The sequence below is a fragment of the Lynx rufus genome, unplaced genomic scaffold (genome assembly GCF_022079265.1).
Source record: "Lynx rufus isolate CCGP_SWC_20201006 ecotype Redwood Valley unplaced genomic scaffold, mLynRuf1.p SCAF_1, whole genome shotgun sequence".
In the NCBI taxonomy this organism is placed as follows: Eukaryota; Metazoa; Chordata; class Mammalia; order Carnivora; family Felidae; genus Lynx; species Lynx rufus.
The window spans coordinates 205,002,852-205,064,639 of NW_025814823.1; the positions used below are offsets into that span (position 1 = coordinate 205,002,852).

The following is a 61,788-nucleotide window of genomic DNA, read 5'->3' on the forward strand; positions in this document are numbered from 1 at the left end:
TGTCCTACAATTTAACTCAATTCTGCCACTATCTACATGAAGACGGCATTAGATTCCACATGTTAAGGGCTCGGTCCCACACGACACTCCCTTCCATCCCAATAAGATGTCCAGGTTATCACCTGCATGTCTCACCACCCGGCTGTAGGTCAGAGGTTCCAAGGACCCCCTTCTTGGGTTTGATTAACTGGCTAGAATGGCTCACAGAACTCAGAGAAACATTTTATTACCAGATTACCAATTTATGGTGAGAGGATATAACTTGGAAATAACCAGATCGAAGAGATGCATAGGGCAAGATATGGGGAAGCGGGGTGGGGGTGGGGCTCCCACGGTGGGCCATGCAAGCCATCCTAGCAAGTGAAGGAGAGGACAGGGTACGAAGAGTTCACTGGACAGTGGTTTTCTGCTCCAGTCCTAGGTCTTTTTATAGTCCGATTCCTGAGGTGAGGGGAGCTTGTTAGAATATTGTATCACTTGATAAGTAAGACAATGTGTAGACATAGTTATTGCTACTATGAATTAGCAGCCTTTCAAAACTTACCATTGATTAAGTATCGGTTCTATAGTAGCCAAAAGGTAAATAAAAAGAAAGGTTATTACCTAGATAATTTCATAAAAACCTATCAGCTGTACAATTCATCAAGAGAATTCCTTAGCTTTAAAGAATCTGGCCACAAAGTACAACCAAAAAACGTGAGGAAACAACTTTTCCAATGCTTCAGGGGTTCCAAAGTTCCTGAACAATCAACTGATTATTCACCGAGCAGCACCGAGCAGAACGGGGCTAAGCATTGCAGGGAGAGCTCAGACTGTCACATGTGCCCCCTACAACGTAGTATCTACCTGCAGAGCTAGGAAATACAAGTTTAACAACCACAATACTAAAATTACAGCAGTGGGAGAGACTTAAGTCTCAGTGAATGGCGCAAAATGTAAGCTTGAGAGTCATTTGAGAAGGGAGGTCTCACGCAGGCTGGTGGGCTTTGGAGCCGCTGGGACTTAAGTTGGGGTTTGAAATAGCAAAATCAATGAACACTTCATGAGCACTTACGAAGCCAGGCATTGTGCTAGGTGCATACGTGCATTTTCTTATTCAGTCCTCGCAACAACTGTGCAAAGCTCTTAGGTAACAGAACCCCAACTATGTCAGCATAATGAAGGGGAAGCTTACTTGTCCTCACATAAGGAGGCCAAGAGCGGGCCGTCTGGGGCTGAGGCAGGTGCCTGAGAAAACATCAACGCTCCAGCTCCTTCTAACTTCCTGCTCTACCAGCTTGGGTGTGGTTTTTTATCCTCGCTATAAAGTCCTTGGCCGATCCACTTCGGGCGTTACATTGGCATCCCAGCAGAAACATAAAACCACAAGTGCTGGGGCACCCGGGTGGCTCAGTCAGTTGAGCATCTGACTTTGGCTCAGGTCATGATCTCACGGTTCTTGAGTTTAAGCTCCACGTAAGGCTCTGTGCTGACAGCGCAGAGCCGCTTAAGATTCTCTGTCTCTCTCTCTCTGCCCCTCCCCTGCTCTCTCTCTCTTTCAGAAATAAATAAACATTAAAAAACATAAATAAAACCACAAGTGCTAATAATGGAAAGAAAAACTTCCCTAGGCCTCCCCAGCAGACTTCAGACTTCTGCTCTGTCCCATTGGTCAGACTGTGTCACATAGAGACCCCGGCTGCAAGACTGGCTGAGGAAGGGAGGTGTTTTTGTTTTTATTATTTAGCCTGAGTACAGAGCTGCTTAGAAACTTCAGAGCTGTGTACAGAGGAGAAGGAAGGGAGTGGGTGTAGGATGGGCTGTTGGCAGGGCCTCTGCAGAGAGCACTGCCCCTCTCATTTTACACTTAAGAAAACCTAAGCATTAAGAGTTAGGTAACTTGCCCAGGGTCATATAGTTAATAAGTAGAAAAGCTGGACACACGCATAAGCAATCTGATTCCGGAGCCTGAACTTTTAACCCCGTGCTAGGGTCTGAACTGGAGAGCGGAGGGAAAGGCACTCTGGGGCAAGGGGGACGGTGTTGACAAAGGTGCAGAGAGGGGCGCCATGTGTGAGTGAGGCCCTAAGGCTGGGACAGGGGAGCTACCCCAAGGTGTGGTAGGAGATAGGCTGGAACGAGTGGTTTGGGCTCATTCCATCTGCTTGGTTAGGTCTTCAGGGTCATGAGAATTGTCAGTCCTGAGATTGAAATAATGATAAAATACATAGGTGAGTGCTGGCAAGAAGCGAAAGCCTTGTCCAGAAGGCGAAAAGCCAAGTCAGCAAGTATGACCAGGGTCAGTTTATCAGGAGCTGCTAGATGTGAGCAGAGCCCAAACCCACAGTTCATGGCACATTCAACACTGAACTTGGGGGACTCTGGAGCAGCAGCAGAGGTGTGGTCCAGGTCTGTTCTGGAGAACAGATGATTCCAGCTCCCCCAGAGCTGGAGGTCAGGGTCTGGGTCTGATGGTTTGGGTCAGAGAGGTGAAGAACTGGACCCCTGGATATGACATGCCTAAAGCCTGGTTGGTTTCATAGCAATATTTGTACACTTGAGCACCTTTGGAACGTTACTGTCAGCCTCCAGAGTCGAACACTTAACTTTCTTTTCTTTTTTTTTTTTTTTAATTTTTTTTCAACGTTTATTTATTTTTGGGACAGAGAGAGACAGAGCATGAACGGGCGAGGGGCAGAGAGAGAGGGAGACACAGAATCGGAAACAGTCTCCAGGCTCTGAGCCATCAGCCCAGAGCCTGACGCGGGGCTCGAACTCCCGGACCGCGAGATCGTGACCTGGCTGAAGTCGGACGCTTAACCGACTGCGCCACCCAGGCGCCCCCGAACACTTAACTTTCGATAGGATGTGATGACACCAGATGTTTTCCATCGGGACTTACTGCTTTCAAATATTAGCTTTACCTTAGTTATCTCACAGAGTAACTGGAGTGAGGACACAAAGAGAAAGGCAGAATTCATAAGGAGGGGGCTCTTTCTGTAGAAGGACCAACCATATCAGGTTGAGCGCATATGCCTTTCTGTATAGCTCCTGAGATGGCGCTTGTACCGTAAGACTTCAGGGTCATGTCAGGAGACATTATTTATGAGACAGGAGACTCAGCGAGCCTGCACACGACCACCCAGAGTGGGAATTTTCCACACTGGCAGTGTTTAAGCAGAGCCTCAGAGAGAGGTTTCAGAACTGTTTCCTGCACGGGGTTTGAGGACTTCAAGTTTACGTCTTTTATAATGTACAGCATGCTCATCTGAAATCATCTGAATTTTAGGCTCTAAGTAGTTAATCTGAGAGCATGCTGTTTTGAGTTGGCTGCCAACCAAACAGTAGGAGAGGCTTTGCAGAACCTTCTTCCTCCTCCCACATGTTTATTCTTTCTTCAGTTGAAAAAGCCTAGCAGTTAAGGTAGTTTGGGAAATAGTTATAATGACATTTCTCTAGCAATCGAGAGAATGGAATTCAACTTTAGGTGTCACGCATTTATTTAAATGTACCAAGCCTCAGCACACATGTGCCTAGCCTTAAATGAAACCAGATGTACAGATGATTCTTGAACAATGTGGGGTTTGGGATGCCAACCCCCTGTGCAATTGAAAACCTGTGTATAACTTTTGACTCCCCTCAAAAACATAACTACTCACAGCCTACTGTTGACCAGAAGCCTTCTCAGTAACATAGTTGATTAACACATATTTTGTATGTCATATGTATTATATACTGTATTCCTACAATAAAGAAAGCTAGAGAAAAGAAAATGTTGTTAAGATTGTAAGGAAGAGGGGCGCCTGGGTGGCGCAGTCGGTTAAGCGTCCGACTTCAGCCAGGTCACGATCTCGCGGTCCGTGAGTTCGAGCCCCGCGTCAGGCTCTGGGCTGATGGCTCAGAGCCTGGAGCCTGTTTCCGATTCTGTGTCTCCCTCTCTCTCTGCCCCTCCCCCGTTCATGCTCTGTCTCTCTCTGTCCCAAAAAAAATAAATAAACGTTGAAAAAAAAAATTAAAAAAAAAAAAGATTGTAAGGAAGAGAAAATGCATTTACAGTACTGTATTTATTTTAAAAATCTGCAAATAAGTGGATCCATGAAGTTCAAACCCATTGTTGTTCAAGGGTCGACTGTACACACACACACACACACACACACACGTATTTACACGCACACATACATTTACGATGAGAAGTAAATTCACATTTATTACAGCAGTTGAACTCTCCAACTCTGGAACTGCTGAATTTGATCTCAGCTCCTCTACTTTCTAGAACCAAATCTGGTGGAAGCTACTCACCATCTCATCGCTTCAGGTGTGAGGATTAAACGAGCTGTGACCTATAAAAGACTTAGGATCATGACTGGCACATAAGAAATGATAACCATTACTGTGAACTGTTTAGAAAAACCAACTGAGAGCAAAGAAGAATGAAGTTACCCTTATACTAAAGGAGAACCACTGGTCATTCTGAGTATATCTTCCCAGTCTTTTTCATGTGCATGTCTTCTGTTTATTTTCACTCTGGTCTCAGTGAATTTCTTGTAAAGGTTAGATTTTTTTTTCTTTTGCTTCTCGTAAAGGTTAGAATGTGTGCTTTAACGGTTAGATAATCCTGCACAAATATGCATTCAGGATTAAACTATGCACCAAAAGGTCAAAACTTGCTTTAATAGTTATCTTGGGGTCATTTTTCGAAAAGGGACAAATATTTTGCCATTTTCCCATTAATTTTCTAATCAGAGAAAGTATATATTCTTCTATTGGTTGCTTTGTTTGAATGTTTATATTTTTTAGTTACATAACCACAGAATATCTTAGGACTGAAATGGATGTCTATTTACACGGCCTGTTTCAAAAGGGAAATAGTTGCTTTAGTTGTAAATTACTGATAAATTGCCAATAGTGTTTCAAATAGCTAACAGGTCCCTTTATCCATCTGATCTGCTCCTGCCTTCCTCCCCTTCCTTCCCAATGTAGAGAAGTCATTTTATTTAACATGGGTCTCTGCTCACTTATTTGTTGGTTAAGCGCCTGACTTCAGGTCATGATCTCGTGGTTCATGAGTTCAAGCCCCACATCAGGCTCTGTGCTGACAGCTGGGAGTCCAGAGCCTGCTTCAGATTCTGTGTCTCCCTCTCTCTCTGCCCCTCCCCCACTCATGCTCTGTCTCTCTCTCTCTCTCAGAAATAAACATAATTTTTTTTTAAAAAGCATACCTTTATACAAGTTAGAAAACTGAAGCACAGGGTGATAAAGTTCCAGTTTCCAGGAAGAACTGGAGTGGTGTGTATCCCTTATTTATTTCCTGTTCTCCAGAAGGAATATTCTCTACCTAATTTCTTCCCTTCTTCACGTGAGGATTTCTGCAGGCTCAGGGACCATGTGTCTCATTGGTGAACAATATCACCCAATAAGTACATGAGAAACAATGGGTGATGATGACAATGTGGCTATTTATGTTCTCTACAGTTCTAAGCTCTAAGTTGCATTATCAGACCCTCCTGGCCTCATTTCCTTAAGCCTGTGGCCTTGTTGCAGCACTGAGTTACTGTGCTAACGGTAGCCTTCTTTCTCAACTAATCATTTGCTATATCCCAGCGCTTTCTGGAGTCAAGGACAATGCTCCTAGGAGGACTTAAGGTACAGAGGAAGTAGTTTTGTGCCTCTCAAACTAAACCATATAGATGATTATTTACCTGCCTAAAAAGATAGCTGCTTCCACAGGCTGCTGTTTATTTCTTTTTAGAAGGACGATTTTCATGACTGCTTGCACCAACTACTGGAAGGGTTAATAAGAAGAAAATAGCAGAGGAGAGCCTAGAGCTAAATTTGGGTGCTGGCTCTACATATTTTGTTGCTAAGATGTCTCCATGCTACCAGCATTACACTAGTCCAGTCAGCCCTACGTTCAAGAACTCTCATCTGCTGGGCTAGTGGGAAAATTATAAAGGTTAAGCATCAATTATGAGAAAATATAAGAATAAGACCCAGAGTTGCATTTAATTTCAGATTTTGGGAAAACTAGATTGCACACTTAGGAAGAAATTCCATAAAATTTACTCCAGACACCAATCTAGACAATCGTATAAGGGCTGATCAATATTATTTTTTTAAGATTTTTTTATTTTTAAGTAATCTCTACACGCAACATGGGGCTCGAACTCACAACCCTAAGATCAAGAGTCACATGTTCCACTGAATGAGCCAGCTGGGTGCCCTGATCAATATTATTATAATGAAAAATAATTGCCAGATTTGCAAGAATATTCTTGGCAAGAATATTCTTTTTATAAAAACAGTTTTCTAAAAGTTAATAGACTCACAGAAGAAGTCCTTGATCAAAGCCACACATTTAGTTGGAGTGCTGGTTAACTACGATATCAGTGTGCTTTTTCTTCCCTGAGGACTGGGGGCATACCTACCTATAGTACAGGGCAGATGGTGTGAATCAGAACACCACTTTCCCACATGATCTCTGTCTAGTGTGGCTGCAGTTGACTCAAGAATCTCCTTAGTGCTTCTCTAAGCTCAACAGCTGTGTGTGTTAGAGCCCCAGTGCAGCTATAGTTAGGTGGACGCCTCTCTAAAAACACAAAAACACTTCTTCAAGGCCTAAAAAAAACCTAATGAGAAACACTACTGATATTTTTAAAGATAAGCTAAAGTAAGTGAATAGAACATTGATTTTTCAGAGTATGTGATTCTTAATAGGTCACAATAATGTTAAAATTCCATGTTAAATACTTTAAAAAATTAGCTAATATATTATTCCCTATTTTTCAAACAATGAATGTTTTAAAAATCATGAATACTAACTTCATTGTTCCTCCCAACCCCCCCAACAACTATGCTTTAAAAAAAACTAAAAATTCTTCTACCAATTAGCAAATGCGTTAATAATACTTAAATACATAGCTGGTTTTTCATTGGTCAAAACACAAACGTCATACTCTATGAATGTGGTGTTTCCTTAATTCAGGGGATTATGTCACTTGGGGGCCATCTGATGCCCCTACATGCTTCTTGCATGTTTGTGCCAACACCGTGTCCCGTGAGGAGCTGTGGGCATCAGCTCTGGCTTTGACAAGTTTGTTTGTTTTAATTTATAGCATCCTATTTCAAGCAAAATGTGTCTCTTGTTTGTTACCTTTGGATGTGCTCAGTCCCACGTGAAATTTGTCACCATATAGTTACCTCCATACCTGCATTTATGTTTGATACAGCAAACAGTTCTCAGATCTGTAAACTTGTGAGCTTGAAGAAAAGCTCCCATCAAAGCAGATCTCAGTCTCATGAATCGCAAAGGATCAAATTAGTCCTTATCTAATCAAAGCTGCTGTTTCCATGCCTTCCTCTGACTACTGTTCTTATTTATCTACTTTGAAAACATCTTGAGTTTTCCTAGGCATCCCTTCCATATCAGTGGCTTATCTTTCAACATGGATGCTCAAACAATATTAGATTTGGAACAATGCGTAGGGTTAAGTCTAAAGCACCTTCTAGTACATGCAAGGGAAAGAACCTTTTAGTAAATGCAAGGGAAAGGAAGAATCATACAGGTCTATTGGTGCTATTTCCCAAGATATTTCCCTTTGCATGTAAAACCCCCACCTAACACTCAAGCTAAGGGGGTTAATACTTTACATAGGCTCTTCATGTAGCAATACTTTCACTTTCTCATATATTGAGACATCAGTGTTTTACAAATGCTAATGGATCAATGCTGTATTATCACCTGCTGTAGCTAATAAACTCATTTATAGAGTCACAGCTCATAGCTCTTCTCTCTTTTAAGTGTATATTGGACTCAGATTCGTAGGGTCCTATTCTCCATGGAAATTACCTACTACCTATAAAAGGGTGAGCATGCTTATTAAAACTTGGACCTAAATAAATGCATCAACATTCTGGGGCCAAATAATAAGGATGGGGAAGAATGAGATAGTATGCAGAGAGATCATTAGGATAAAGTTGAACTTGACAGAATGCAGTCGATGAACTTAATGTTCAATTGTGTGCTGGTGGCTGGAGCAAATGGTCAGATTTTAATCATTCATACAAATTGGAACAAAAAAACTTTCTAGACGGTGCTGTGGCCAGGTCTGCTGGGTGCTCTGAAGTAGAAGGTAAAATAAAAAGGGCCTGTTGAACTTGCTTGAAGTGTACTAATCCAGCATGCTGGCCTATCTGTAGGCTGGGTTTAATGCTGCTTTTTTCATTTCCAACTTTCCAACAGAACCTTGCGCATGCAGCCATTAGGACATTGTCACACTTTACGGTTTTGTTTTGTTTTTGTTTTTTTCTGTTTGCTTGTATATCTACCCTATTAGATTTTGAGATCCTTGAGTATAAGAGAACTTAGTAGCATTGTAAGGGAACTTAGCACTGTGCCTGGCGTAAGCACCTAATTAAATGTTTAATTTCATTTGATTTAATGTAATTTAACATCACCGAAAGGTTTGTTTGAAAATTCTGTTTTCTTTTTCTTTTTAAAGTTTGTCTATTTTGAGAGAGAGTTTGAGAGAGAGGATCCCAAGCAGGCTCTGCACGGTCAGTGCAGAGCCCACGCAGGGCTTGATGAGATCACGACCTGAGTTGACACGAAGAGTTGGACACTTAACTGACAGCCACCCATGCGTCCCCAAAATTCTGTTCTCTTAACAATGCTGACTAGTCCCAGTTTGCTTGGCACAGAAGAGGCTGAGGCTGTTAAGGATGGATTGGTTCCCTGCAAACATCCCCGCTCCCCACCCCCAGTCTTCTCCTTTTGCCATCTGGGGTTTTAGACACACGCTGACCTGCACTCACAATCCTGGGTACTTTGCTGTGTAGCTAGAGGCACATCTGGAGGGAATCCTTTTGGGGCAGGAGGCAGCTGCTAAGCCACTTGTAAAGGAGGGAGGGGATGGTAAAATTTCCTGCTGCAGACGACCCAAGATGACTACTCAAATAATCTGTCAGGGAAATGAGGTACAGGGGGGACAATCGGCTTTAAACAAAGATTTTTGACAAAAGTCTTTCAAAAAAACGAGTCTGTATATTTGCATTTTTATTCCCTGGAAAAACTAGGCATTTCTCAAAGGGATCTGGGACCCAAAAATAGTACTACTGCTTAGTTTGAGTAAACAGTTTGGCTTTCAAAATCAAGCTTCTGATTTGATAAATTTCTTTGTGGGAAGGCTGACATCTGAGCCTCTTTGTATTCACCCCTGTGTGGTACAATAGTACTCAGTACACAACAATCAATAGGGGTTTGTTTGGGAAAAATACATTAATAGTATAAGCAAGGCTTACTTGAAAAGCAGGCTACCCAGGGATGACGTTTGACATTGCTCCTTACCTTATACCCCATGGTGTGCTCACGTGTAGCAGTTACTGGGAAGCGTTTACCCCCTTCTGAAAGAGTAAGAACTTTCCATTTAATTTGTGAAAAATGTGAAATTTCTATATCCTTTTCCATGCTCAACTTCTACCACTAAAATTTTTTATCTGTATGGTACTTATATTTGTAAATATTTCCCATTCAATTCTTAAATGCTTCTGTGGGATCCACAGGTCTTACAGGGAGTACAACATCTGTTACAATAAACTGAGGCTTGGTTTCCCTCTGCTAGGAGGCTTAGTTTCTTGTTCCTTTCCTTAAATGAAAAAGAAGAGAGCAGAGATCCTGTGAGATCCCACGCAGATCCAAGTTTTAAACATAGTAAAATAATCCAAGCAACTCTGTAACAGCAGGAGAGGGAAAGATTTGAAACAGCAGGTGACTTTTGTAACAAAGCTCACACAGTCTGGGTTAGGCTAACCTGGCCACAACAGAGCAGAAGGAAAAAACAGATTTTTTTTTTTTTTTTTTTAAAGCAGCAGCTTAACTTGCTGGCTCAGCAAATGTTTTTCCCTATTATAGTTTGAAAAAGAACATGACTTGGAGGCCCTTTTACCCTTAGTCCTTCCTCCCGCCCCCGACTGTACCATTAAATCCTAGATACTGGGGTGACTAAAAAGGATAGGGAATAAATCAATAATCACAAAAAAGTTTCCCCCCTTTTTATGCCTGGCAGCACTTGCTGCTTTCTTTAAGTTGATTGTAACACCCAGTTCAGGGGTTTGCTCTGCTTGCAAGGTCACAGCCAGAGGGGGGCAGTGAACTTTGGACTACAGCGGTGGAGAGAGGTAAACAACAGGACTATAAATATCAGGGCTTCGCGCTGTGGAGCTGCGGAGCTGAGCAAAGAGAAAGGAAGCAGGGTGATCCGAAGGGGTTGTGTAAGTAGGAACTTTGTGTTCTCCAGTATTTCTTTTAGAGTCTGGTAAATAATTTGATTTTGAGTCTGATAAAATGTTTCTGTCCTTAGAATAGATTTTTTAAAAAGAGAGATGGGTAAAGTGATAAAAATAATACAAAAGAAAGAACAAAAGGGTCTGGACTTGGGTGTGGTGGGTGGAGGTCCGCAGCCCTTTGCTGATTTCTGCCCTGTCTTGTGCCCCCGGAGGATAGAGATGGGAGCAGAGGAGGCTGGAAAAATCAGTTACTCTGCCAAGAGTTGTGATGTTATAGAGGCAGTTTTGCTTGTTTAAGCTTAAATGTCTCCCACTGCAATGCAGAGTGAGAACTCTAAGGAGAAATCAGCCCGTGGGTTTGAAGAGCAGAGACTGAAACACGGCCATTCTACAGTGCTGTAGAAACGTCCAGGGATACTGTGAGGAGTTTCAGGAAACAAAAAAAAAATCCCTGGCGGCAGGGAGAGCAGGTTGGGTCCACTGGGCAGAAGTGGTTGCCCTTAAAAGAGTTCAAACCCATTCAAATCAGGTGGCCTGTGATTAAGTGCAAAGTTTTGCAGTTTACAAGGTGAGTGGGTACTTTTAGGTGAATGAGGAAGGACCTTCAGATGCCAGTTTGAAGTTAAGGGAGAAAGTTTCTGCATATTCTGCCTTTTAATGGGGGACTTTTAAACAAATGTTAGTCTGTATGTGGCCAGAAATCAAGTTCTGTGATTGAAAAGTGGTGAGATTAGTGAAATTTACAAATACTTTCAACAGCTTCTAATAATAGATCCTATTTAGTTATAGATAGATATAACTATAGTCAAATGTTTATTATGCAAAAAAATGATCTTAAGACAAAGTTGAACGGCCTATTGAATATAACAGAAGAGGAAAATTTGCGAGTGTGAACACTGTAACCCACTACCCTTTATGTCTTTTTTCATCAAAAGAATTAAATGAAGGGAATAAGGGGAAAAGCCTTTTCATTTATATTCGCTACTTAGCCACTAGAAAGGGTATGCAAAAGTGAAAGGGTATGGCAAAGTGAGGAAACCAAGCGCCGAATTTATGCTGAAGCTTCTATAGTTACTGAAATTCTATTCTAGAAAGTAGGGGAAACCTCTCCATCCTAGTAAAAAACCAAACAGATTGAATTATTTTGATGTTCTCCTTGCCATCCCAGGGCATAAACAAAACCCTGGCCACTATAGTTATTAAAGGTGATCTACCTCATAGCTAAGAGGTCATGTTTTGGATTTAGCAGAACTGGTTTGAATCTAGTTTCTTTGGTGACTTAATATCTGTGTGGACTTGGGCAAGATGCCTAAACTCTCTTGGCCATGTTTCTTCAGCTGCAAAAGGCAGGTAATGGTCATATAGTTGTAAGGATTAACTGACATGATAAAAAAAAAAAACTGCTTAGCACCACCTGCATAGACTTCTGTAAATGCTCAATGAGCAGTAGCCATAATAAGGATAATTGTGTCACCAGTATAAATACTATCCTAAAGAAATTCCCTAGATTTAGTCCAGATATATCCTCTCTTTTTTTAAATATTAGAATTTTAAAAAACATGAGAATAGTTGGGATGGACTTAATCATTTGATTTATCTGTCTCTCTTTAAGTTAGGCTCTTGGATTTTGTGATATTAAATGATATGAAAGATAATCAAGTTTTAAAAATTCTATACTTATCAGTGCACCAGATCCCAAATCAATCTGATTCTAACCTTTCTACTCCCATCTTAATTCTGGGCTCACTCTAACTTATCATTAGCTGCCTACTAGCAGCTATCATTAGCTCCCTCCTCCCATCCCTCCCCCCCCCCCCAAGTACCTTTACTTTCTTATCCCAGATCAGTGCCTGAAAATGTGTCAACTTCCTAGTTCTGGAATGTTGCCCTGATCTCTCTCCACAGATTCTTACATCAGAATAAGCCTGTTCCTGGGTTTTTCTTTTTCTGCTCTTCTCTGCTGAATGTGTTCCTTGTTTTCACTACCTGTCTATAGTTCACCTGTTTCATGTGTACCTCTCTGCTGAGAGTTAGCCCTAGTCTGGGGAATATTTCTAGTCAGATATTTAACTTTTCTACTCAGAGGTACTTACCCAAGAACGTGCCATCTAGTCACAGAAATTTCTTGAAAGTAATGGTAGCCAATAAATAGACTGAGTGTGAATTGCAGTGGGTCTTAAATGGTTGAAGGGATCGTGATTTGTGACATTTCTCCTTGGTCAGTCAGGCTTTTTCCTTTGGTTCCTATCTATCTTGGATGTGGTAGTAACATTTTGGCAGGCAGTTTTATACCTGAAAAGATTCAAATCCTTTAATATTCACGTACAGCTAGACTTTAAAGAATAAGAAGAACAAAAGGGAGCCGGACCCAAGAGACTTATAAATACAGAAGGCTTGAACATGAAGAACTAAGGGCCCCATATGGGCCACCTTCATGTTGGTAAACTGCCCTTACGGCCTCCTCTTTCTTCCGGGGTTCTCTTTCCATGCTGGCTCTTTTCATTTCTGTGCAGAATCCTCTACTTACCCTTTCCTTTCTTAGATTGGTGGAGGACAGAAAGCAGCAATCAGAACTTGGTGCATTTTAAATAAAAACAAAATCACGTCTGCAGAATGTTATTGGGTTCTAGAGGGCACAGTCTCAAAATTTTTCTAAACATGTATATTCTCCTAGAGAAATACTGGGCTGCCTGTTCAGGCAGATTTCCATAGCATGCTTGCTAAAGTATCTTGTCAGGTCAGATAGTTAAGAGGTGCTTTGACAACTCCCTTGCCTCTGGCTGATTTTTTACTCCTTTTGGGAAGATTTGGTGCAGGAAGGCCCAACATGATGAATGAGCCCGGCAACACTGGGATAGAATCCATGGGCTAGATAGTGATAGAAAGGGGGACTGTACTGGCTGTATTTCTAGAAATTCCTGGCTATGACTGTGAAGTCACCTGTGAAGATGACAGCAAGGTTTCCTCTTTTACAGGACAACCCCAGCAATGTGGAAAAGCCTGGGGCTTGCCCTGGCTCTCTGTCTTCTCCCATGGGGAAGAACAGAGAGCCAGGGACAAAGCTCTTTTTGTAAGCAGCCTCCAGCCTGGAGCATAAGGGATCAAAATCCAATGCTGAACTCAAGTGGTTCCGTGACCGTGGTTGCTCTTCTTCAAGCCAGCTGATACCTGTGCATCCTGCAGGCATCCAGGTGAGCTGGTTTCAGTGGTCTAGGATTTCTCAAGGGGAAAGCTATTAAATACATAATACATACATACATAAAATAAAATAGAAATGGAAAAGATGTATTTATTAAATCACATTCTATAAAGAAGAGATACGAGTAAGTAAAAAAAAAAAAGTAGTAAGAGAGTTTCATGTAAAAAAAGAGTGAGGAGAGAGAAGTCACTAATAAATTCAATGAGATTTTTCCTTTTTTTTTGTATTTTTCCCAAATATTTTAGATTGGAAGACCTGAGAGTAAAACTGGAGCAAGCAGGATATTTGAACATCTCATATGTTGTTGTTAATCATCAAGGACTCTCTTCTCGATTAAAATATATGCATCTTAAAAATAAGGTTTCAGAACATATTCCTGTTTATCAACAAGAAGAAAACGAAACAGATGTCTGGACTCTCTTAAATGGGAAGAAAGATGACTTCTTCGTATATGACAGGTGTGTATACACACACACATGCACACACACACCCCAAATTAAAAGATGCCTTCTTAGCATTTAATTTAATAGTGATTTAAAATAAGACATCTTCTTTTGTTTTATTACCAAGTACTCAGAGTGAGCTATTAAAATGGTTTTAATGTTTTATCTCACAAACTGACTTTCTTTTGTGCAAAAGAATTCACCATTCTAGTAGGGAAATACAGAAAATTGACTATAATCCCCCCCCCAATAAATTAGCACTCTGCCTCAATAAAAGGATCAATTTGTGTATCAAGTACAATTCAAACCTGAGAATTTGCAGAATAACTACACTTTGCAGACCACTTTTTTATCTTTAATCTGATTAATAATTTAAAGGGTACACACCTGAATTTCTGAACTATAAAGTGTTAATCATTTAGATCTAATCTGCATGAATCTGCTTTTGATTCCATGAATGAATAAAACATTTGTATCTTAAGGGAACGTCCATGCTTACATTATTTGATATTACCAACATTTTTAGTTGGTGCTGTTTTCTTTTGACTCTTCAGAAATGGTGAGGCATACTCTGCTTAGACCTAAGCCCTACTTCATCTTACTCTAAATATTTTTAATATTACATACTCTTTTAGGACTGCAAACTTCTAATTTAGACAGTTGCAAAGTGTAGCTCTTTGATAGTCACATAATATTATATATCCTGGGAAAAATGTGGGAAAGAAGGACATTTCAACTCCACTATTTCTGAGAATGCTGAGTATTATAATTCCATTTCTTTCATTATGCTGAAATTTTTGTTGCATCAGACATATTTTTAAATAAATGGGCTATTGGCCAAGACTTGAGGATACTGTAATTTTTTGTTGTGTGGAATTTGTGCTGCCATAGCAGTTATGAAAACCTCATGTGATTTGCAGAGCCTGATTACCTTACCTGGTAAGGTAGTGGTTTGTGCATTCATAGAATTTATAAGTCTATACCAAATTGTATTTGACCAAGTCACAATGACTTATGTACTTTGATATCATTTATAATGGCATATCTAGAAGATTTCAAAACGCTGGTATGAGACTCCCGGTAGTCTTGCTCTGACCTAACCTGGTATGTGGTGCCAGGGAGCTCACGTGAGACCCCATTCAAGGAAGTTTATTGGAGGTGTGAATGGGTCTTAGTTATAAGACCATTAAACCAATAGCACCTATCCCAAACTGCTTGAGTATGATCATGATACAGAAAATATTGTAATATGTAATGATAAATGTAATGTTTTCCCTTTTTTTTTTAGATGTGGCCGTCTTGTATACCATCTTGGTTTGCCTTACTCCTTCCTAACTTTCCCATATGTAGAAGAAGCCATTAAGATCGCTTACTGTGAAAAGAAATGTGGAAACTGCTCTCTCATGGTATTTTATTTTTCTCAATTATTTCTCCTGGGAGAAAAGAGAAAGTCTTTTAAGAGTTATCTAAATAAGTTAATATTTCATGACCCATTAGCTAAGCAATGTTTCTGTTGGTATACTAAAAATAAACAACAGTGATTTTTATAATTACTTCCTATTATGTAACATACACTGTAAGACATTTTTTCCAGATCTGTATTGCTGCTTTTATCTAGAAGGAGTTTATAAAACAAAAACCAACATAGATGGCATATTTCAAATACCACCGAATGATGTTGGGTGTGTTCAAAATGCCTAAAGAATTCAGTCAACATGAAATATTATTGTAGTACCCTGAATGTGTTCACACGAGAGCATTGTGATGGCAAAGCTTATTCATGGCATTACCTGAAATGGAATTGAGGCCCAGATAGTTACTTACTATATCAAAGATCTAAGACTGCTAGCTTTTCTAAGACTATGTCAGCTTTCCCATGAAGCCCTTACACTGCCCACTCTGCAGTCAGAATTACTGCATTTATTTCACAGTGGAATAAGTTTTCTACTTGTTATTGATATTTTTCTCCCAACAACCATGAGAATATTTACTCCTTTTTATGAGAAGCTCTACATTTAAGTATTGTTTATAAAAAGATACTCAAGGAATTGATTTTAATTTATATTAACTAGACTCCCCCCTCCCCATATTGAAAAGGAAAACAATTCCAAACAGTGTTTCGTTAATAGGGAAAATTGGCAAAATTTGAACTCAGGTTTAAAAATAGTTCTGAATTTTATCTGAGAGCTATACATCCTTCAGATTTTTCCAGTTGTAAAGAAGCCATCTCGATTTGTAATGAATTATTTAATTAATTAATTTAGTTGTTGTGGAGCACAACAGGTAAATTACTCTAGTTATATAATTTTTCACATTTTAATCTTCATTATAATCCTATGAAGCTTAGTCTACTCTTTCTAAAGATGGGGAGACTGAAGTAATGCAAATAAAGTATTAACTCAATGTCTGGCTTCTATTAAGTATGTAATAAATGCTAGTTATATTGATTCCTCATATTCTGGGACTATTTTGCATTTCTGCAAATGCCTAATAGTTATAAATATACCCCGTTATATTGAAACAAGGGCAGAAACAGTCCCATAACATGCTTAAAATTTATGAACCTCTTGTAAATAGGATATACCATATATATCTGATGTGCCAAATCAAATTGGAGTTTTCCTTTTTCTTTTTTTTAAAAAAAAATTTTTTTTTAACGTTTATTTATTTTTGAGACAGAGAGAAACAGAGCATGAACGGGGGAGGGTCAGAGAGAGAGGGAGACACAGAATCCGAAACAGGCTCCAGGCTCTGAGCTGTCAGCACAGAGCCTGTTGCGGGACTCGAACTCACAGAGCGCGAGATCGTGACCTGAGCCGAAGTCGGACGCTTAACCGACTGAGCCACCCAGGTGCCCCGGAGTTTTCCTTTTTCATAGTATCCTAGATGCCATCAATTGTAGGACACATTATTTTATGTACTATTTTAAAAATGCTGTCAGCTAAGGTAGGACACTGTTATTACAACACCATCAATAATAGGATGCATTCTGATTTTAAAGATATTAAAATGTGAAAAAAATACCTTGTAGGATCAATAAAACCTAGTAATCCGTTTCAGAAACTAATTAGACCGCTACTGTCAACTTTTGAACATTTAGAACATTACATAGTATATTTTAAACATTTATCAAGTTGTTTATAAGCTTTTAATCAAATAACATTAAATACTCAAAAGGAAACAAGCGACAAAACTAAAAGGCATCCTGTGGAATGGGAGAAAATAGTTGCAAATGACATATCCGATAAAGGGTTAGTATTCAAAATATATAAAGGACGTCTAAAACTCATCACCAAAAAAAAAAAAAGAATAATTCAATTAAAAAATTGGCAGAACACATGAATAGACACTTTTCCAAAGAAGACATACAGATAGTCAACGGACACATGAAAAGATGCTCAACATCACTCATCATCAGGGACACACAAACCAAAACTACAATGAGATGTCACCTCACACCTGTCAGAAGGGCTAAAATCAACAACACAAGAAATAACAGGTCTTGGTGAAGATGTGAACAAAGGGGAACTGTCTTATACTGTTGGTGGGAAGGCAAACTGGTGCGGCCACTCTGGAAAACAGTATGGAAGTTCCTCGGAAAGTTAAAGATAGAACTACCCTATGACCCAGCAATTGTGCTACTAGGTAGTACTAGTATTAGTACTAATTCAAGAGGATACGTGCACCCTGCTGTTTATAGCAGCATTGTCCGCAATAGCCAAATTATGGGAATGGCCCAAGTGTCCGCTGATTGGTGAATGGATGAAGATGTGGTGCATATACAATGGAATATTACTCAGCCATAAAAAAGAATGAGATCTTGCCATTTGCTAAGGATGTGGATAGAGCTAAAGAGTATTATGTTAAGTGAAATAAGTCCGAGAAAGACAAATGCCATATGATTGCACTCATATGTGGAATTTCAGAAAAAAACAAATGAACTCACAGGGATAAAAAAGAGAGGCAAACCAAAAAACAGATTCTTAATTACAGACAACAAACTGAGGGTTGCGGGAGGGGAGGCGGGCAAGGGGACTAGGGTAAATAGGTGATGGGGATTGAGGAGTGCACTTGTCATGAGCATCAGATGATGTGCAGAAGTGTTGAATCACTATAGTGTACACCTGAAACTAATATTACACTGTATGTTAATTAATAGGAATTTGAAGAAAAGCTTAAAAAATAGCATGAAATTCTCAAAAGTAATTCAGAAATAACCAAATCTGTACCACTTAATAGTTGTATGCAAAAATCCATGGAATTTTTAACCTTTCAAAACACGGAACCATACCACTTAGAAAATCAGTTTGAGATGAAAAAGACTCACTAAATTTATTTATAAATCACTTTAGGGTAAAAGTTTCATACGATATTGTGATATCTATAAGCTTTGAGCTTCTATTCGTAGGCACACAAGACAATAAAGACTTGGCAGCAAATTAACTAGATTGAGGCAGAATGGGATTGTATGCCCAATGGAAGATGGGCAGTAATTTGCGACTTGCAGCTGCCAGCTCAACAGTAGGGACACAGTAACAAGACTGGTGAATGGTGAAGTTCAAAACATTTCCTGGCATAAGCGGAGGCGTGAAAAACTGATTTTCAGCGGACTTTATTGGCATTTTTGAATTAGCAGAAATTAGTTTGCTTCAGAATAGAACATTAAGTATGAATATAATATTAGAAGTATCCATGTAGTTCAGCTGCTTTTAGGATTTGATATTTGTTTGACTTTACTGCAATCGATGTAAGTTCTTTTAACCAGTTTTAGTTTTGCTTCTGCAGATGTAAATATAGTGGTTTGGCTTTCTTTTTAAGCCTTCTGTATCTCTTAAATTCTTCTGCAGGGTTCTTAAAAATCGGGGAAACGCTCTTGATAAGAAAAGGAAATTTTGAATTCTGCTATTGATTTAACCAGTACAGAATCTTAGGCAAACTGCTGAATTGTATTTATTTATTTATTTATTAAAAAAATTTTTTTTTAACATTTTTATTTATTTTTGAGACAGGGAGAGACAGAGCATGAACAGGGGAGGGTCAGAGAGAGGGAGACACAGAATCTGAAACAGGCTTCAGGCTCTGAGCCGTCAGCACAGAGCCCGACGCGGGGCTCGAACTCACGGACTGTGAGATCATGACCTGAGCCGAAGTCGGCCGCTTAACCGACTGAGCCACCCACGCGCCCCTGAACTGCTGAATTTTAATTGTCTTGTGCTTTGTTTTATCTATTTGCAAAACATTAATGTTAATTCCTTTGGAAGATGCTTGAGGATTCTCTGATTAAATGCAAACTTTGCACAAGAAGAACTTTATAATTATGTATGATTGGAACCAAATTTTAATAAAAAGTCTGGGTGTTGAAACACATCAAAATTTTATCTCGTTAACATGATGCTAGAAAAACAAAGCCAGTTTAATCCTAATTACTTTGAATTTTATATATGTTAGCTTTACAAATAATTTTTTGTGCACAGCTCCTAAGTCTACAAATTTGTTGAAAAATGATTCATAAATTTGTTCTAGACACCGGAAGATGAGGACTTCTGTAAAATTGTATCTTCAGCTACCGTGGGAAATACAACTGAGGCTCCACAGCCACATCACCACCACGACCATCACCACCATCATCACCATCATAATCATGAGCATGGGCATCAGCATCACGGGAATGGTGAACTTGCAGAGAACCAGCAACCAGAAACACCAGATGCCCCTGGGCAACCCCCTTCTCAAGTCCCTCATAACCACCACAAGCACAAGGACCACCAAAGACAGGGCCATCCAGAGGACTGAGATATGCCAGCAGGCAGTGAAAGTTTACAACTTTCTGTCCCACCAAAGAAGCTCTGACGAAAGGGATGTATAAATCAATTACACTGCAAATTGCCCAAAGATTCAGAGTTGGCTCCTAGCAGCTGATGCTGACACTGACGACATCTCATATTTGAAAAAACAGGGTCTGCAATCACCTGACAATGTAAAGAAAACCTCCCCTCTTTATGTAGCTGACAGGGACTCTGGGCAGAGGAGAACGTCATTGAATCTTGACAGTGACGTTTGCCTCCAGCTGCCTGACACGCAATTCAGCAGCCCAAGCCCACAGAGGCCAGCACCAATTGAAGCTGAGAAAATAAGGCCAAAATGTGAAAATGACCTTCATACTAAATATTTTAAATAGGATTTTACTCCCCAAGTCAATCTAGACAATTTCGTTTCCAGCATTTTTATATGCTACCTAATTAACAATGATCTAAAACTAAGAATTGGATTTGTACAAAACACGGGGAAATCTATTATATTGGCTCCCAAATTTTAAAATTTAAGTCAAAGAAATTTTTACCTAAACCAAATTTTTATTATTTTATTATAAAGGTGATTGCAGCACTTGGTTAATATGTTTTTCTTTTTCTTTTTCCAGCATTCTACTTGTATTAATGAGAACAGAGACATAAACTATGACCTAGGGGTTTCTGTTGGATAGTTAGCAATTTAGAATGGAGAAAGAACAACAAAGACATGTTTTCCATTTTTTTTCTTTACTTATTTCTCAAAAAAATACTTGCCTTTTTAATCTTACATTTTTAACTGATTAAATCTTATAAAGAACTGCCTTTATAATTCTTTCAGGTTCCAGAAATACTGACACATGAATATTTTGCTGTGACTACATTTTAAATATCCATTTATACTTTGTATGTCTAAGAGTCATAGTCTTGATTTTTACTATCACATATGAATGAAACTCTTATGTCTTATTTTCTTTATCTAGCATTATATCATACTGTTTAAAATTTGAGATAGTCTGTCTTGAAAGATGTAATGGAGAAGGTAAATGAATGTTGTCTGTCTCTTGATTGCTTAGGAAGTATTTCCATAGTCAATGATGGTTCAATAGGTAAACTACGTGCTATAAACCTGAACTCCTCTATGGTTAATACTATTAAGCAAGAATGTGGTACACACAGTTGGCCAAATGTGGATTTGTTTAAATAAACTCAATTTAAAATGTTTAAAGCGATCTTTTTTTCATTGTTATTATTTAGGTAATATGTTATATTAATGACAGAAGTGGCATTTTCAACTGCTTTTAAAGAAATGAAGTAGCAACTAATGAATTTACTGTCATACTCAAAACCGTCTACGCTTAGGGCAAGAACCTTTGTCAAAAGGTTTAAGTTGAGAATCTTTGTCAACAGAGAGACGTTGCTCTAAATTGCGAATGGTATTACGAAGAACTGCAATCTCCTTGTTTTTTTCTTCTTGAAGATGTTGAAGCTTCTAAATAAAGCAGCAAAAAATTTGTTATTGCAATTCAGAAATAGTAAGATTAAATACAAGAAGCAATAAAACAACAAAAACTACATTTAAGATTAAATACAAGAAGCAATAAAACAACAAAAACTACATTTCTGGTTTAAGTAGATTAAAAAAGCTTGTTTTGAAAGGTTTATGGTTTTATTTTTATGAGGCTTATGGCGGGTACAACTGGAATAAGGATATTAAAACACGTTTCAGCACCATTTGTTTTAGTTTATTCTCTTTTTTGTATATAGCTTGAAGTTATGAATCATAAAGTAGGAGTTGAACAATAAAAAAAAATATTACCTAAGTGCCTAAATAACTTATAATAGTAGGTGCTGACACTACTATATAGTAGTAGGTCAGCCTTAGTTCAGAACAGATCATGGAATTCCTTACATGACCAAAGATCAGAGGACTTCTCTAACGTTTTAATTTACTGCTAAGCTTTACTATGTCTTTAAATTTTTTAAAGTTTTATTTATTTTTGAGAGAGAGAGGGGGCGGGGAGAGAGAGGCTCAAACTCGTGAACCACGAGATCATGACCTGAGCTGAAGTTGGACACTTAACTAACTGAGCCACCCGGCTCAGTTCAAAACCTAGTATCTTTCTGGTTGTGTGATATATTTTAAGAAAAACTGTTAAGTATATTGTTAGTAAATACTAGATAGCTTTTATAGAAACACACTGAGAACATTTATTTTCTTACACAATGGCTATGGAAAAAAATCTCACATACCCTTCTGTAGATACTCTGTGGCAAAACAGTAGAATCTGCATAGGATTTTGATTTAGTTTGAACTCTTGCTAGTTTGGCATCAAACTGAATCAAGTTTAAAAAGAAAGTCATTGAGAACATTCTAGTTAAACAACTGCTATAAATATAAGTATAATCCATTATATCTTTTAACATGTAATCTCTAATTTAAGTATATTCTCTGTACAATACAATATAGAGAAGTGTTTCTTTAAGAAACAGTTTTTAAGAAAGAGCAAGGAACACCCAAACAAGATTAACCTTGCTCCATGTTAAAATTTCCTGGGGAGCTTTTTAAAAGTACCAAATACCTGGGCACTACCTTAGAGATTCTGGGATGGAGTCAGCATTATCTTTTTAAGACATTAAAAAGATAGATGATAGATGATTCTATCATGCAAGGCAAAGAATCTAGATAACTAGGGTTGAGAATCTAGTTAAAGATGGATAAAAATATTTTCACGTTACTGTGAGTATCCTTTTGTAAAGAAATGTAGTATAGTCAACAGTCATGGGATAAAAACTCATATACTCTACTGTAAAAACTTTGAGACTAAGTGGTAGAATCTGGATATAATTTTGTTGATTCAGTCTGAACTCTTACTATTTTGACATTAAACTGAATCAGGTTTAAAAAATTCTCATAAGTCATTCTTACAGGTCATATATACATATATTTTTTTGCAAAATCTTTCATTATAATTCTTCCCTTCGGGTTGAGTTCAGTGTAGCCTCTCTGTGGTCTAAAAACAAACTCTGTGAGATTGTGTTCTGGTTTGAGGAGGAAAATGGACAGCTACAATGAAGACGAGGAACAAAAAGAGTTGTGTGCATCAGTGTAAACCACAGATTTGGGCTCCACCAGAGACAGGGCACAGATGGCAAACAAAATGCACATTTGCAATCAATGGATTAGAAGTTGATGGTAGAACCTGAAACATGGCTTATTGTTTCTCAGTTGGCTATCCAGACCTCTCCGTGGGTTGTGGGCACACTTGACCAGAGACAGTAGCAGCAGCAAAATGCCTGTCAAGTCAACATCAGTTCCCTTTTGCTCAAAGATTATACAGATTTCAACACTGAACCTCACCAAACACCCCAGAGATACCAAACTTCCATGAACGTGAATAGTAAGTTATCTTTAATAACTAAACTGGGGAATTCTGACAACATAAAGTAAGGTGGGAGTCAGACTGGGGAAAAGCAATGGAAGAATGATGGAAATGGAGATGGGTAGAATCTAGAAAAAGATTTTAAAGAACAAATATATTGTCAAAACATCAATGTCTCTGAGATTCTGACATCTGGTTAAACAACCTACTGAAAAGGCTTTAGAGCCTAGAACTAGAACTGCAGCCTTTGAGATGCCCTATGTAAGGTCCCTTTAACATTTATTTATTTTTTAAATTTATTTTTATTATTATTATTTTTAAAATACAATTTATTGTCAAATTGGTTTCCATACAACACCTTTAACATTTTTTTAAACATCTAGTTTGTCTGCCCTTCTGATGTGTATTGTCCACACATTTATTAGGGAGCAACCTGCCTCTTTTTAATAAAAGTTGAAGGAATTTCTATTGGTTTACCAGGGTTCCACAATTTCTGCTGAGGAGAGAAAAATGTTAACGATTAGATACACTCTCCCCACTGCTGGAATGGTAGTCCTATGAAGCTTGCATAGACTCAGCTACAAAGTGTGGGTAATCCTTGAATTATCGATCTCCAGTCTCAGAGTAAACAGTACCCTCTCTGGAAACCAGGACCTTTTGAACGACTGAAGAATCCCACCTTCCAGCCAAATGCTGCAAGGTAGCGTAGCTAGTGTGGTCTGGTGTTTGAGAACTGCACGTGACGGAGAATGAGTGTGTCGGGGTTGTTTCTATACCTGAAATTTATCTCACTGTGATGAAAAATAACCAAAATTCAATCTAGACTTAAGGGATGCATCTTCAAATTTAGCAGACCCTTAAACACTTACCTCGAGTTGTAATTTGATTATTTCACTTTGTTTTTCCTTTTCTTGAGTTTTTAACTTTGCATTTAACTCTGAAATTTCCACCTCCTTTTTCTCTATCAGTTCTTTATGCTTTTCTTCATTTGACTCAACTGAAGAAAATGAAAATAAATAAATAACTAATCAGTTAATTCATCTTAACATTTCAAACATTTTATAAGCTTGTATTTCATTAGCATTTTAAACAATCCATAAGCAAGTACATTTTGGTAATAAGTACACATATTTTAGAAACTGTTTATATGCAGGGTAGATTTTATATATTTTGAATAAGCCCCTACAAAATGCTTGAAACACAAAGATCACCCATTAACTGCTTCTGAACAAATAAGCTGATTTGTATTCTTAAAAATGAATTACATATAGGGGTGTCTGGGTGGCTCAGTCAGTTAAGTGTCCGACTTTGACTTGGGTCATGATCTCGCAGTTTGTGAGTTCGAGCTCTGCATCAGGCTCTGTGCTGACAGCTCAGAGCTTGGAGCCTGCTTCGCATTCTGTGTCTCCCTCTCTCTGCTTCTCCCCTGCTCGTGCTCTCTCTCTCTCAAAAATAAACAAACATTTAAAAAATTTTAAAAAACATGAATTCTATATAATTATATAATATATAAATAATATAATATGTAATATAGTAATAATAAAATTAATAATTATTAATATAACATATTAATAATACATAATACATATATTTTATAATATATATATATATATATATATATATATATATATATATATATGAGAGACAATAAATAGGAGACTTAGTGGTTAAACAGGGACACAAGGCCTGGGTTCCTAGGTACAGGGGGTCCCAAATTACTGGATGATTCTAGAGCTACATCAAACCCCCGCTATACTCTGTTCCACGTGATTGGGCCTCTGTCATGTTCATACCATGTCTCTATGCTTCATCAAATTTCCTCTGCTCTTATCTTTCCTATTCCTACTAGTGATACCATACTATCCAGTATGGGAGTCTCAAGGACATTTCTGACTTTAGGGGGAAAAGAAGGAGTCAACTCATCCACAAGCCCCACAAATAAGGGGTCTCCATCCATGATTAATCCACTACTTACTTAGTTTCAAGCCTCATTTTTGCCTCAGTTGGACTCTATGTCCAGGCTCTTAATCACAAGTCTCTACACCTTATACACTGTTGCCAGGTTAGTCTTCCTAAAGCATACCTCTAAGTATGGCCATCACTTTCTCAGAAACCTTTAATCCCTCCCCCCTTTTTTTTTTTATCCTAAAATTCAAGGGGTCAAAGAATCCAGCCCTAGCCATGGCTGCTGGCTTTTTTCTTGCTAACCTTTCTGTGTGGTGCAAAGAAGAGGTAAGAAATAGACTATTATTCCCTAGAATGTCCTATGTCTTCCCCTCTCTACATCTTGGCTTCTATTTTCTTTCTACTGAGAGACTCTTTTTTTCCATCCTCTCCAGTGAACTTTAGCCATATTCAGTCTTAAGGATCAGGGCCTTGTACTTAACAGTGCTGAAGGACAAAAGTTAGTAACTTTGATAAAGTTCAAGTTAGAATGTTTTCCTTCATTGTTTGTGCTTTTTAATTCTTTCCAAGGAGTTGTAGCTAACTCAAGTTCACAAAGATTATCTTCTATGCTTTCTTCTAGCAGTTTTGTAGATGTAGGTTTATATTCTGACATTCATTTCCAGCAAATTTTTACATATGTTGTACATAAGTATGGGCTCATTTGGAAAAGTTTTTATTACTTTTATGAAACCATATAACTCTCAGCATAAGATCATGAGACCTGCTTTAATAAAGGAAGAAATTTTATTATTGAAATTATATACTATATGCCAAGTATATAAATATTAAAGGTATTATACATTTCACATTAATTTTTATATAAGGACATTAGCTGCTTCATATTAAATAATGTTAAGTACAAAAACCATAAATCCAGCTTAGAAATGTTGTAATTTATATCACATAAATAAATTGAAAGGTACAAAACCCAAATTAAAATGCATCAAGGCAATGTTCATTCAAGAATACGGGCAATTACTGAAAAAAGTTTATACATGCATTTAAATTATTTTATGATGTCTTAGAATTCAGTAGGTCAAAAATAAAAACTTACTTTTTTCCTGCATATCCTGATAAAGTTTCCTTATTTCTATTTTATGTCCCTCCTCTTTGATTTTCATTTCACTCATAAGTTTGGCAATATTATTCTTATATTCCTAAAGATTAAAATACATATTAATTCTTCAGTTTAAATATATGTACACAACTTTCCACTAATTAGAAAGGTGAAATTCTCATACTTTATATTAATTGTTAATATGTAACCATATCTAGAGAGGAAAGATATTGTTTATCGCTTGAATAATCAGCTTTGAGAAGGAACAATTTCTGGTCCAAGTAGATACAGCCCATCCAGAGACAATGTATTCTTATCTTTGCTTCCTGAATACTCATCACCAGTGTTTAACATATCATATAATCTCAAAGTATTTTGGTAACTGTATAAATAAATGCCATGATAGCATTAAAATATGTCAATTAAAGCCAAAGTTATACTTTAGAGCTAATAGTACATTCTGTTCGATAGCTGGCAAGCTTAACCTAACATAGGATGACTCCTTTGAATGTGACCTGAAGTTCTGTTTCTGAAAATCATATAAACATCCCTAATTCCCAGAAGGAAGTTAAGCACTACCCATGGTAAAGGTTAGTTTTATGAGGAGGAGGCTAGAGAAGAATGAATTTGGGAGTTGAGAAGTGCTTGACAAGTGCCTGAGATTAGTTTCTTAGGTTGCTGCAGCATAGAAATGATCATTGTGTTAATGTGGATAGTCGCATTCAGAGAGGTGTTGGAAGAGAAAGCCCCCAAAGATACAATTTACAATTTTTCCAGAGGGATGTTCCTACATAAACCACTTACAGTCCTAAGATGTAGGCAGGAGAAAAGGAAAGCAGCAAGAATAAAAATAAAATAGGATACTAAGAAAGGTACATTAATGAAGGCAAGAGGTTCAAGAAAAGCTTCTAAACATCATAAAAGCAGGGACTTTATTTTTACTCATCATGATGTCTCCAATTCCTATAGTATCTTAGGCTAAGCAATATTCTATGGCTTGACATTTTAGAAGAGAAAGAAGGTAAAAATTTCTCCCCCTTTTCTCTGCCCCAATGATACCCTAACTGTACCATCAATCATTGAGCTTTATAGGAAAGGTATGGAAAGAATGGGAAAGAGGAAAGGAAAGGGATAAAGGAAAGGAAAAATAAAGGGTGGGATATATTCCAGACATATTTAAATTAACTCAAGTGAGGAACCAGATTGAATATGGAAATGATCCTTCAACTTGAAGTTCTAAGCTTGATACAGATCCAATTTGAGTTTTGGAAATCTTAGGTCTGCCAAGGTTTGACATGTTGGCTCTTGGGAAAGGAGAAAAAAATTATGATAATAAGCCTCCCAAAGGGTGGTGGGAACTGACATTTACTGAGCACTTTTTATGTTCTAAGCACTGTGTTATTTGTTCTATAATTGCTGCCGTATGCTGTTCCTATAGGAGAAAAGAAAAAGTAGCAGAGGGTATGGTAGCCCTGGGGAGAGAAATAATTGGTTATCCACATAAAGTCTTCCCTTCGTTTGGATGATGCAATAAAATTGCAAAAGGTTACTTAAATCAGAAAGATCAAGACTCATTTATTTTATGGTAAAAAGTTTAAAAGTGCTAATTAATATAACAGAGTATACTCTATAGTAAAAGTTTCATTAACATAATTTAAAAATATGTAGCAAAATAGTTGTATCTCTTTTTGGTGGGAAGACAAAGTAATGTAAGTGATACCTTAGTGCGTTATAGTCTGCAAAGAGACTAGAGTCCTTAAAACTGTTATTTCTTTAAGAAATTTTATTCATTAAAAATTCTGGCACACACATACACATATATATATTTCCTTTCCAAATTTTGGCTGTCCTTATTAATGAAAACCACCCTCCTTTTTTTCTAATTTGAGAAGACAAATGCTCTACAGGAATTTGATTGAATACAAAAATACATAAACTCACTTGTTCATGAGACTTCAGCTTTTCTCTCATAACATCAGCATTTCTTTTTAGTTGTTCATTTTCACCTGTGTAAAAATAACCAGAGGGCATCTTAATACACAAAACATTTTAATTAACATGGGAATACATTTAACATTTTGAGTTTCCTTTCATATATGCATTCAACACATACATACAGCATCTACTACACACGAGGTTGCATGCATGGCGCTGGAAATATTGAAACAAACAAAATTATTGCTCTTCAAAGAACTTACGGCCAAACGGTAAAACAGATGTGTAAGTGGTTATGATATGCTATGATAATTGCTCTGGAATGGCAGTGTGTCTGAAATACCATGGGGACTTGTGGAAAAAAAGTCTTATTCAGCCTGAAGTCAGGAAAGGATTTACAGAAGAGAAACCATTTGCACTAAGACTTACATGATAAGGGTTACCCCATGTGGCAGGAACGCATTTCACATACATAAAACTGCACAGAAGACTTTGGGCTTGAGTGACTATAGCACATTTGGGCAAGTTACAATTCAAATACAGTATTGTTGGAATGTAAACTCTGAGGAGGATGTGCTACATAGGTTGAAGCCATATCCTAATAGGAGATGGACATATTGCATATGAATGGCTTTAAATTTTATCTTATAGGTTACAGTCAAAGAACTTTGAACAGTGAAGGGAAATGATTAGTTACATGTTGAAAAAATGATCTGGCAGTGTAGATGACAAATGGGCAGGTTTTGACCCTAGATGAATGGGTATCAGTAAAAATAGATCAAGTAAGAAATAACAGGAGCCTCAATTAGGTCAGTGGCAGCAGGACATAAAAGAAAATGAAGATAATTATTTAGCTGGTAAGATTACCAGGAGACTTATGACTGACTGGATAGCAGAGGCAAAAAGGAAAGGGGAACTTTTGCTTTCTAGGTTTCTGGTTTGGGTAATTGAAAAATGTTTGGGTGCCTGGGTGGGCTCAGTTGTTAAACATCTGACTTTGGTTCAGAACACGACCTCAAGGTTCATGAGTTGAGTCCCATATCCAGTGAGTTCAAGCTCTGGTAAAACCTGAGACCCGCTTCAGGTGAGCCCTGCTTCTCTCTCTCTCTGTCTCTCTCTCTCTGCCTCTCACTCACTTGCGCCCCATCCCTCTCTCTCAAAAAACAAAGCAAAATTAAAAAAAAAAAAAAGAAAAAAATGTTCATCAGTTTGGGAAAGATTAGAAGAGGAAGACTTTTAGGAGTGAAACGAAGACTATAGATTTTTACCTGCTAAATTTGATTGCTTGAGATATCCAGAAAACATTTCTGGTAGGCTGAGAAATATTTAGAGGTGGCCAAAGGAGAGTATTCTGTAAAGGAGACTGAGAAGTGTCCAGAGATGCAGGAGTGAGTGGTACTGAGAAAAGAGAGGTTAAAGGGATCATAATAAGTAGCGATAAAAGCAGTAAGAAGATCAAGTAAAAGAACTTTGAATCTGAAAACTTTGGGAAATGCTCAATTGTTGTAAGTTGAAGACTAGGCAAAGGTAAGGCAATGGATAGAGTGAGTACACCAGACCATTCCCTTGAGGTTTGATTGTAAAAGGAAAGAGTGAGGGCATTTGGAGGGAATCAACCTAAAGTTAAGGAAACTTTATTTTCTTGTTTATTTAAAATATGGGAAAGATGTGAGTTGTTTAAATGCTGAGAGGAATGGACAGTAGAAATAAATGAAAGACAGAAAAGAAGGGACAATTGAAGATGCAATACCCCAGAAGAGAGACAAGAGTTAAACCCAAGTGGAGGAATTAACTTTGGATAGGAAGAAGGATTTTCTCTCTTTTTTTTTAAGCTAAAGAGGAAGGTAGTAAGGATATGTCCAGGTATGTATATATTTGGAAGAGGTATAGTGGGAAGAAGAGGTACTAGGTGGTAAGAAATGAGATAATTTATGTCTGACAGCTTTCACTTTTTCTGTGAAATAGAAAGTAAAGTAAGTTGAAAGAAAAGAACAGGTTTAAAGTTGGGGGCTAGAAGATTGCAAAGTTTGAAAAGTCAGGATAAATGAAAGGTATAATTGAAACTGAGATTCATAAATTAACATAGGTCTGCAATGTATTTTTTTTTTTTTTTACCATTAGTCTTCAGTAATTGCAGCCTTGTAAGTAAAGCAGGTGTATGGTTGGATTGATCCATATTTGAAAATTACTATAGTTGGTATTACAGGATGGGTAATGGAAATAAAACCACTGCCAAAAGAGAAGATAAGTAATATTCTAAGCTAGATATATAAGCTATAAAGGGAGGAAGGTTTTATCTTACAGCAACATTATTGAGAGCATTGTTATATTTACTTAATGTCTTTTCATGTAAAATGTAAATAAGAAAAAAAGAGAAACATATTAAAATATGGTTTTGCATCTTTAATTTGCCATATTGTTTCAGACCTACCATAATTGACATCTTTTGTATATAACCAAAGCTATCTTCTGACTTGGGATGATTAAGAAGGAGCAGTGCTTGAGTTTTCTATACTCACCTTGGTAATCTCTAGATTAGATCAGGAAAGAGTCCATCCTGATATAGTGTGTGATGAGGGTTTGAAACAGAGCCAGACTCTGTACCTAAGCCAGACATAAAAGGCTCAAAGCTGAAATATAGGCCAGGAGTAGACTTGGCATCAAGACTTGTAATTCAAAACCAGTGTGAAATAGAGGCCGGGGCTTAAGTTCAGGGACTACTGGGGACCAGTGACAAGGATGAATGAGACACTAGACTTGGATAACAGTAATTATAGCTTTGTATTGTTTAGAATCAGTTTGTCTGTCAATATAGACAAAAAAACATGCTAGAATTTTGATTGGGATCACACTGAATTTATAGATCAAGTTGGGAAGAACTGACATCTTGACAATATTGGGTCTTCCTATCCATAAACATGGACTATTTCTTCATTTATTTAGTTCTTTTTGATTTACTTCATCAGAGTTTTGTAGTTTTCCTTACATAGATCTAGAACATATTTTGTTATACATATAGTTAAATATTGAATTTTGGAGGTTATTGTGTTTTTACTCTCAAATTTCACTTGTTCATTGCTGTTATATAGGAAAACAGTTGACTTTTATGTATTAACTTTGTATAATGCATGCAACCTCGCTATAATTGCTTATTAATTACAAGTAATTTTCCTCCCAAATCTTCTGAATTTTCTACCTAGACAGTCATGTCATCTATGAACAAGGACAGTTTTATTTCTTACTTCTGAATCTGCATACCTTTTATTTCTTTTTCTTGTCTTATTGTCTTGTCTTACTGTCTTATTGTACTAGAACTTCTAGTACAATGCTGAAAAGGAGTGGTGAGAGAGGAATATCCTTGCCTTATTCCTGATCTTAGTGGGAAGTCTCTAATTTCTCACCATGAAATATGGTGTTAGTTGTAGGCTTTTATAGATTTTCTTTTTAAATCAAGTTGAGTACATTCCCTCTACTCCTAGTTTACTGAGATGTTTTATTTTCAATCATGAATGGGTGCTGGATTTTGTCAAATACTTTTTCTGCACCTACTAATATGATCATCTTTTCAATCTGTTGGTGTTCTGGATTAAATTGATGAAGCTTTGAATGTTGACTCAGTCTTGTATACTTAAGATAAATTCTACTTTGTTGTAGTGTATAGGCCTCCCAAAGCATTTTTCCTTTCTGTTATGGAGTTTTTGATCTCTAGCATTCCTTTTTGCTTCTTTCTTAGGATTTCATCTCTCTGCTTACATTGCCAATTTGTTCTTACATGTTATCTACTTGATCCCTTACAGTCCTTAACATAGTAATCATAGCAGTTTTGAAATTCCCAGTCTGATAATTCCAACATCTCTGCCATGTTTGATTCTGCTCTGTCTCTGCAAATTATGTGATTTTTTTTGCCTTTTATTTGGGTTAATATAATAGAGAGTCTAGGTTCACCCTAACTTTTGGTAACATATTAGCAGCTCTCTTTAGAATACGGAAATATTTAGCTTAGAAATATATATTTTTAAATCTTGTGGCCTAGTTAGTAATTTCAGGTTAATAGCACAAGTCCCACTCAACATCCTATTACACTTTTCCTCCTACAATCTTAACATAACATAATCAATAACTAGTCACAGCAATAATGAATCATTAAAGATTTAAAAAAAATTTTTTTTAACGTTTATTTTTGAGACAGAGAGAGACAGAGCACGAATGGGGGAGGGTCAGAGAGAGAGGGAGACACAGAATCTGAAACAGGCTCCAGGCTCTGAGCTGTCAGCACAGAGCACGATGCGGGGCTCGAACCCATGGACTGCGAGATCATGACCTGAGCCGAAGTCGGACGCTTACCTGAGTCACCCAGGAGCCCCATTAAAGATTTTTTTAATGTTTATTTTATTTTTTTGACAGAGAGAGAGAGAAAAAAAAATGAGAGTGAGCAGGAGAGGGGCAGAGAGAGAGGGGGACAGAGGATCCAAAGCAGGCTCCATGTTGACAGCAGCGAGCCCAATGTGGAGCTCCAACTCACAAACTGTGAGATCATGACCTGAGCCGAAGTCAGATGCTTAACTGACTGAGCCACCCAGGCACCCCTAAAGATTTTGGATGTTATATGAACAATGCTTTAGGAAGGCTTGTCTTGCAATATAGTACTGTTAAGAGGAACTTTGGAAATGGAGTCTACATATGAAACTGTCGCAGAAGCATGGGTAAGAGGTTATGAATATGTAAAATTGATATTGTTGGAGAGGAAGAGTACATAGTAACTGCAAACTTTTGGAGCCCTGGTTATTAGGAGAATAGAAGTATTTGGAGCAGAAAGAGAAAATCCAGAACTATGTTTACAGGGGAAGATGATGAGTAGCATAAATATCCATTAAATCACAACATTACAGTGAGAGTAGAAATCTAAAATCAGTTTGCTTTCAAAGGCTGTAATCAGACAGATAAGAAAGTGTTATATTTTAAAGGGTCATATTTTAAAATGAAGAGCTTAATCTGAATGGTGGCTTTAGTTTATAAAAATTTTGCTGGAAAATTGATATTTCCTTGAATGGAAAGCACCAATAATTTGAAAATATTTCCAACTAAAATACTTACTTATAAAATATACTACTGCCTTTAGAACAAATACTTCAGATATGTTTCTCCCACTCACTCCCATTCTAATGGGATTTTCAAACCATAGGGACACAGTACATTAATAATCATGTAACCTGAAAGTTTCCAAGATGAAATGTGACTTGTTAATAGAATATATGTATTCTAGAATTAGGAAACTGGAGATTTTGGAGGATTTTGAACTCTATAACAAAGGAGTTATACTTTCCAGTATCATTCAGTTTTGTATGATTTTCTTTTTTTTTTTTAATTTTTTTTTTCAACGTTTTTTTTATTTATTTTTGGGACAGAGAGAGACAGAGCATGAATGGGGGAGGGGCAGAGAGAGAGGGAGACACAGAATCGGAAACAGGCTCCAGGCTCTGAGCCATCAGCCCAGAGCCCGACGCGGGGCTCGAACTCCCGGACCGGGAGATCGTGACCTGGCTGAAGTCGGACGCTTAACCGACTGCGCCACCCAGGCGCCCCAGTTTTGTATGATTTTCAAGTTTAAGATTTTCTGTTTTTTTTTTGTTTTGTTTTGTTTTGTTTTGTTTTGTTTTTGTCAGAATAATTAAGGGCTGGGAACTGTGTAAAAAAAAAAAAACATTGTGCTAACTAGGCAACTAATACCTCTTGTATCTATTGGAAATGCTGAAGCATCATCACTGAAAGATGAAAGAAAAGGTATTTGATGCTTTCTTTTTTCAAAAGTTTTTTTTTATTTTTTTTATTTTTTTTTATTTTTTTAAATTTTTTTTTTTCTTCCAACGTTTATTTTATTTTTAAGACAGAGAGAGACAGAGCATGAATGGGGGAGGGGCAGAGAGAGAGGGAGACACAGAATCAGAAACAGGCTCCAGGCTCTGAGCCATCAGCCCAGAGCCTGACGCGGGGCTCGAACTCCCGGACCGCGAGATCGTGACCTGGCTGAAGTCGGACGCTTAACCGACTGCGCCACCCAGGCGCCCCTGAAAAGTTTTTTAATGTTTATTTTTGAGAGAGAGGGAGACAGCACAAGACGGGGAGGGCAGAGAGAGAGAGACACAGAATTCGAAGCAGGCTCTGAGCTGTCAGCACAGGGCCTGACGTGGAGCTCAAACTCACGAACCACAAGAACGTGACCTAAGCCAAAGTCAGACACTTAACTGACTGGGCCACTCAGGTGACCCCGATGTTTTCTAATTTATAAAAGTATACATGGTTGTCTTAGCAAGTGAAGCATCTGTAAGGGGAAGCTAATCATCTCTACATGCCTTCCCTTCCACTTACCTCACCAAAGTATCAGTGTTAGCAGCATGGTCTGTATTTCTTTCCTACTTTTCTTCCAGCTTATATAATCATATATAAACATATCACACATTTGTACTGGTTTTATTTATTTTTACCAATATAAAATTGTACTACATACATTACTTTGCAAAAAACTTGTTTCCTAAAAATGGATTTTCCTTCAAATCTGTAATTTTTTTATGCATATATGTAAATACATTTTTATAATTTTATATACGTAGGGTCATATCATACATGCTGAGCTACCCTTAGGACACTCTTCCCTTCTCTCTCTTTCATTTTCTTTCTGCTTTCTTTCTCTCCCTCTTTTTTTTCTCCTTTTTCCTCACCCCTCACCCCACACCCCTGGTGTAATTGTGTTTCCTTCTCAGTTTTTCCCTTGAACTTATTAAACTCTGGATCACATGTATGTATACACATACACATTTCCATAATTTTATTCATATCTTTTGTTCATTTAAAAAATTCTATTTATCCCTGCAGGTCAATTTGTAGATCTCTTTGTATATGGAGAGCTCTTTGTAGATTGTAGATATAAACTACATTTGTATTTGAAAACACTTTTTGAAATAAATTACTTGTTTTTTTTTTCACTTTTGCATGACAAAATAACATGCAAAGTTTTGTTGTTGTTGTTGCTGTTGTGTGGTACTTTTGTTGTGTTGTTGTTAAAAAAGTCTGTTAGGTCTTTTTTTCTTTATATAGTATCTGAAGTTTCCAGATTGGTCAAGAAGACACCCGCAGCTAGCTCTAGGTTGTATCCTGGATACAGCTGATGATATATCCTGACTTTTCTTTTAAGTTTTTATTGTTCTTTTTCATACTGAAGTCTTTTCTCCATCTGGAATTTATTTTTAATGTGGTAGAAAAGAGTCCAACTTTCTTTTCTTCCAGATGGAAAGTTAGTTGTGCCAGTACCATATGTTAAAATGCCATTCTTTTCCCAATAAATTGACATATTTCTTGTGTCATCTATTACATTAAAAAATACTGAGGCCTGTTTCTAGAATCTAGTTCTCTATTTTTTCTGTGGATGTATTTTTCCATTTTTATGCCAATACCATAATGATTTCATTACAACAGCTTCAGGGCATGTTGTTATCTGGTAATAAAACTCCCTTTTCTCTTCATTCTTCTTATTTTTTTACAGTTCTCTTGTTTATTTGTTTTTTCCATCAAATAGCTTCAAGATTATTTTATACAATCTCCTCCAACCCCAACTTAGAATTTTACTTAAAATGGCATTAAATGTGTATATTAACTTCAGGAAACTGACATTTTAATGACGATAAGTCTTCCCTCTGCCAGAATAACTGATCAACCCACCCAAATGTTATACTGCTTGCATATTATCTGGTTTTGGCACATCTATAATTATGCTAAATGCTAAATAGAACCATACAACTTATCTGTGAACTAAAGCCACCTACTGAAGAAATAACAAACCTTCCTTAATACTTTATATTACACTTCAGTTGGCTCTATGTTGCCTTTCATTTGTAATACAAACAACATATGATTATTGTTGGTGCTGTTACTTTTTCGTCATCCTACCAGATTCTACATTAGATTTTCAAACACAGGTTCCTACTCTGGCTACTTCTTCAAGTGGTAAGGCTCTTGATGCTCTGGCTAGAGTATCTGTAAATTCAAATAGTATTTTGTATCAGTGTACAGTCCACCTGGTCCTTATATTTGGCAAGTAATCCTTCTCTGGCCCAGCCAAAATTCAACTTATTCTCTTGGACTCTAATAATTTTGCAGTATATTTTTCTAAAATTAGCTATTCTCCTTTAGTACTGAACTGGGAGGAAGTCCTTAAATGTACATTGTCTTTATATTCATTGTTCACTTACAGCGAGTTTTTAAAAATATCATTTATGATTAGATTGCTTAGCTTTGTAATAATTTCTTTCCATAATAAAGTAGATATTTTTACATTCAGAGTTTTTACTTGATTGGTTGCCTGAATAAAGGCTATGTTGATCAAGGGGCGCCTGGGTGGGTCAGTTGGTTAGGTGTCTGACTTCGGCTCAGGCCATGATCTCGGGGTTCGAGCCCTGCGTTGGGCTCTGTGCTGACAGCTCAGAGCCTGGAGCCTGTGTCAGATTCTGTGTATCCCTCTCTCTTTCTGCGCCTCCTCTGCTCATACTCTGCCTTTCTCAAAAATAAAAGAAACATTACAAAAAATTTAAAAGAAAAATTTAAAAATTTAAATTTAAAAATTTAAAATTTAAAAGAAATGCTATGTTGACCTAAATTAAGATTGTCCTCCAGTGGCATTTACTCAGATCCTGGAAAAGTTTTTGTCTTTTAACTAACTGAATGTTTTTATTTTATTTTATTTTAAATTGGAAATTCATAGTTATATAACCATTTTTTTTTCTTATTTTGTTTTGCCTTGGTTTCTAGAAAATTTAGAGCTAACTTTTGTGCAATACTGAAGCACCTACTCCTTAAGTGAGGTTTCTGATCCAAGTATCTTCCTAACTCTCTTCCTATTCATTACAGGCAGGGCCAGCATTATGAGTGTGCAATCTGTGTGTCCGTGTTGGGCCCTGCACTCGGAAGGGTGCAACACTTGCTTTAACATTCTGCCATTAATGTCTTGAAGTTCTTTTTGTTTTCGAACTTATATTTTTAAGTAAATTCCAGTGGGACAATGGAGCATGCATGTGAGCAGAGAAGATAAGAGCAACATCTATGTCTACTGCTTCTTGCCACTACATTCATACACGGCACTTGCAATGCCCCATGAACACAGAATTCTGGTGGACTCATGATACTTGGGAGTTCAGCAAGACTCAAAAATACAAGTACAAGGTAAACATGTTCCATCTGCAACTAAGTAAGCAAGGGGCCTCATTTTCTTTTTCACTAGAACTCGCTTCAAATGCAGAAAGAAAGCAGTAGCATTCTAAGAAATAATGAATGACCAAGGAACTCTACCATGTCCTTTCTTAATTCTGTTATTTCCCTCTATTAACCCAATAATTATGCTAAAAATGAAGACATAAAAGGAAAGAGAAGGATAGGAAAATTCACAGTTCCTTTTCCTTTTAGTCCATCTTTAGTAAGTGTAGGTAGAGAGTATTGGTAGCAAAGGGCAGGTATCAAGAAGTAAAATGAGGGGCTTTTGGGTGGTTCAGTTGGTTGAAAGTTTGAGTTCAGGTCAGGTCATGATTTCTCAGGTTTGTGAGTTTGAGCTCTGCGTCCTGGCTTGCTGCTATCAGCGTGGAGCCCGCCTGGATCCTCTGTTTCCCTCTCTCTCTCTGCCCCTCTCTTGCTCTCTCTCTCTCTCAAAAATAAATAAAATTAAAAAAAAAGAAGTAAAATGAATAATAAATGGTTTAGGTAGTTTTGCGCAGCATTTACACTATTCTAGTAAGAATGAAACAAATATGCATGTGCAAGCTAGGAAGTATTAATTATGTACTTTTGTGATTCTGCATAGGAGTTAAATGCTCATGTCTTTGGATTTAAAATTCATTTGCACAATATAAAGATGAATGGTAACATTTATGTTCCTAATTAAAATTTTTCATTCTTTTTTACTTACAGCAACATTAACAGCAAATACAAAACCCTGTCAAGTTGAGAGAGACCACAGAAGAAAGAAAAAAAGCTCTATATGTTAGAACTTTTAATGTTACTTTTTTCCTGCCTTTTGCACATTAGGCCCCACATTTTCATTTGGCATGGGCCCTGCAAATTATGTAGCTGGCCTTGTTTATATGTTTTGTTCTTTAGCTTCCTTTTAACGTGCCATTAGCAAATCTCTTTTGGAAGGAGGCAATTTTTAAATAATGAAGATTCTGAAGTATATTCTCATAGCAGATCATTTCTCCATACAGAATATACTTACATACATGTAGCATTTTCCCAAGGATGTACTAGAAGCTAACATGTCAAATTACTGCATGTTGAAAGAAGTTTTTCTACATTTTTCAAACTACTTTTAATTTGAGCAATACTTTTTTCTTTAGGAATAACTTGTCATTGATTAGTTTACTTTCTCAGATAATTCTTTTACAAAATAGCACTCAACTATGTGCTATTGTCCTTTTTAAAACATTCTTGTCAGTAATCAATTCTGATTAAATCACTCTGCTTACTACAATTTTGTAAAGTTGTACTATACATAATGATGTCTTCCTGGAAACCTACCCTGATAGAGTCTAAGGGCCGAAATAAATTCAAATTATTCAAGTTCAGTTCAAACAGGGAAAAAAAAGCAATACGAAATTGCAAGAAATCATTTAGAGATAATTGGAAAAAATGAGTTTGAATTCTACTGATTTTGAAGGTGCTCTGTGTTTGCAGTTGATTTCATGTGTCTCCCTCTTTTCTTCATATGACACCCTGCCAACGTGTTTGAATTTCTAAATTAAATTCCTGAATTCTCCTCTAATGGACAAAAATCTCTGAATCTTGTTTTCTTTGCCCTGGTAGTAACTAACCATAAGTTAGATGGCATAATGTAACTATCTTTAATACAATGTATTATAGGGGGTCTCCTAAACCAGTATATAATAAATAGTAATATGATATAGGAAAAATCCCTATCATTTGATATATTGTGATGAGTTACTCTACTAAGGACCCATGTCCATACTCTAAACTCCAAACACACATTACTTCAAAGACAGGATATTATGACTATGAAAATATTGTATTCTTGACCATTGGTCAATATTTAATATCTTTTGTACAAAAAATTAATTATAATTCAGTAATGAATATGTTAAACATCAACTTTCTGAGACTTCAAAGTAACTTTAATTTCTGGTAGATGTTTTATTTGAACAAAATCCTAGGAAGAGTTCAATTAAAGTACCATTTGAATCCTAGAATAAGAGGACTGTAAGGATTATGAACATTCACAATTTTTTAAATGCAGCTGGGTGTTGTATTTAGTCACAGAGAAGGGAAAAGTTGTTCTGAACCATTAGCATTGAGATGGGAAAATGAAAGCCCAGACCAGGTGTGGGATGCGGATCAAACCCTGAAAAAAAGTGAGCAGACAGCTAGAGTCAAGAAAAATGAAAATCTATTGGACATAAGGGAATCAGAAGTCTGCAGGACTAAGCCAAAACAAAAGGCATTGGAGAGGCACTTGGGTGGCTCAGTCAGTTAGGTATCCGACTTGATTTCGGCTCAGGTCATGATCTCATTTGTGGGATGGAGCCCTGTATTGGACCCTGCTTGGGATTCTCTCTCTCCCTCTTTCTGTCCCCACCCTGCTCGCACTCTCTCTCAAAATAAACAAACAGTAAAAACACAGAAAGAAAAGGCACTGGAGAAGGTGTAGTTCTCTATATTACTCTTTTGCTCTCCAGAAGAGCTGAATCCTTTCTGTACTGCAGATGCTGCTTGACAATGTAAGTGTAAAGTCTTTTAATACAATTTCTATATTTGTTTCATCAACCCTTGAGGGGATATTTTAAGGTAAAACAATGGGGAAAAAGGAAGAATAGTAATTCTTAAAGATAAATACCAGAACATTATAAAGACAATAAGGAATAACATGCCAAAGCAAATAAATGGTGTGTAAGATCATTATCATACTTCACCTACATATAAAAAGTACTTTATGATAACAATAGAAGACTAAGGTAAAAACATTCTTGTTTGATGAGAGTTTTATGTTGGAAGGGACTCTGAACTAGGGACTTTCATCTAGTCTCCTATGTGAAAGGAAAATCCCAGTAACACTGCACTGTAGCTAACTCAGGACAAACACTTGGTTGCTTCATCTGTTTTGTCAATGAATAGGCCTATTGGGTTAGCATGACTAGTAAAAATAAAATAAGCTGAATATACTGGCTTCATTTACACAAACATAGCTTTAGTCTCTGATAAAACACTAAATAGTGAACTATCACTTCTGTTTGAAATAGTATATTCATCATGTAACTACTACGAAATACCTACCCTTCAAAACTGAACACAGGATCATTAAAAACCAAGAGTACTTCTGAGAACAAATATATTTCTAAACTTTTGAAAATAATAAAGAGAATTATTATAACTGATTATAAAACATCCTCTGATGTTCCTGTCAGAATATGACTGAATTATTCTGTTCAGCATGGTATTTCTTATTTCATAACAATTTAGGAACGTATTATTTTGTAATGAGAAGTCTTGGCATTAGCTGATGAGTTTAACAAGACCAGATTAAAAGAAACTTACTGTCAGTGATGTAAAAACTCTATTTTTAAAGGCACTCAAATATATCATATTTTCAAAGATTTTTTTCTAACTTACCTTTCAAATTATGTTGATGTTCAATGGTCTGCTGTAGCCCTTTTATCATATTATGAAGAGCAGAACATTCTAAAATATGAAAGACACATTTATTTGAAAATTATTCTCTTTCATTTTGGAACTATTCTCTCAAAGTTGAAAGACTTAAAATAATTGACAATATGAGATTTCTAAAAATGTTTATTTTTGAGAGGAGAGAGAGAGAGAGAGAGCGCATGAGCAGGGGAGGGGCAAAGAGAGAGAGGGAGACACAGAATCTGAAGCAGGCTCTAGGCTCTGAGTTGTCAGTACAGAGCCTGACGCTGGGCTCAAACTCACCAACCATAAGATCATGACCTGAGCCGAAGTCGGACACCCAGCCGACCGAGCCACCCAGGCGCCCTGACAATTATGAGATCTTTATGGAGCAGCCAGGTATCTCGAAGTAAATAATATAATAAGTAGTTTTTAATTACCCTTTAAACCAAATGCATTCTGGGATTTAGTAATGAGTTTTCCACAGCACAATAAATTTAGTATAGTAGGGATTCCCTACCCCATGTGCTTTAGCAATATCTACCCTAAAGTTAAGGCATACTTGGACATGCCTGGGGAACTATGTGCGGTGTATCCATGTGAGTTTTCTGTAAAAGAACATCTCAAGGAAAGAGAGTCAAGGTACCCTAAATTTTGTTAAGATCGAGAGCCAGAGTTGGTGAGGTGTCATTTGGGAGAAGATAATGTTTTTCTTCCTCACTGTCCTCCAACCTGTCCTCTTAGTACTCATGCCTAAGTCCCAAGGCAAAGAGGTAAAAACTCAATGTGCTGAGTTACAAGGAATTAGCAACTTTGGTACTAATGACTTCTGCCACAATGGGAAATGGAGCGTTCATTGCAAGCATTCATACCCTGACATGTGAATATAAGCTGGTTATAACTAGAAAAAGCTAAGCCTTTGATGGGTAGCAACAGAGATGGACACTTCTGTAATTTCAAGCAGTCCACTTGGCTGTAAGCTGTAGGAGATCAGGGACTATTTTGTTTTGTTCACCATTTCTCTAGAGCAGTTGTGATCCATAGCAGGCACTCCATAAATATTTGCTGATTGATTGATTGATTGATTGATAGACAGGCAATGTAATAGTAAACTGAAGCAAGAAAGGGGTAAGTGGAAAAACGGTCTGAAAATAATATATATCGTATTGCTATTCTAAATGCTTTGCAAATATTGAATAATTTAGCCCTCCTAACCCTATGAGGTAGGTCCTAGTATTTGTCTCATTTAAATATGAGGAAGCTGACACATAGAAGTTTAGTGAATTGCCCAAGGTCACACTTCTACTTAGTAAGTGGTAGAGCTACAGCTTGAACCCCAGCAGTCCAACAACACGTCTGTGATTTAGCTACTTTACTGCCACAAAGACCAGTCCAGGAGCGGTCCTTTAGAGTAATATGAGTAGGTTGGACGCCCTGGAAAGAGGACAAGAACAGAATCAGAGACTCTTTCTGATTGTTACTGCTATCACATTTTTACTATAAGGTTAGGGAGAACAGGTTGCACTAGTTTAAGTTTACAATTATACTAGCTAAATATACAGTGATGAAGGCTTCATAAAAGAATAACAATATTTTTCAAATATTAAAACTCCTAAAGTTTAAGGAAAATTTCACCTTTTTTTTCAATAGGACAATTTCACCTTTATGTAGTTCACTTAACAACTAATAAATATTGAGCCTTATTCTCTTTCATTAGGTTTTAGAGGCCCAAGACCAATATTCAGCCAGTATGCACTGGTATGACATACTAACTTCCATTCTAGTTGGGCATCTGTTTTGATGGTTAAATATTAAATACCATATTTGCATCTAATAAAAAGTTACCTGTGTATAATAATACCATTGATTGTTTACTCTGCCAGGTATTACACTAAGTGCATTATAAACATTACCCCAATTAGTTTTCAAAATGATACTGAGAAGTAGGTATTATCCTGATTTTACAAAGAGAGACGGTCATCCATAGAGGTTTGGTTACTTGCCCAGGATTTTAGAGTTAATAAGTGGAAGGTATGGACTTGAGCATATGTTTTTCTCATTTCAAATCCTGCTCTTTAATCTGCTATTCAATACCTCCTGGGGAATTATAGGATATAGTGATGAAACCATGAAACTTGGAGTCCAAGGAAATAGAATAGAGTTTCCTCTCCACTCTCTAGCTATGACACCCTGGACAAGCTTTCTGAGCTTTAGATTCTCCATCTACAAAATAAAAGTATGGGTAATACCTATCCTCCTTCACATATAAGACTATTCTCATATATAAGACTAATCTGACAACCAAATGAGAAAATAGTACTCTCTAAATTTACTCACAAATGTTCAATATTGTTATTGTTGTTATTTCTCTCCTCTGTCTCTCAACAATTTGTATATATCTCTTTTCTCCTTTTATCACATTTCATTTATTTGTGGTTCCTCCTACTAGATGGTGAACTCTTTCAGGTAAAGATCATATCTTATCAATTTTGATATTTCTTGCTCCTAATATGGTGGCTATTTCATAGGTATTCAATAGTATTTCTATTTATTGACTAAAGGAAAGAACCCATACTGTGAAGGGAAAATGCAAAATTTTGCCTTTCGGTTAGAGGTCCTACACTCAGTCTCCAGTACTTTCTTCAACTATGCTAATAGAAATGAAAGTACTTTGCAGAAGTTAAAAGCTTTATGCAGATATAAGGTTCTTCTGTTGTGGTTTTTCACTTTTCCTTGTACCCCCTCTACCACCCCCCACCACCTACTCAAAGTTCCCACCATCCTCCATTTTTTCTCTTTTACTATTTCCTAGTAATAGATTGATAGTTAAATCACACTTGACATTGCCTACTTCATATATGTTACTGTGTTAGCTGCTATAATTAAAAAATTAAGGGGGCACGTAGCTGGCTTAGTCGGTGGAGTGTGCGACTCTTGATCTTAAGGTTGTGAGTTTGAGCCCCACATTGGGTGTAGAGCTTACTTAAAAATAAAATCTTAAAAAAATTAAGGAGGCATAGACTCTGCCATCACTTCTCTTTGTGCCTTTTAGAGGAATAAATAGATAGCTGAAGCTATTTCAGCACAGTTGACTCTTGAACAACATGGGTGTTTAGAGGTGCTGATTCCTGTGCAGTTGAAAATCTGAGTGTGGATGTGCTTGGATGGTTCAGTCGGTTAAATGTCCAACTTCGGCTCAGGTCATAATCTCGCGGTTTGTGAGTTCGAGCCCCGCGTGGGGCTCTGTGCTGACAGCTCAGAGCCTGGAGACTGCTTCAGATTCTATGTCTCCCTCTCTCTCTGCCCCTCCCCTGTTCGCATTCTGTCTCTCTCTGTTTCTCAAAAATGAATAAACATTAAAAAAATTGAAAAAAAAATCTGAGTGTGACCTTTGACTTCAAAAAGTGAATTACTGGGGCATCTGGCTGACTCAGTTGGTAGAGCATGTGACTCTTGATCTTGGGATTGTGAGTTCGAGCCTCACATTGAATGTAGAGTTTACTTTAAACAAAAAAAAAAGTTCCAAAACTTAACTACTAATAGCCTACTATCGGCCAGAACCTTACTGATAACATGAAGTCATTAACACATATTTTGTGTTATATGTATTATAGCCTATATTCCTATAATAAAGTAAGCTAGAGAAAAGAAAATGTTATTAGGAAAATCAGAAGGAAGAGCAAACATTTATAGTATTGTACTGTCTTTAACAAAAAAACATGCACATGTAAGTGAATTCATGCAGTTCAAACTCGTGTTGTTCAAGGGTCAACTGTAATCAGCAAATTGAAAACAGAGCCCTGAAACTGAAAGTATACTGAATTTTTTAAAAAATGTGTATTTTCAAAATATGAACACAAGGTGGCTCTCTCAACACTTTTTTTTCCCAAAGGAAAATGGCTCAATAAAAAATTGTTCATAAGGTAGAATATCATTCCTTATTTTAGAATAATGGCTTTTAATTTTCTTTGCAAACCTTTATCCACATTATCATTTCTGTTGGATTTTAGAATGAATACTATCCTACCCAATGCTTCTTAAAAGCTAGAGCTCAGAATATTAAGCTACTTCTTTAAAAAAATTTTTTTTTAACATTTATTTATTTTAGAGAGACAGAGCATGAGCAGGGGAGGGGCAGAGAGAGGGAGACACAGAATTCAAAGCAGGCTCCAGGCTCCAAGCTGTCAGCACAGAGCCTGACGTGGGGCTCGAACTCACAAACCATGAGATCATGACCTGAGCCAAAGTTGACAGCTCAACCGACTGAGCCACCCAGGTGCCCCTAAGCTACTTCTTAATACTGTATAATTTAGTAAATAAATGGTGGTTTTGAGCTCAATTTAGGCTCAGCCATTAACTAGCAATTTGAACATTAATATCTATTTCACAAAGCACTTGGAAATGTTGAATACAATTATGTATGAAAAGTACTTGGCCATTAATACTAACATTATTATCATCTTCAACTGGCACAGAAATTCTTTATCTGGTATCCAATGTAGAAAATATAATGTCATGACCTCATTCTTTATTGTTGAACAAATCGAATCATATATGTAGTTTGTTATTCCTCTCTAGGTCAGTTGGTACACACTTGACTCTACAAACTTATTCCTACTAGTTCTTTTACTTCTGCTGCGTATTATCCAGTAAAAAGGCCATTAGATTTAGAATAAGTAGAGCTGGATTTTAAAAAAGTATTTAATTATTTTTTCAAATGATAAATACACACGAAATACTAGTATAGTAAAAAATGATTATCTCTCCAGTTTCAGCCTCTAGACTAACCAGTTTCCCTTCCCCCAAAGCAAGCACTGTTACCAGGATACTGAGGCTGTTTATCTTTCCAGAGATATACAAATGTATCAGGGACAGGGTTTTCTGTGTGTACAAAGATATTTTTATAAAAATGATAGAAGATGGTTGTGAACACTGTTGTTTTCATTTATGGTATCTTGGAAATTATTCTGTATCATATAGAACTACTTTTTTTTTTATCAGCTGCCATAATTTAACCAGAATCCTACTGATGGATGTCACACTTGGAAAGGCCTTCTCCGTACTAAAAAACAAACACACAAAAAAACCCCACAAAAACCCATATTCTATTCTATTTTTTTGGGTGGTTTCATTTTTTTCACCTTTAATTAACTTTATTTGTTGGCATAGTTTTAGATGTACAGAAAAATCAGGAAGGTATTAGAGTTGCCAAATATCCTACACCCAGTTTCCCCTGTTATTAATACCTAACATTAGTATGAGATGTTTGTTACAATTAATGAACCAATGTTGATACATTATTATTAACTAAAATCTATACTTTATTCAGATTTTCTTAGTTTTTACCTTATGTTCTTTTTCTGTTCTAGGATCCCATCCACAATACCATATTGCATTTACTCATCATGTCTTCTTAGTGTCCTCTTGGCTGTGCTAGTTTCTCAGAGTTTTCTTGTGTTTGATGACCTTGACAGTTTTGCAGAGTGCTGGTCAGGTATTTTGTAGAAAAGCCCTTTTTGGGGATTTGTCTGACGCTTATCTCATGGTTAGATGGGGTTATGGGTCTTTAGGAGGAAGATCATAGAGGTGAAGTGCCATTTTCATCACACCATGTCAAGGGCACATACATATGGCTTTCTCTCCTTTCCCTCCTGACACAGGGCACTTTATTAGTGAGGAGTATTGGTCTGGGAAAAGGGTGTTGGGATGAACAGGATCAGCAACTATCCTGGGGAACATTCCTAAACATCAAGCATTCTTCCACGAAAATTTAGAGAAAACTCCATCATGGATGAAACCTCCCCAGAGGACAGTACTGTGACCACCCGGCCCCGCCAGCAGTGGTACAAAGGGCACCTAAGGCACAGATGGGCTCCAGTACAGCAGGGCTTCAATGTCAGGCACAGACTGTTGGGGGCATACCAGGAACTTCTCATAGTTCCATGTGAACATGAGGGAATTCTGGCTCTCTTGAGTTCTCCAGATACCCTGAACTGGTTGCACAGTGAAGCCAAGCACTACTGGGCCTTGAGGGCTGCAGGTGCAGCTGAAGCTCACTTACCTGGGTGTAATCCCAGACCATTGTGCCTCAAAGCAAGTTGGCATTCTCAAAGAGCAGCGCCTTGCCCTGCAAAGAGCCTGGGTTTTCAGGTTCCCTGCAGGCTAGTGGGCGTGCAAAGGATGGACCAAGACCAGGGACACAGCCGGGAGGACAACTGGTTGCTGGGAGCTGAGAGGCACACATGGCCTGGTTGTCCCAGAAGTAAGGGGAGAGCTTTGGACTAAAACAGCCCATTTTTGGCACTAAAATTTTTGACCCATCTGAAATTTCTTTTGGTGTAATTGTGAGACAGGAATTCAACTGTTATTTTTTCCCATGGTTTTGAAGGCTTGGACTTGCCATTTCTTGGTTTAGTGGTCTCCAACAGATTATTTAATTTCTCTCATCCTATGTTTCTTCATTATTGAGGTGGCTTAGTAATACCAATCCTATGTATCAGGGCTATAAAAGACAAAATGAAATGATAGCTCGGAAAGTTCTATGTGAATTTAAAATATTTTACAAATGTATGGTATAATATTAATTGTTGTGGTACCGAAAAATACTCTTATGAGATTTTGTATTTCTTCAGGCAGTAAAGAACTAACCTTTTTTAATTGAAACCTCCTTTGTTTGCGTTACTTTTAACAAATAGTTAGTTTTTTCCAACTGCATATCCAGTATATTATTCTTTCCACTGGTTTCTATCATTTTCTGTAGAAGAAACAATATATATTACCAAAGCAAGGAATATCGCTATTTTTATTTTATTTTTTTTACCTAATGATATGAAGACTAATGAAAATACAGACCACTTAATACCTGAAAGTCTAATAATTAAGTCTGGCATATGTTTTATGTAAGCCAACTTCCTCATTTATCTAATTTTAAAAGTAACATGGCAAAAAGTTAAAACAGACTAACAGTTATAAAAAGTTATGAAAAGTAAGAATATGAGCTAACTTGGAATCCCCTTCTTTCCAACTATTCAACCCTCAGTCCTATGGTTAACAATTCCTTATACATATTTCCAAAATATTTTATGATTAACTATACAACTATAGGAAAGGATCATATTATACTCTGTTCTGCACCTTGGATGTTCCACTTAGAACTATTATCTTGGAGATGATGTCCATACAAGCACATTTAGGTTTACTTCGTTCTTTTTAAGACTTGCATTGAGTTTCACTTATGAACATACTGTAATTTATTTAACTAGTCCCCTTACTGAGGATAATTTGTGTTTTCACTTTTTTTTTGCTATTACAAATAATGAATAAACCTTCAACATACCTTTTTGGTATCTTTGTGTACAGTGTAATAGCTGACATATACCCTTCAGACAGCTTCAAAAATCCTCAATTCATTGTATCATCTATATCTCTACCCACTTCCCCATTCTCTCTGCCTCTGAATTTATCTTAAAGCAACTCCCTGACATTATATTATTTCATCCACAAATATCACCATCTATATGTATCTCTAACAGGTAAGATTCTTAAAAATACAATCACAATACTTTATCACATCAAAAAATCAATATTTCTTATTTAAAATATTTAAGGATATGACAGATATTTCTAAATAATCTCCAAAAATTTTGCACCAATTCCTCTCCCACGAACAGTGCTTCTTATTTCTTTCTCTATTCTCTCTTATTTTAGTAAGAATCACTTGGTTAAGAAAACTCAAGTTCATTGTTTAAAAAAGTTCATAATGTGGGGCACCTGGGTGGCTCAGTCAGTTAAATGTCTGACTCTTGACCCCAGCTCAGGTCTTGATCTCTGGATCATGAGTTCAAGTCCTGCATTGGGCTCTGCAGGGGTGTGAAGCCTACTTAAAAAAAAGCTCATAATGTTATCTCAAAATACCCATTGTCATGAAATTCCTTTATTATGGACATGCCAGACTGTGCAGAGGAAAAGAAGGAATAGAGAAGAATGATAAAGAGAGAAAATAGAGGTAGGTATTATTCTCTTTCCCACCCTTGCTTCAAAAACCCACTCCCCAAATCTTTCATTTATTCACCTATATCTTCTCAACAACTATTCTTATTCCTCTCGAAGGCAGACAAGGGGGAAAAAACCTAATATATACTTGTGGGTTTGGTCTATCATGTAATTTGTCTAGATTTGGGGAGAGGAACTTCAAATACATCTGTTTTTAGGCAACAGAGAAGGAAAAAGGAACAGCAGAGGAAAGAGTAAAAAAAAAAAAATTAGAGTTAGTCATAACGGTAAGAGACTGAGGATTGAGTTTATTTTATTTCAATTCTTATTAAACCATTCCTGAGTTTATAGACATTTTGAACATTTAAGTATGTATTTTCCTTTTAACTTTAGCCAAAGTATATCAACTATTTCCTTGTCCCAGAAACATTTTGATGTATTAGTACAAATGATCCAAAATGAAATATATTTTAAATATGGATTTTAAAAATGAGAAAGGACTTAGCAAAAATACATTTCCATTGTCTTTACTTTGCTTATTTTTTGGTACATTTTTCTTTACTTCCCAAATTCTTCCACTGGCAAAATCTATTTCCCTTTTATACTATAACTTTTATACTATATACTTTTATACTATATATAGTTTTTCTACCATAACTGTTTTATATCTTTACATACCTTTTCTATCTGTGAGAAATCACTTATAAGCTTGTCAAGATTCACACCGCTAATCTTTTTCATACATCCTTCGCTGCTTTGACTCATGTCTAAACTAGTGAAGAGTAAATAGGGTTAAAAAATAGATGAAGAAGTAAACAAAAGCTGTACGATAGTGACAATAAGTCAAATACTAACGTTTCTATACTCCACGCATAGAGCACCTACTTGAGCTCCACAGCACGTGGAAAATTTTTGCTATACACATTATTAATAATAGTCAAAAGCATTAAGACTTCTCCATTCTTCTGCATGCCACCCAAGTTTTCTCTAAACAAATCTAAAATTAGTGCAATGTTATGTGCATATGTAGAAATTATTTGTCCCTGTTACACAAAAAACGATTCCATTGTTCAACTCATCTTCCTGCCATCAGTATGACAGGACTCAAAATCTGGTGTACTGCTAAATCTGATGTGTGACTTTTAAATATAGGTATTCTCAATGTACGGTGTTTAAAATATTTCATAACTATCATGCCACGAGTATTTTTTGCTGTATTTCCTGGTAGTGTGCTTATTGCCATGGACTGAATTGTGTCCCCCTGCCCCTCAAATTCCTTTGGGTATAACCAGCTAACTGCAAAGAATGAATTTTAGTTTTAGTCCTATGGAACCAATCATAAGAAATTCTACATTATTCCAGAGGTAAACTCATCCAGTTAGGATGAAGAAATTGACTTTCACAAAACGGCTAGCATTTACACTTGGGGATGGGAGAGTGTTTAGAAGAATTAGGATTAATACAATCTAAAAATATGAGACACTTTAGACTTTTCACAAGCAAAGTGCAAGGAGAAAATACAAATTTGAAATTTAGGCATTCTGGATTAAGGAAAGAGCATATGCCAATGCCTGGTGTGTGAAAGTGGTAATGGAAACTAGTCCAAAGTAAAAGGTAAATAAAATTCCTAAAGTAATTTTACGGGTCATATTATTGTTTCAAATGAAGTACAACACAACAGACATTGCTTTGACAATTTGTTACTTCACAAATCTCGTTTCCTTCCTCTTTTTGATTGGACGTTAAATCAAATGTATGACATCTGACAACTATTAGTGGTTTTTAAATAAAAGAATTTTAGCTGTGCATTTTCAGCTTACTGAATTATTATTCAAGTAAAACTATATAAAAATCCCTTTAAAAATTACAACTTGATCTTTAAGGCAGGAAAATAATTGTAATTAGCGTTCCATAATAAATACAGCAAAATTCTTTTTTGGGGTAAAGCTTAACAATCATCAGTATTTGATTAACTGTTACTCTTTAATAGAACTATAGGATAATCTGAGGTAGTTAATGCAAAACTTTCCCCCGCCCCCTCCAACATTTTTCTTTTTAGTTCCTAACATTTTAAATAAAAAGGTTTTACTACAGTTCTCAGATCCCAGCTCTTGAATTAAATTCATTTTAATTTCAGCTTGATTTTCCTCCCAAACGCCTCTGTTTTAATGAGACTCTGGGAGTGTTTTTCTTTTTAAAACCATCGCTAATATTCCACTGGCTGTTATTGCATGCCGTTCCGCCCGGTGTAGGAGTTTGTCACACAGGCTGAAAAGCCATCCAATCCATTTCTAGGTGTCTTCACGGTACCCCCCAATTTCCTCCATCAACACCTCTTCAGTGGCTGTGGCCTTCTTGCCCGTGAAACTAGGAAACAAGCTGGTGATTCAGTGCCAGTCAAGTTCATCGGTGAGAAGCAGGGACTGACTTGTGACCTTCCGGCCCAGCAGCAACCACCCCCCTCAGGTGGGTGACAGCGCCCTTTTCTACCTGGCTCTTATGCCAACCAGCATCTGGGCCTCAGCTCCGTCTCTCCCCCTCCCCGGCTCGGCGGGGCCCGTGCGGGGCCCGAGGACAGACTGGGGGTGGGGGTGGGTTCCTCCTCTCCCCTCCCTGCTGCGCTCCGTGAACGCACGCTCGGTCCCGAGGCCCGGGGCTCCCGCTCCCTCCACCCGCGTGCCGGGGACCAGAGGGACCCAACTCTACTGCAGGACTCGCCGCACCAGGCCTGACGGGAGTGGATGGCTTAGGAGACGTGAGGAGGTATGAAGAAACGAATTTCCAAGGCCAAAGTGGGAATTTCGAACCCGGGCACAAAAAGCCTGGAGCGTACCTGACGCCGCTCACAGTTCCCCACAGTCTCCCGCGTCACCACTTCCGGGTGCTGGTCCGCCCCGCACTGCTGTCCCCTCCCCGGAAGCAAGTTCCCCGAACAATAGGCCCGCCCTTCTCCCAGCCTCGACCTGGGCCGCCAGTTTTCCACCTCCGGTGGTCCCTTCCTCCTTGGCCCTTGCTCGCCTCAGCATCTGGTGCTTCTTAGATATTTTTTTCTGGTTTCTGGGACATGACCCAACATCCAGTGCCTGCCAGATTCCTAATTATTTCCCTAACCAAAGAATAAATCACATTGGTTTTAAGTTTGGAGCAGTGAGTCAGCATTATTGAATTAATAATCCATATTTATTTGAGTAACTTATGAAATAGGCTTATAATGTACGAAGAGACTGTGCTAGGTGATGGAGATGAAAGCATGAACATAATCAGTCTGTGCAGTCCAGAGTCAGCTGATGGAGATGATCTCCCATCCACAAAACGGTCTTGGTAACTAATGGTAAAGGCTTAGGCTCCCTCCGCGTGAATTCAAGCCCCCAACTCTTTTATATCCCAACTGGGTGATCCCGGGCAAGTTTTTAAGTATACCAGCCTCGGCTTCTTTATTTGTAAAATTGACATTGATAATGATGCCTACTTCATAGGCCTGTTGTGATGACTAAAGGATTAGAATTTTGGTCAATAACAGTTTGAAACTGTATCCACTGCCAACTCTGGCCTACTTTTTTTTTTTTTTTTTTTGAGTGGGAGAAGAGAGATATTTTTTATGAATTTTGTTTTCTATGAAATCCAAGATGTGGCCAGCAAATACATGTATACTGTAATAGGATAATTCATACTTGATTATTGGGAAGGTAGTAGAGCATGATGGCAAGATAATCTGGTCAAAGTGGGAAATGTAGGGTGGAGCCCTCTCTCTGCCGTTAGTCAGCTGGGAAGGTTGATTCATCTTCCCAAGACTTTCCCCCCCCCCCCAATTTTAAAATAAGAGAAGTGGACTAAATAAAAAAGCTAAAATTTTAGGATTTTAAACTGGTCTTATCAAATATTTTGAAAAATGTTTTTTTCATGTTCTTGAGCTCATTAATTTCACAAAATTTGTGTATATTATTTATGCATATATGTCCGTGTGCATTTTTGTTTAATTTTTATTTATTTATTTATTAAAGTTTATCTGTTTTTTGAGAGTGAGAGAGAATACACAAGCTGGGGAGGGACAGAGAGAGGGGATGCAGAGGATCTGAAGCAGGCTCCATGCTGAAAGCAGAGAGCCTGACATGGGTCTCGAATCCACGAATCATGAAATCATGTCCTGAGCCAAAGTTGGATGTTTAACCGACTGAGCTGCCTAGGCACCCCTTATGTTTAATTTTTAAACTTCTGGCTACCCAATAAGCTTTCCTTGATGTAACAACACATAGAGATATTAAAAATGGCCTTTTGAATTGCTGGTTCTATCCAATTAGCACATATAAAATGTTCCATGTAACCCATATCATAATGGTTATTGAAATAAGCCCATTTTAAGACCCACCTAAGATGCTACCTTCTCCATAAGGCATTCACTGATCATATTGATCAGCTGTGACATGCCTTTCCTTACTCTATGCTCCTATTACACTTCGGACCAGGCTGGCCTTCCTGTGGCCTTTGTTAGGGCTGTTGGAATTTTTTTCCCGCTGTTTGATCAGCTCCTTGGGGGAAGAATCTCTATTTTATATATATATTTCTCCATAGTGCCTAGCTAATGAGAATAAATAGAAATGAACCAACACACCAGAAATAAATCAGAAAAATTTAGCTTGAGTTTTCTAGTTTGAAATGAGTCATAAGCTTCTCTTCCAGTTCATAGATACTAGTTTTTTTTTTTCCAAAGAGTCTAGTGAGTTCAAAATATCTCTGTCAATGAGAAACTATATAAACTTCCCATGATTTCATTTTTAAAAAGGGAATGCCTTTCACAGTTGTATTCACAGTTTTATTCATCAAGTATCATCCAATTGAGAAACAGAAAGGATTCATTGAGTATTTGCTCAGAAACTGCCTGAAAAACCTAAGAGGAATAAATTATATTATTGTGCCATATTAACAAAGGGAGTATAAAGAAAGTAATGTGCAAGTCCATTAAAAAATACCATGATATAGAAAATAAACATATGAGCCTACCCAACTGCAAGAAAATCAGAGGCTACTGATTAATTCATATAAGGATCTTAAGATGAGTGATACGTCGATTTTTTTTTTTTAGGTTACAAACAGCTTCAGTTATTAATTCATTCAAAAATATTTGTTAAGTCCTTGCAAGGTATCAGCTACTGAGTGTCTAGGCACTATGGAGAGAAAGACAAGTAAGGTGCTATCTTAATTTGGACCTCACATCTCATAGGATTGCCTTTTTTTTTTATTTTTATTTTTTTTTAACGTTTTATTTATTTTTGAGACGGAGAGAGACAGAGCATGAACGGGGGAGGGGCAGAGAGGGAGACACAGAATCGGAAGCAGGCTCCAGGCTCTGAGCCATCTGCCCAGAGCCCGACGCGGGGCTCGAACTCACGGACCGCGAGATCGTGACCCGAGCCGAAGTCGGTCGCCTAACCGACTGAGCCACCCAGGCGCCCCTAGGATTGCCTTTTTAAGACCATGAGCAATTACCCATCTGTTCAATCAAGAAATACTTGCTGGGCACCAAACCTGTTCTGGGATCTATAAGAATAGGAATGAATAAATCAGACATGGTCCTGGACCTCAGAAGGCTTACAGTTTTGAGAGAGAAATACATAATAAATAAGTAAATGACTGGTAAATAAAAACTGAAATAAGAGCAAAGAAAGAAACACAAATCCAGGATATTGACTCAAAAAGTGAATGGGAGCAGCTTTAGATATAGTGATCAAGGAAAGTCTGAGGAGACTTTCTCCTCTTTCTTCTTCTTCTTCTTCTTCTTCTTCTTCTCCTCCTCCTCCTCCTCCTCCTCCTCTTCCTCCTCCTCCTCCTCCTTTTTAAGTTTATTTATTTATTTTGAGAGAGAAAAAGAAAGCACCGTTGAGGGTGGGGCAGAGAGAGAGGGAGAGAGAATTAAGCAGGCTCTTCACTGTCAGTACAGAGCCTGATACAGGGATCAGACTCACGAACCATGAGATCGTGCCCTGAGCTGAAGTCTGATGCTTAACCGACTAAGCCACCCAGGTACCCCTCAGTTTCTTCTTAATGCTCACTTTCCCTGATCGATTTTCTTATTCTTACTTTTCACTGATCTGTTTTAGTGGCCTCTAGATCTCCTATGGGAATTCTTCATGGCACTACTTACAAGGGAATTGGTTCTTGTCCTCCTGAGTTTTAGGGCACTGTTGGTTGGTAACCTTCCAGGAAGCTTCACTGGTCTAATCTGAAACCAGTCCCCCCTTACTGTGAGGGCAGGAAGAGACCAAAGCAAGAGACTTGCCACTCCAGATAGATAGGTGGCAGTTTTAATAAACGAAGGGAACTTATGAGGTTTGTCTTGGGTGGCAGCAAGGTGAATGGATCCCCAAACCCACCTGTCAAACCATAAATTTACATAGAGGCTGTAACTAGGTTCAGTCATGTATACTATGCAGGTGGTTCTTAACACCACATCACTATCTCAAGGCCCTGCAGCCTCTAGAAGTGGGAAAAGCAAGTGGAATGCACATTTCAAGGACAGCAGAAGGGATGAAGAGCCTCTGAGTGCCCAGGTCCAGCTCATAGGTCAACTGGCAGTCACATCTTTTTGATGACCTTCCTCAACAGGCACTTTTCACTCTTTGAATCTCATGACCAGGTGAGAGAGAGGCTTTCAGCTTGATGGAGACTGAAGGGATGAAATTTCTAGTAATATCCATTATACAACCAAATATAAATGTCCTATTTCATGTTAAGTTCATTCATTAATCTATCTTGTCTCTGACTTATAGTTGAAGACTGGGAATTGAGTTCTAACCACTTTCCAGTATCTTGAATGTGGAACAAGTTTGATAAAGCTGTTTGCAGCCTTTGTTGAAAAATGGGCTTAGCGATCTCCTCTGAGGCTGTGTTCAATCTTCACTAATGGAATTTACCTTGTAATAAGAGCTTATTCTACTCCATGGGATAATATCTTCATGTCACCGATTGTTTCTTAGGCTGCTCATGGAGGTCTGAAGCCTGTGTTCCAGCCGAGACTCAGCCCAAGTTTTTCCCTCCGTCCATTTCACCTGGGAGATTTTCTACTTCTCCACTCCATCCTTCCCCATTATAAGGAAGTATTTGTTTAGTCTACTTCTCTCCATAGTTAGGAGGCATAAATGGAAGTCTCGGGACTTTTCTGACTCAACAGTAATGTTTGTAAGGGGTGACGGTGGGTAGAGGAGCCCTCACTAACCTGCCTGTGTTACTCTCTTTGCTGTCATCTTTTTAAAAAATGTGTATTTATATATTTTGAGAGAGAGTGTGAGCAGGGGAGGGGCAGAAAGAGAGAGAGGGAGAGAGAGAGTCCCAAGCAGGCTCCATGCTGTGAGTGCACAGCGGATGTGGGGCTCAATCTCACCGTGAGGTTCAATCTCACTGGGAGATCATGACCTGAGCCAAAATCAAGAGTCAGTCACTTAACTGGCACCTAAGGCTGTCATCTTTTTAAATGTATGATATGGGGTTGTCTGGTTCTTGTTGTTGTTGAACTTTTTTATGGTTTCATCTATTTTTTGTTTATCTTGCTAGGTTATAGGGTGATGGGATTCTGTGATTTGTTTCATCTCCCATCTTTACCAAGAAGCATCAATAACAATTGTACACCAATTGTGTGCATAGTTTGAAGAGATTTAAGGAGATAAATCGTACTTGAAATATCATTTACAACTCCTACGAAACAATTTATCCATGGGCTTCATATGCTAGCATGATTCTCAAATTGCTTAGTGTCATGTCTCCCCAGCTACATGGCATGCATTATGAAGACTTCATGTCCATTTCTTAATTGATGTTGCTGTTAAAAGGCAATTTCCAGTTCCATTTAAGTTGATCTAGTAATCCCTAAAGGATTTATGTTAGGATTTTAAAGAGAGAATCTGGGTCAAACAGAAAGAAGTGATAACCTGTCTCTTCAACACCTTCATCAGCTACTCTGGGGCCCCCTGGATGATTTCCCCTTGCAGTCGGGTCTCCATCAGGAGCAATGTTGTTTATTTGCCAAAGTACTTTGAACTCTCTCAAAGCCTTGGACGGGAACAAACAAAACAACAATGGGAAATAAAATACTGCTGAGAACCAACAAGACTAATTTCGGCTCCAGGAACTTGAATTACAACAGAAATCTACGTTACAGTCACCTCACGGGCTCAGCTGAAGGATTAGGCACCTCTAAGTGGGCTGAAAGTGCCAACCTCTCCCCCTGGATCTTTGGGCCAAACACTCAAAACCAGCTCCCAACAGTGAAGCTGATTCCATCACAGCTGTTGTAAATACTGGAAAATAATATTGCCAAAAACAGGAAGAAGAAAGTGAAAATAGGCACACAGGAAACAAATGAAGATAATTAGATTCCGCCTGGATCCTCTTGCTTACTGAAAGAATCAGAGAAAATCAGCTGCCCAGGGTTAGCAAGTGGCAAAATGAAACGAACACTGGCAGAATGTCTTCTAACCAATTTTAAATCGAAAGACTTTATGGCTGGACTTGGATTAAAAAAAATTAAAAAAAAACCTTAATGAAGAAAATCCAACACATCAAATATTTCCCTAGGAAAGGCTTAGTGTGGCTGAAAGTGCCAGGCTTCAAATCTTTTGACCAGAACTCGCTACAAAATTTGTGGGGCCTTGTGCGAAATGAAAGCGTGGGGCTCCTGTTAAAATAATATTAAGAATTTTGGGACAGAATAGCAGAACATGAAACCAGGAATAGGCCCTTCTATACGTGAAGCTCGGCTCTGTGCTACTACACTGGTCACACATCCGTGCAGCTGGCCCTGCCTTTGACTCCTGCACTCTCATCCCACAGCTTTTTACTTTTTTCTTTAAAAAAAATTTTTTTTAATTCATTTATTTTTGAGAGACAGAGCACAAGTGGGGGAGGGGCAGAGAGAGAATGAGGCACAGAATCTGAAGCAGGCTCCAGGCTCCGAGCTGGCAGCACAGATCCCTATGTGGGGCTTGAACTCACAAACTTCGAGATCATGACCCGAGCTGAAGTCGGATGCCCAACCGACTGAGCCACCCAGGCGCCCCTTTTTACTTTTTTGGAGTTCCTCTGTTATTTATATATTTTTGCTTAGACGTTTAGGACCTGTCTGTGTGCGGCGGGTGGGTAGAGAATGTTTGGGATGCAGAGGAGGAGGGATACAGCTCCCTCTGTTGACGTCTCAAAGGATTGCATAACCCCCTGCCAGGAATGCAGACTCCTCCTAGGTTCCCTCTTGTGCTTTATCGCTAACAGTCACAGTTTTATAGCCATGAACCAGTGCGAAGAATTCTTTAAAGTGAGCTCAGAAACTATGGTGTCAGTGAGCTATTCAAAAGGTTACAGGTGTATTTGTTTATTCCCAAAGTTTCTTTGTTATGATCGGGGGGAGGAAACACTGCTCTTTCAGCAGGTCAGATTTGGTGGAGTCAGGGGCATACAGGACACCAGGCAAGGTTAAGGTCACTAAGTCGTTTCGTTAAAAATAGAATCCACACAGGCCATCAACATCTTCAGGCCAAAGCGAAAGCTCAGAGTTTTAAGGATTGGCTCTAGATTGAGATAGGAGTTAGAAGTGCCTACAGAAGGCTGGTGCTGCAGGCCAAGTTTGTGATGAGTCTTAAAGATGAGGCTAAGGAGCATAAACTTAACCTTGATGGCCGTGGTGTTGCAGGATTTTTTTTTTTTTACCTCAATACCTGGGATTCATGGTCTCACCATTTTGAAGAATGAAGAGGTGGACACAAAATGAGCAGCAGACAAAAGTTTATTAGAGAATAAGAAAGTAAGTAGTATGAAAGCTCTCTTTATAGAGAGAGGGTATTCAAAGGTGAATACCCACGACTATAGGAGAGGGTCCTTATTTCGTAAAGTTCTGGTCACCCCCCCCCCCCTTTCCCCTCATTCCTTCTCAGGTCCTACCCTTACTGGGTGGACAACTCTAGGTGCTGGGTTGTCCATTTCTGATTGTCTCGACTCCATTGTGTGAGGAGTCTGACTGGTCATACTACTGTTCCTCCCTCGTATAACATAAGTTTCATGGTTTACTTTCTGTAGTTAGGTATTTTGATTGTCAAATTCCTGAGGGGAACCCCAGGGACAGTAGGGGGTGTCTGTTACATTCTTAAGAGGAAACTTAAGCCCAAGGGGCTTTGCTGTGGTCAGATGCTCCCAGCAGTGTTCCAAAAATAATGTGTTTTTCCCCACCCAGGGACCTCAGGCCCTAACCTTTCCCTCTCTATTTTATCCTATCTTTCCCTATCATAGTGGGAGCTCATCAACATGTTTTAACCAAAGGATTGGCGTGATCCCATCTATATTTTGGAAAGACAGTTCTGGTGAGACCAGAGCTTATGAAAGAGAAATTTGGGAAATCAGACAATAAAAGTCTGAACTTTTAAAAGAGAAAATTCAAGGGATATGTAGAGGTTAAATCCTGGTGATGGAATGGGTGTTTGGAGGTCAGAGAGTGGATAATTAGGGCTTAGATATTTTGTAACTTAGATCATCATAAATGCTGATGCATTATTGGATATAGGGAGTACCAGAGGAATAACAAGTCAGTAAAATTCCTGTCTGGGGGCAAGTGTAGGGGGGCCTCCATCCTATGGAGTAAGATAATAACAAACCAAGAGATTTATCCTTTGACTTCTACCATTTGCAACCTCATCTTTAGAGATTTAGTGCATTATAACTTTTGAAATTATTGAGCAAAAGTAAACAGCTATTGTCCAATAAACTCCTTTTAAATAAGGCCAAATAATTAGAATATAGCTGAGACAGATGTCTACTAAAAAGTTCTGATAAAAGTTTTAATAAAGTAAGGCATTATGCTATGCATAGTGCTCTTTGGCATGAGGATCATATTGAGCTGATTACTTTGGGAAACAGCAGACACAGGAGAAGCTCTGACAACAGAGTAGAAGTTGCCCTTTTCTAAGGGTAATTTTACATTAGAAAGGGGACCTGTACCAGGAAGAGAGCTATTACCAGAGATAATTTCATCTGAGAGACTTATCTACCCAGTAGGGCAATCCTTGTTGAACAAACATTTTCCTCTTTTCACTTTCCCATAAATTGCCTTCCCCCCACTTTGAAGCTCCGGACCCCTAGCCCTTTCTTTCGTTCCAGGAGGTATATAATCCTCAATTGTCTGGCTGCCTTTTGCAGGGCTCCTGTATGTTTGAACATAATTTAAATAAATTTTCTTCTCCTGTTAATCTGTCTCATGTCAGTTTAACTCTTAGACCAGACCACATAACCTTGAAGAGTAGAAGGGAGAATTTTTCCACCTCGACAATATTAACAGTCCAAAAATGGATTTTCTGACTCTAGCTAAGTTACCTTATTTATTATGTAAAAGGAGATTTCAAAATGGAATAAGCAAGCCTAGCTAAGAGAGTCTCTTTTAAAATGAGGTCAGGTCGGAAGCTGTAAGGTTGGGGGAACTTATGCATGTCCTCATTGGAGGAACCATGAACTTTTTGCCTGCTGCAAACCTTCAGCCTGGGTTTAACTCTCTCTTCACCAGGACACCTGTATCATTTGCAGTCTTCAGTTTGAAAGGCGTCAAAGTGATTGACGAGTCTCAATCCCTCATCTGCGTATTAACTCAAGCAATCCTTGGCTCGCTTACTTTCTATCCCTGTTTTGCGTCAGGGACCTGATTAAGAACCACACTTGTAATCTTTTGCCTTTATAATCCTGCACCCTCGTTGTCTAACTTGGATATGGATTCAGGTTTCGACCTGAATCTGTGTCTCCTTAATTGCCCTAATTCCTGTTTGCTTAATTTTTTTTTTCGCTAATTCTTGTTCAACAATTACAACAAATTCATTGTAATAGTCATCTACAAATCACTGAATTATATTTCTGAAACTGATCTAAACGGAAATAGCCCATTCTTTTAGACTCATTAGAAATGCTAGTCAGAGAATGGCAGAGAAATAGAAGACTATTAAATGTCATCTTTCAGTTGAGCCCATTTGAGAACCCCTCAGAAATACATCTCATTGGGATATGTCTTTGTCCTGTGTGCGTGACCTTAGGCGATCAATGAACGTGAGGTTACTTTGGTCGTGTTACAAAATTAACCGAGGCATATTAAAAATTTCAAGAGTTTATCTGAGCAAAAATTGATTCCACTGGGCAGCTCCAAACCAGAAGTGGTCAGGAGGCCTCTGACAACGGGAGCTGGGGAGAGATTTGTTTATAGAGAAAAGGTGGAAGCCAAGCAAGGAAATTATTGATGGAATATAGCTTAAAGCCTAATTGGCTGTTTGTGATTGGTTGTCCTTAGGTTTTGATCTCATAACCTTGAGGCATTTACAGGCTTAGATTCTGGTTTGCTGACGTAAACCTCATGGCATTTGAGCCTCCTCAGTCCAATGGCCTCCTTGTTTAATTAATTTAACAGTGTCATAGGACTTGTCTTCTGTCAGTGTTATGAAAACTATGAGGCTGAGTCAATACTATACTTCTAGGCCTTTAGAGGTAGACTCCCCAAGAAATTCCAGGGAATTTCAATCTGAGCCCATTTTACCTAGCAGAAATATTTCTATAACCTTCCCCATCCTTCCTGGTGCTCTGTCCAGTGTATTACTATAAAATGTAACTAGTCCAGAAATTGAGATAACCAGAAGACCATAGTGGTGAAACACACTGATTTTGCCTATGGATGCTGGGAAGCTTTTACAGGGAAGACAATTCTTGTAGTTTTTAGCCTCTTCTAGAAGGAGGGGTAAGAATTGTTCTGGATGAATAAAGAAAAGTGTAATATCAACAGGTGATTCTGGCTTGATCTCTTTGCAAAAGAGACTCTCCTCTCCCCTTTGAGAATTGGAAATCCTTAAGCTGGCCAGTGCCCTCTGGAGTTGCTCTAGTGTGATCTGCCTAATAGATATGCTCTATATGGATTGAGACTACCCAACAAAATCAGAACTTCTTTCTTAGACTGTGTCAGGAAGTAAAAAGGGGGATATAGAAAAAGAGCATCAGGGCCACAGGAACAGGGTGGGATGATTAGAGGAGAGAGACCTCCAGATGAATGCCTCTGAGGAAATGTAAGAGTTAATAAGAGTTACCGTTGGGTCACTGTTGGAGTCTGATTGCGTAG

The 61,788-nt window shown here is 37.9% G+C and overlaps 2 protein-coding genes across 3 annotated transcripts; one reads left to right on the top strand and one right to left on the bottom strand.

The window, feature by feature from the left end:
* Positions 1-10,184: 10,184 nt before the first annotated feature.
* On the top strand, positions 10,185-20,920 carry SELENOP (selenoprotein P). Of its 2 annotated transcripts, none has more exons than XM_053722200.1 (5): positions 10,185-10,245; positions 13,236-13,451; positions 13,705-13,917; positions 15,191-15,308; positions 19,426-20,049. In XM_053722200.1, exons 2-5 carry the CDS (start codon positions 13,249-13,251, stop codon positions 20,047-20,049), a joined length of 1,158 nt encoding a protein of 385 aa, XP_053578175.1. In that variant the 5' UTR covers positions 10,185-10,245; positions 13,236-13,248. The 2 variants fall into 2 exon arrangements, with proteins under 2 accessions (XP_053578175.1, XP_053578174.1); XM_053722199.1 differs by having other exon boundaries at positions 10,188-10,245; positions 19,426-20,920.
* A 7-nt stretch (positions 20,921-20,927) lies between these two features.
* Positions 20,928-51,514, bottom strand: CCDC152 (coiled-coil domain containing 152). The gene is made up of 8 exons (XM_047093088.1): positions 49,353-51,514; positions 47,331-47,436; positions 40,668-40,736; positions 28,017-28,081; positions 26,073-26,175; positions 23,941-24,068; positions 21,942-22,025; positions 20,928-21,180 (listed from the first exon to the last, which is right to left on the bottom strand). The coding sequence occupies exons 1-8, from the start codon at positions 49,437-49,439 to the stop codon at positions 21,031-21,033; spliced, it is 792 nt and encodes a 263-aa protein (XP_046949044.1). The 5' UTR covers positions 49,440-51,514; the 3' UTR covers positions 20,928-21,030.
* Positions 51,515-61,788: the final 10,274 nt, after the last annotated feature.

Bases quoted from the DNA above. Each gene is read 5' to 3' on its own strand.
- CCDC152 (XM_047093088.1), bottom strand. From the start codon at position 49,439: ATGAGTCAAAGCAGCGAAGGATGTATGAAAAAGATTAGCGGTGTGAAT. The intron at 47,437-49,352 runs GTATGTAAAGAT...TTTCTTCTACAG, and splicing joins ATTTCTCACAGATAGAAAAG to AAAATGATAGAAACCAGTGG. The intron at 21,181-21,941 runs GTATGTGAGATT...TGCTTTATTTAG, and splicing joins CACAGAGTATCTACAGAAGG to AAGCTTCAACATCTTCAAGA.